The following is a 52,460-nucleotide window of genomic DNA, read 5'->3' on the forward strand; positions in this document are numbered from 1 at the left end:
ATTAAAAAATGACAAAAAGCCAATTTCGGTATATTTACTAATTTCAGTTAAAAATTACGAGTTTTAGTAACAGGCATTGGAGACCCCAAAAACATTTGAGCGCCCCCGAGTTTTGGCGGCTGGTTAGAGGCCTGGCTTAATATGTTATTTATTAATATCGGCAGCACGGTAATAGCATTCCTAGATAGACGGAACTAATACTAATCAAACGCTCCATAAATAAATTTTTTATCAAATGCCATTGGGAACTCTACTTTTTGTGGGGACACAGTTGGTTTTAGCGTCACCAACATCATCATTGAAAATAAGTCTCTTTCTCCTTTAAAGGGGTTAAGGCTGAAAAAGTACAAGGTTTACCAAAGAAATTATTTTAATTGATCATGATCACCCATAAGGATAACATTTGTTTAAAAAACTGACAAACTGTATTTAAAGAACATTGCTGCGTGTAAATATACAGATTTTAAGAAGGAAGCAATGATCCGTTAACAAGTGAACGTGTTTAGAAAATGAATGTGAAATAATGAATATGCCACCAAGAGCAAGATTTTATGTCCTCTGGTGTCGCGCCTTTCAGATGAAATATGTTAACTACATGTGGTGAGTTTTTAAAAATACAAGCACTACTAACGCTTTAACGACAGACGGGGAAGGCTATTGTATGAAACAATATTTACAATTAGTTTAATTTAAAAATCTTCAGTTGGTTACGATGAATTTTCCAATGTACCCTAAAATTATAGGTAGTATTAATGTTACACTATTTAAGTCTATTTGACAATTTACAAGGCTGCCACCAGGTCTCTACAATACCTAAAAAGGTCCCTGAAGTAACCTGAAAATGGTATTTCGTACCTAAACTTTTGAATAAATCTGGGGATTGACTGTCGGCTTAAATATTTTTGTACTTCTCTGAAGGGCAGTTTACAAAATGGTCACCTGAGTTTAAATACATCCTAACTTGGGCTTAATTAAAGCTGGAGTTATGATTTTTTATAAACTGAGATAACGCAATTTGGTTAAATGTAAGTAAATGTACAAGTGTTAAGTTAGATCGTTTTATTTTGAAATAACGCGGTACTTCGGCACATATGCCTTCGAGGCGGAGAAGATTGATAGTTTATTTTCCGTCTCGAAGGCATATGTGTTGAAGAAAAGTGTTATTTCAAAATAGACAGTTTTAATTTGAAATAATGCGGTACTACAAATTCAAACAGTCTAACTTAACCCTTGTAATATTTTGACTGTTGGTGGCTTTCCATTGTTTGGTTACATGTAAATTTTTTTTAGGAAGTACCCATTAATATGAATCAAACATTTCTAATGTATTAAGACATTTGAAGTTTAAGGCTTTAATACTCTAAATTTGGACATAATTAAAACTAATGAAGTTATTGGGATTGAAATAAAGATCTACTTTTGTTTTTACATTGTTCCCTTTTTCTATTTTATTTTTCAGATTTCCGAGGCAGCCTTGTACTCAACTTACTCCAGAAGCGGGTTTCTTTTCTGTGGAAACTTCCGAACCATTAACCACTTTTCCTTTATCATCCTTCTTCTTTTCCGCACTTTTCTCCTGAAATTTCTTTCTTATTAGTTAATGCTTTATAAAATGGTTAGCACGTTCTCTGCACTTACCAACAATGCTAGTCCATCATCACCGGTTAAAAATAAGCTTTTAAATTTGTTATATAAATAGTCGGATTTCTGTCGCACAGTATCACTTCCGTTAAACTTCCTACACTGTAATTCCAAAAAAAAATCCCATTATTTGCTTCGTTTTAATAATAGCATACAATTAACTTACTCTCTTTAGAGTCATGATAATTGTAGAGTCTGATTTTAGTAGAGGCTGCGTTACTGGAAATTTGTCAAGTTTTTCCAAGGCTTCTATGCCTTTAGGTATATCCTGAAGATTTCAAATATCCATGTTCATTTATTTGTGAATGAATAAAATTTCTGACTAAATTTCATCTTACCCGATTAGTGATGCCGAAACTTGCTTGAATTTCTTGGTTTATCTCCGCTAACTGAGCTATCGCTGCTGTTAAAGTAAAAGAAATTTTAATAAATTGTCATGATAAATGAAAAATTGTAGGCATGTGCGAGCCTTGGTTTTCGAGCTGAGTTTCAAGTATGAAAAATTTCATCGAGCTTTTAGGCTCATCTTAAACAGTGGTTTCAAGTACCGAAATAATTAGGCTTAGCTTATAAAGAGGGTTTTTAGTACTCAATTACGGTTAGCTTAAAAAGAGGGTTTTTAGTACTCAATTACGGTTAGCTTAAAAAGAGGGTTTTTAGTACTCGAATAATTAGGGTTAGCTCTATCACTAGTTTCTACTATTTCTTCATTAAAAGAATATTTACTGCAGAGTACTCAGCTCGAAGGTCGATCGAGTATTCACAAATGCCTAGAAAATTGAGAAAAATCTAACTGCATTTCTGTTCTTTATTCTGCTCTAAACGTTCCTTCTTTTTCTTTTCAAATTTCTCTTTCTTCATTCGTTCTTTTAATTGCTCTTTTTCAGATCTAAATAAATTTTTTGTAAATGACTGTATCATAAAAAAAAACCTTCAAAGTTTTAAAATGCAAAACTTACATTTTCTTTTGTAGTTTTTCTAACGAACCACCACCGTCTTTGCCACCACCTTTATCAGACTCTTTCGTATCGTCATCAGAAGAACTATCCCTTTCGGAGCTTTTCGCAGATTTGTCTTTATGACTTTTCTTCTTAGACCTGGATCGGTCTTTTGAGTTGGATTTATCATGACGTGAACTTTTTTTACTGGAACGGCTACTTCTTTCGCTCTCCTTTGTGTCTTTACTTTTCTTTGTCTTAGACTGCGGAAAAACCGTGTTCCAAATTAAAATAACGCTACTAGCTATTATCACCACGATTTCTTACTTTACTGGAACTTTTTTTATCCTTTTTTGATTGTCCTTCGTCCGAACTGGACTCCTCTTTCTTTTTACTTTTAGCATTATGATCCACTTCATCTTCCGAGTCAGAGATCATTTTAATTTTGCTCTTCTTTGTATCCTTGGACGTTTCCATCTTATCTTCTTTCTTTTTCTCTGCTACTTCTTTCTTAGATTCTTTCTCTTCCTTTTTGAGTTTAGCGGCTTTATTTCTATCTCTTCCTTTGACATCATTGGGTAGCTCCTTCTCTAATTCGTCGTTAATCCTTTCAGGATTGTTAGCAATGTTCTCCGGTTCTTCGGGAACAGTTGGTTTTAGAGGGTCCTTAACAGTTTCGGCAGTTTTAACAGATTCCTTCTTTTCACCGGGTTTGGAAGTTTCTTTAGCAGTAGTTTTAGCCGCATCCTTTATCTGAGTCGTTTCATTGTTAACCTTGGAAGTTTCTTTTGCGATATCATTTGATTTTGCACTTTCTTTATCAGCCTCTTTAGTTTTGGCCGTTTCTTTAGTTTTGGAGGGTTCTTTGGATTTACTCGAGTCTCTCGATCGAGTTTTTAACTCTTTTTCCTCGAGTTTCTCAATTTCCTTGATTAATATTAAATTATTGACTAAAAACAATGAATTATATACTCTTTAATGATTAAAATTACAATTGCGGGAGCTTTTGGACGTCCCCTTTTGGCTGGTGGCTCATCTGTGTCAGCTCTAGTTTTCCTACGAGCAATACGAAAAGTTAGATTATATGTTTAATTTCTTAATCACCAAAAATTAACCTTTTGTTTTCATCTCTTTTGTCTTTTGCTTTAGTCTTTTCTCCCATTTTAACTTCATCCGGGTCAAAATCCACTTTCTCACTGATTCAAAACCATTTATAACATTTATTCATGTTGGAAATGTCCGCGTTTGTTCTTTAACTTACTCTTTTGGTGATTCGATTTCTGGTTCATCCTTTTCTACTTCATCGTCACTAGCTTTCTCTTCATCCTCCGCCTCATTTTCATCTGAATCAGTTTTATTTCCTTCCCGCACTTCTTTAATAGGTGAAACATCAATAACACCTCGTTTCAGGGCTCGGGTGGCTCTTTCGTTCTTTTTCTTGTCTTTCTTTTCATCTTCACTTTCCTCTTCCTCATCATTCTCGGCTTTATTTTCATCCTCTGCGGATTCTTCTTCCGAACTGAATTTTTTTCTCTTAATCATTCTCCCACTTCTACTACGTTGTGGTGAAGATTCTATCACCGGAGGTTTTTTAGCTGGTTTCGTATCTTTCTCTTTCTTTTTTGGAACTTTAGCTTGTTGCTATAATTATATTAATTTTTTCTAGCACTTATTTTCACGTAAAACCACCCTTTTACCTTTTTAGGGACGTATACATCGTCATCTTCTGTACTATTCTCTCTTGATCTTTCTTTTGGCGCTCCCCTTTTTCTGGATCTTGTCTACATATACGATTACACTTTTAGAATTTTGTTTGCAAAATATCTTACTTATGATAATATACCTTATCTTCTCTTTTGTTTGGTTTTTCATCAATAACTAATCGTGATTCTTCATCTTTGTCTTCTTCTTCTTCCTCCTCTTCTTCACTCTCTTTTTTTTCATCTGCTTCTTCTTCCTCCTCTTGTTCTTCTTCGTCATCATTTTCTTCATCCTTCTCGCCCTCACCATCCGATTCAGTGGAATCCTTAAATGATAACGTTTAGTCTAAGCTAATTAACTTAACAAAGCCTAATAACTTACTGGTTTAGCACTAGGTGGCTTAACTTTGGGATTATTTTCAATTTCCCATAGGCCATCGTTAAAAAATCTTCTTTTTTGGGGTTTTCCCAGTTTTGCTTTATTGCTATGATACTCAAACAAGTCTTTATAACTTAAAATGGCTCTAAAATACAATTTAAAGTTACAAAATTCTTCTAGGTTATGTCTTAATTAAAGTATCTATGAACCTACGTTTCATAAGTTCCAAAGAATAAAACAGGGTACTTGTTGGTGGGAACCTTTCCGCCATTTGGTGGTGTGCTTTCAATCTTTGAAAATAAACACTAGTTTAACATTAATTCCTTTCACCTAGTAACTAGGAAAATAGTTACCCGAGCTGGCCATGGTGGATAGCCCCTAACTTTAGCAAAGACAAGATCTCCAGGTTTATATATAGGAATTTTCCTCGCGCTCATTTTTCTCCAGAGAAGGTGAAAATATTTTAAATATGCAGCTTGGCGCTTGCTTCTACTTGGCAAAGGCTTACTTTATGCGACTCTACCAATTTCTTCTAAAATTTTAAGAACTGGAGTTATTTTTTGGTTTTGAACATATCATAATAAGACACATATTGATAAATTGCATGGGTATATTACCTTGTCAGCATTAAAAACACTGCCGTAAGATCTTGGATTAATAATATAGGTAAGATAGTCCAAGAATGCAACTTTCAAAATGAGCAAGGCTTACGAATTTTACGGCAAATTTTTTCAATGGATGGCGGGAAAGCGTTGTCCAAAGAGGGAGATTTTCTACCTGTAGGCGTCGCCACGAACTTGAACGCCGGTAGTATCAAGGCCCTTTTTTCGCGTTTCTTGATACAACGCAAGCGGGAAAGAAAAGACAAAGTGCATGTGTGTCCGAAAAATGTGGTCTTTTAAATTTAATATTCAGTTTTCTAGATCTTGTATTCATGTTGTGACCGAATCTTGATACAAAACTGAACTGTAGAGTTGTTGTTGATTTAAATATTTGTGTATCATTATTCTTTGTGGACATTAGACCGAAAGCAAAAATGGCAGCTGTTTTCATCGGAAGTTGATAATTGTTTATTCATTTTTGGAATTTAGTCTTTCGATTGTTTTCAAGCTGAATACAACAAAATATTTACATGAAAACTGAGTCATTTGTAATATAGTCATTGATTTATAGATTGTTGAGATTAGTACGTCAAGATAATAAGATTCGATCATTCGAAGATTAGAAGATTCAAATCGTTGGAAATTAAGAAAATTAAAGTTTAAAAAATGTTTCCCTAGATTCCATCGCCTCGTTTCGGTAGCGAATTTATTAACATCACTCTGATAAAAGTAAAATATAATTTTAAATATGATCTAAGGAAAATCTTTTAAAATGGTGAGTCACGGAAATTGATCTTCAATATTATGGCAACCCTGTGGCTAAAAAAGCTTAATTTTTTTGATTTTTGGCACTCATAAATTAATGTGCAATATGATTTTTAATTAAAAACAATTTTTCATTGATGATTAAAATTTTGGAATTTATGAAGATGGTGCTCAAGTGGAAAATTGGGCTCCTTTGTGACTCAACAAATACTGGATTATTTCTTCTTTTAGATAATTTTAACACCATTTTAAGGTCCAAAATCTGAAATTTTATCGGCTTAGGTTTATTAGAACCAAAAACTTTTTAGAAAAATCGAATTTTGAAAATTCAAAATTATCCGAAGAGGTTATAACAGCCATATAATAATATAATATAAAAATTAACGCTTCAATAAAAGATCTCTCCTTTTTACTAAATCCCTACTTGTCGAAATAGAATCGTTGAATTAAATATTTCCGGTTGGTCGGTTACCAGCAGTGATGACAGATCACGAAATAATTCATCTCTAATATTGCTTCATTTTTCAATTTAGTTCTTTAACGAAATCTTAAATAAAATATCAACTAAATTCGACTATCAGTTGTTAATTTCATTGTATTTATGAAACCAATTTTGCCAGATCTTTTGAAAAGCAAAGCAGTTAGCTAAGACGCAATTAAACGAATATGTGATTATAATAAGGGGTGCGTAGAAACGGGTATATCCCCGGTAAGAGAGCCGCCCTCCGTCCCCACTACCGAAGTAGCTGGACACCCAGCTTCACCCCCTCCAACGCGGGCTGGTCTGACCTCAGGGCTAGAAGGAGGAGATGGGGCACGCCGAATTAACCTGATCCTGTAGTGCAAGAGACGAGCGGACGCTTCGGATCGCACCACTTGAACGATGTGTGTAGCATGGACTAGTTAGTCCATGTGTGTAGTGTGAAACTACGGACTTGGACGAATAAATACGGGACGGCTCACGTGTACGATTTTACGCTTGGTTACTCCTTCGAGGAATAAAACAAGTATACAGGAGTTGCGGAGAGCTGCGAAATCGGTTTCGTCAGTGACTGTGAACTCGCGCGAGACGGAGGGGTTCAAACGCGACTAGCGCCAGCTGCATACGGAATTTTGCAACTATTCTCATTTTATATCATTGTTTTCGCGTCGTCTGGTTTGTTTTGAAACATTTCTAAATTCTTTGCACCTTTTTCCAAAATGACTCGTATTTGTTTGGAGGAATAAAACAAACCAGACGACGCGAAAACAATGCTATGAAATGAGAATAGTTACAAAATCCCGAATGCAGTTGGCGCTAGTCGCGTTTGAACCCCTCCGAATCGCGCAAGATCACGGTCACTGACGAAACCGATTTCGCAGCTCTCCGCAACTCCTGTATACTTGTTTTATTCCTCCAAGGTTACTCTTTCTCTCAATTGGTGGCGCGCGGGAAAAACGGGGCAAGTTCGTGATAGGCTGTTTCGGTAACATGCTAGAGTGAAGCATTTCCGTAGTCTGCTTAAAATTTCAGGTTATAGTTTTAGATGCCTCCTAAACGAAAGCCTGGGGTAAATATTACTTTTATAAATATATTTTCGTAACATAATAAATAGAATAAATTTAACTTTCGTAGAAAAATAAAACAACAAACATTGGTGACACTGATCCACTTGATCTGAGTATTAAAAGGAAGACTGACAAATAACCGAGGCCTTAACTGCGCAGTTTAGACGTAAATACAGACAATAGTCAAAATAAAACATCCAAAAGTTTTAGTAGATGGCGCTACCTGTACGCCCCATTAAACCCTTTTTTTTGGCCACCCCTTTAACCGTCCAGTCGCCTCAAAGTTGATACTACAGAGAAAAGTTTGAACAACGCTACCGGCGAGCCGTCCTGTATTTATTCGTCCAAGCTACGGATATCCGCAGCCCTGGGCAAACCACCGGGACCATAGATATATGAAACGTATATAAAGGTCTAGATAAAATATTTCAAAAGGAGTTAATACGGAGGTGACAGCTAGCAGAAACGCGTAATTTCTGCAGGCTATCCTTATAAGACGCTATCTATCGATAAGAAAGCTCGTGCTATCGCCGCGAGAGCCATTGTCTCCTGCTTAAAAATTATGCTAAAAGCCACCAACAGATGGTGTCTAAAGACTACGGCCTGCGGAAAGGTCAAGCACTTAGTACTAAAATGATAAGAGAGCTCGCGCTCTTGGTCACGTGCCTTCCTCTGCTAGGTGTCAATTCCGTATTTTATGTTAGGCTTAGACGCCCCGAAATTTATCTAGACCTTTATATACATTTCGTATATCTATGACCGGGACAAGACTCGTTCGACAGAATGCTTCAATCTCAAGTTAGCATGTAACCCCCGAGGTAATAGCAACGGGTACGTAGACCCTGGCCTACCCCGAGGTGCCTTCCTCGTTTCAGCCGGCATACAAGACACCACCTATCTACCAGAGGAACGGAACCAATTCAGAACCCGCAAGAACATGTTCACTGCTTAATTCACACCTTGCCCGAACAGGTAGCTTACTCGACAGTCCAAACAACCCGGGAGTTCAGCGGTACTCAGCTTGGTTTACAGGGGCCAGCGGATGCCCCCCCCCCGCAATGCTGTATTGGTACTGCAAGAGAACAACCCTACGGGTGAAGCTAACAACGAGTGGCTAGCTCGCCCGTGATTTGGCGCTCGCAGTAACTATTTAGGTCCGTCTCCAGAGCAAGAATGCCTTCAAGCCACTTCCATCACGTTCACCACACACACCGCCCCCTCTGACTTGCCTACCGGCACTCCCAACCAGCTTCCGTCGCTCAACTTACAGGTGTTCGCTACGCACCCGGATCAGTGGATTTGTTGCACATGGTAATGGGCAGCTTCCGCCGCTCGGCCTACAGGTATTCGCAACGTACCCGGATAAGCGCGACCCACAACCTGAGTTCCCGTGACCACAACCACCACACGGATTATAGGTGTTTGTGAGGCACCTGGTTAAGATGGCCGGTTAATCCATCGACACAGCCAGACTTTTACTCCTAACTAGCTTCCGCCACTTGGCTTACAGCTTGCCGTTACACAACCAGATAACTGCGAGTCAGTGATAAGAGAGTGTTGTTACCTGTGCAAATTAGCCGCTGATTATTAGCGAAACGTTGTCCGACTCTCGCCACGAGGAGGCTTTGCAATCAGGATTTAAGAGAGCTTTGCTAGAAAATCCTCCTCTCCTCGAATTTCCCTAAATTTATCGAATTTTTAATCTGATTTCTCTTTTCTCTTTTGAGGTCCAAATTTCCCTCAATCTGGCATCAATGGTTACCAGATTTGACGGCTAGCTGAATATGGAGGAATGCACAAGGAGAGCTGGCTCCCCCTTTACGGGGTGTAAGGTGGTTTTTGAAATCCGACACTAACGCCCTCTAGTCACCTTGCTGAAAAAATGTTATTTGTAGTGCTACCAAGGAGCAGCAAACCGAGGATTCTATATTTTTATTTTGTGAACAAACACAAGGAGAACGCAGCTAGCCTTTAAACACGTTAACGCAGTGCTGTGTACAAATTTCATTGGACGAGCCTTTACGCGGCACGTTTTACGGGTGGGGGGAAGACAATTTCTGAATTTTCCCCTTCCGACGGCAACAGGCGCTAAAGCATCTAACCAATGGAAAATGCACGACTTCTGAAGTTCTGACGGGTTGCGTTCTCCTTGCGTGGAGGGTGTTGTGTTTGTTGCTCCTAGGAGCTACCAACCACTTTACAAGAAATGGGTGGAGTAGTCTCTCCGTCATTCACGTTATAAATGCAATAGGTGATTCTGAAATATAATCTCAACAAATACATTACAAAAGAGTTAATTTTTTTTGGGCGCGCGCTCTTGATATATTAGTAGATTGTTGTTAGCGCGATTTTGCACGTGCGTAGAAAATTCAAAAAGAAAACCATTTAAACATACAACAGAAAATAACCAAATCATGTGACCACGATCTTTTTTAGAATCACCTATTCCCTATTTTTAATTTTTCGGAATGCAAAAACGGCGCAATGGTAAGCTTCGACGCAAAAATTATCCGTTAAGCCTAACGCGAGTTTTTCTCCTGGCCCAAAAATTTTCCGTTAGGCCTAACGCGAAATTTTTCGCCGTTTTACAAGAACCATATAAAGAGTAGCTTGCACGTCCAGCTCCATTTGATTGCTCGAGATTCGCTCTGAATCTGTCTCTGACGTCATAGATCTCGCCCCAATCGACTAGAGTAAAACCGCAAATGGAACAATCCATTATTATACTCCCGCGCTTTGTTGTGTTTCGTCTGCTAGTACTTGGAATTTTCGCGTCTTGGTCTGCCATTTTGCGAAAAAATCTAAAAGGAACACGCAAAAAGTTGCTCCGATCTCGACCTTGATCCGTTGATCTGTCGAAATTGGCAGATCGGTTTTGGGCGATTTCGGAGCACCCAAGAGCGGGAAATGGAACACACGAAACTTGATCGGAGCAGATCCGGGCACGCAAATGTAACACGCGAAACTTGATCGGAGCAGATCCGAGCCCGCAAATGGAACATAAAATGTTGATCAGAGCAATCTAGAACGCTCGAGAGCAGTCAAATGGAAAACGCTAATAAAAGCGTCTATTAGGCAAATGTCCGTCAAGTAAAAGAAATACATTACGTTTTGTGCGAAAAAACTGGAGGCAGAGACAAATAGGCTTATTGTTTATTGACTTTCTTTTCTCTTTTAAATCAAATTTAGTAAAAAAATGCTTTTATTTGGATCGCTCTTCTAGTATAACATAATTTACAATTTCTTGAAACATAACCACTTGATTCAGAATAAATTACTGTAAAAGAACGACTATGTAACTAGTGCGGGTTATATGGTGAAAATATAAAAGAGGAACTGATTAGAATTATTGCCTAAAATTTATAATGACTTATATTTTGTTTCCTTTCTCTGCACTAGTAAAGCCAAAAGCAAGAGATAAGAAAAATCAGGGATGCATCCGTCGCCTTCTTCCTGCCTTTGTCTCTACTAGTTCCGCTATCTGGCGAAAGTATATAATCAGAAACGTTATGAAATGAGACTTGGAAATGGAAGACAGCCTGCCCCAACAATGGCGGCCACAGAACGAATGATTGTTTGTGACGAAACATTGTTTATATATCCGTCTATTGAGAGGCATTTCGTGACGTCATAAGGCTTACTATGCCTTAAAAATAATTTAAAAAAAACATTGTTTATTTGCTCATCTGACAATATCTAAATCATTGGATAACAGCGAATAGTTAATGACCAATGATATGTGCTGATTATGAGATCATTTTAGAACCATAAATAATCTAGCGTCTACCATAATTAACGTAATAACCGTAAGTATGACACTAGGGCAATTGTTTTAGCGCGTGCTTTCCTTTTACTAAAATAGCGCCATCCAGTAGCGACTTTGAGAAATATAATCTTCTCCGGCCATTTTTTTAAATTTGACGCGAGGGCTTAGAGATTTCTATAAAGCTTTCATTAACTTAACTTTAGCAAAATTATGAAGAATTATTAAATCGGAACAACTAATCGATTATTATATACAGGTAAAATTGTTTCGAATTTGAGGTTTTCGACACGTTTGGTGATCAAAAGTGGCAGTAAGAAAAATATGCGTGCTAGTGTCACACTTATTGTCATTATGATACTTACGCGTCTACTAAAATGAGATTTTCAGTTAACAGATCCAAAACCGTGCGTAAAACGCTTAACAATGTGGATTTAATATAATTTGAGTGGGATTTTCAACAGCCGGCTTTGGTAAAAGCATTGAAAAAGATTGAGTACGCCAACTTCGACCACTAGTCGGAGCTGATTCTGTAAAGCAAAACTATAAACAGATCAATAATTTTTGAGCAGGCCAAAGCTGACGTACTTTCTTCTAGCGGAATTCTTGGCTAGATAACGCGTTCATTAAAGTTAGGCCATAAATATTACTTTCTTGACTGACTGTATATAGATTTGAACAACGATAATTGAACAGTTAACACATAATCAGTAACAAATTAAAATATCGTACGAAATTATCATGATTATTAATTGAATTATTACTTCGAAATGGAAGCTCATTTGAATTGAACACGTATCCAATTTCTATTTCTTATCCGCGTGCTCGACAATGTTCACATTTTGTACACTTTGACTAAAAAATAATCGATAGAGCACTCTTCGGTAGGATCGAGAACGTATTTAGCGTGCAGAGAACGTACCAGTCTACATTTAATGGAAGTATATTCGCAATGAAAAAGTCGTCTGCTAACACGTGATCTCCTTAATCTTATCTTTTCAAAATTAACTACGGAAAATTTAAATTTAAGTTGAATTTAACATTTTAAATTAATAATATAATAATTAATAGCCAATAAATTTAATAAGTTCTTATAACTATTTTGACATCTCATCTTGCTAATCGAGTAGACATACCTACGTTCTCAGTTAACTAGATACGATCTTGGTTTAATATTGTATTATATTAATCATTTCGCTTTCGTTTTTCATTCTATCGAAGTTTAAGTGCTACGCTACTGTAGTAAATCTAACGATACCGTATCGATGTTTAAGCCTTTGCTCTTTTTTCTATTGTCGCTTTTTAGTTAAACCAAGGTTATTAGATTTCAATGAAAGTCTTTGTTCAGAAATCTAGCGACATCTACCGTAGAAATAAAAGGTATTAGAACCTAATACGATGGTCATTGTGTGTTATGAAATTGGACTGTCACTGATTTGAATAACCCATTATAAAAAGCATTTTGATTAAATTTTGTTCTATTATCAGGTTGAAAGTGACATGTGTCGGTTATAAAAATACTTTCTTCACGGTTGCCATAGGTCGAGGAAACCAGAGAAAAGTAAGGAAATTTTAAGAAATGGCTTAAAGGTCTAGGTTTTTTTTTTTAAATTAACTTAGTGGAGCACAAATACCCTGGTGGTAGGCCAACCGCTGAACATGTTGGCCTAATTTAAAGGGAGACAGACAGAAGAAAACCTATGCCTTTAAGAAGTCAGGGAATTTTAAGAAGTGGTTTAAAAAGTCAGGGAATTTGTATCTGACGAATTGTGGCAACCCTGTCCTGGAGATTTAATTCAATTTGTAAAAAAGTGACCATCGTAACCTTTCCTCGTATCCAATTAACCTTGGTTCGATGGCGAGCGGCTGACTCATTTTTAGCGGATACTCCTAGCTTCCGTGACAACTAAACTAAAGACAATCTTCCTACTTCTCGTTACTGGAGGCCGCGATTAGGCGTCGTTAATTCACTTGGGTAATTAGTACAAGTAGTAGCATAAGTGTATAGTATTTTTACATAAGTGTGACACTTCCAATTCTTCACACGCAAAAGTTTGACTGAGAGCTATTCGCGAGACAGACTGCATTACGGGCTTCGTGGCCGTTTTGCGTCCGTCTGCTTACGCGTCACACAGCGCCTCGCTAGGGGGAGATTTTCTTCTAGCGATGACGTCACTCCGTTACTAGCTCTCAGTAAAATATTCCCCAAAGTGACAAACTTATTGAACAATATTATAGACTTATGGTAGTAGTGATCGGGTGTCAAACCCGTACTTCGATTACGATCAAAGTCGTTAAGTCTTTTTGGGTTTAAGTCTCCAACAAGGCGCGGAGCCGTTTCTCAACTCCCTCCAAATCTTACGCATCTCGCTGACGTTAACGTGGTGTCCGGTGATGGCCTCCCTGAAGGCGCACCCGCTGGACGGAAGTTTGTAATGATGGAAACCCTTGATGGAGATTCGCTTGACGGCCGCGTACGACGCGCAGATGCCCGTCACGAAGACGTCCTCCATCAGCAGGAACGGCTTCTTCAGGCTGACGTCGTATAGTTTGGCCACCACGTCCGCCGTCATGGCGTACGCCGTTCCGGAGAGATAGTCCGGGAACCAACGTCCCGGGTACTGGGAAGGGGGCACGTACCATTTGGCCGTCGCGTTGCGTTCCGGAGACGCTCGCCGGAACAACACCCCGAACATCAGGTTCTTCTTGTTGACCAAACGGTTGGCCGTTCGGACTAAGTTGGCCACGTTAACGTACATGTCGTCGTCCGTTTTCAAGACGAACTGCGCGTTGGGGCAAAAGGCGGACGCCCATTTGAGCATCATGACCGATTTGTGGGTGAGATTCTGGTAGGAATCGAGGAAATTCTCTTGCACGACGTCCCGATATTTGTCGGCTTCCAGGCGCACTTTGTCCGCGACCGCTTCGTCCTTGGGCAGCCCCAGCATGAAGACGACGCGCACTGGACCGGTGTTACCCGTTTTGCTGGACGCGGAACCCCAGGTTTCGCGTATGGCTTGCCGTTCGCGGAAGTTCCGTACGGCGGAACAAACGGCTATCAACAGGAAGAGTTTTTTTCCCGCCGATTTGAGGCACAAATCCGCTTGGTTGATCGAATACTGGTAAGGGTGCGTCAGCCCGCGACGCGCCCCGACTCCCGCCGCCCGCGCTTTCTTCGAAGGCGCCTGGTTCGAATCGCCAATGGAAGCGTTGGAGAAGTTGAGTAACGGGTAGACCAGCTCCGCCTGCACTTGGGATCGCGGTGGGCTCTGTCCCGGGTTCGGCGCTTTCGTAGAGGCGTCCCCCGCCGCCGGCCCCTGACTGTGGTTGTTCTTCGTGGCTGCGGTGCCGCCTCGGTTGATCAAGTGAGCTGTCATGTCGAGCATGAGGAATCTTTTGGGCTGCAAGTACATCAGGCACAGAAGGGCGTTCACCACCAGAATCAAAAGGAAAACGAGAATACGCAGCTTCCCCATCACATTGGGTACAGGCACCTGAGACGGAAATTGAACACATTTTTAAGCGCTTACATTTCATCAATCAATTGTTTTCCTCGAAGTTTCGAGTCAAATAGGCCAAAGAATTTTTCTTTTTTTTTTCTTTACCCCCTAAAGCTATAAAAATATCCTTATTCATAATCCAAAATTGCAATTTCAACGCTGTCTAAACTAAAATATAATATAAATACAAAGGGCCAATAAGTCGCCAGATGACTTCGGCCCTTAAAACCTTGGTTGTATTTGAAATTTATAATAAAATTCTGATTCTGATTCTGTAATAAATGTCTGTATTATTTTAATTAATTTAAACGTTAACCTTCAAATTAATATTTTTGCATGTTTTTTGGGGCACCCTGGTAAAATTTAGGGTCCCTTAAAATTGTAAGTACCTTGCCTGCACTGTATTTCTTGAACAACTTCTATGAAATATTTACACGTAGTAATATTCTTTGTCGTTTGATAAGATCTAAGTGTATTATTGTATCGTAAACTAAATCCTAGTTAGTAATAAATACCAAAAATATATTTATTTTTACTTAGTGATAATTTACTTTATGATAACCTTCGCTATCAGAAACAAATTCTAATTTTTGAAAACTAAAACGCCGCAGATTTCAAATATATGATCTTTTTATTTATAAAATTAAATTATTTATAAGAATAATTATTTATAAACAAAACTGCAATATTATCCATTTATTAATCAAAACCACACAAATATGAAATAGAATAGGCTAGATAATAATTTTGTTATTTGGGACTTAAATCATTTTACACACAATCCTTGGGGATTTTGGTGTATTAGTTTCACCATAAGTGTATAATACTATTATATAAGTGAAGCACTTCCTATTCTTCACATGCAAAAGTTTTACTGAGAGCTATTCATAAAGCTTGTTCCCACGCGCGTAAAGAAAATAACATTATGACGCGCGCCAGTGGAAAACAAGCTTAAGACAGACTGCATTACGGGCTTCGTCGCCGTTTTGCGTCCCCTTGCTCCCGCGTCACACGTAGCCTTTGACAGCGCCTCGCTAGGTGGAGATTTTCTTCTTGCGATGACGTCACTCCGTTACAACGTTGGGACGATTTCTCGCTGTACGTTAGAGGTACAAAGGCACATGATACGTCAATCGAAATGAAATATCACGCCCTCGCCGGCATGGTTAACATTTGGGAAAACGGGGTCGCGGAAGTGGGGCATTTGCCCATTTTAGTGATTTTTGGCGATTTTCGAATTTAAATGTACATAATTTTTTACATTAAGAGCGACTTGGTTGAATATTATACTTTTAATCAGTACTGATCATTTCTCAACTACGTTTTCGGTTGCATTAATAAATTTTAATTATAGGTGAGATTTCTGGCAAATTCGCGGGGCCCCAAAACCCGCGTACGCACTATTGTGATATTTGAATTTCGTACCAATTGATGCAGGCGCCATCTAACTCTTTCGCGTTTCGCTACCTTGTTTCCAAAACCAAGTAACTTTAAAAATTTGGTTTGGCTAAAAATTATTTTAAATTAACATGTTCTCGATTCGCTACTTTACTTCCAAAACCAAGTAACTCGAAAAATTCGGTTTGTCTAAAAATAATTAAAATAAAGTGTTTGCGTTTCGCTACTTTATTTACAAAACCAGGTAACTTGAAAAATTCGGTTTGTCTAAAAATAATTAAAATAAAGTGTTTGCGTTTCGCTACTTTATTTCCAAGGCCAGGTAACTCGAAAAATTCATTTTCGATAAAATTCTTCTTGGGTTTATTAATTTAATGTACAAGATGATTGGAAATTTGTTCAAATTTAAATGTAATATTGTTATATAATTTTTAAATGTTTCAGCGGAACCACTGGAGCCATTATTGTAAAAATAACTATGGAGACTTTTCGCTAAGATTAGATTATTCTTATGTCTTTTGCATTCCTAATTAGTGCAGTTTTTTTCGGGTATATATTTGGAGAGGTTTAACTTTAGGTACATTGATTGGGACTCAGGGGAGTTAGTGTTTAAAAGAAATGTAGTAATGAATGGGGGGAGGGGGAGTTGTGGAGCGCGTGCCCTCCACGCTCCGGTGCCCTCGAGTTTTGGCGATGCGCTCCAACGAAATCCGGATAAAAATAATCCGGAACGCGCAGTTAGACTAATTGGAAATTGATTGTACTGAAACTATGTCCCCCCGCAGTTAATCCTTCTCACGTAACAGTCGTTCGAACGATAATAAATATACAAAACGTTACGGAAATTCATAAGTTTCAAGGGCTGGGGCACCGCCAGGGCCCCCTGAGAGCGGGCGTGGGGCCCGGTAAAACAATAATTCCGGGCCCCTTGAAATTTTTTACGGTTTCTAGGAGAAGGATAGCTCGCTTTTCAAAACCCGGGCCCTCCCGGTTGAACAGTCCCACTAAAGCAATAATTCCGGGCCCTTGAAATGTTTTTACTTGAGATAACTATATGGTTTCTAGGAGGAGGAGAGCTCGCTTTTCAAAACCCAGGCCCCCAGGTTGAACAGTTCCACTAAAGCAATAATTCCGGGCCCCTCGAAAGCTTTTATAAATGGAGGGAAATAATGATCCCTTTCCCAAACCCGGGCCCCAGATTGAATGGGCTCCGATAAAACCATGCTTCCGGGCCCTTTGAGAGCCTCTACTCCTCGCTTCTTAGAACCCGGGTCCTCAAGCTGCACGGGCCTTAGAATATGAATAATTAAGGGCCCTTATTAAGGATATCTCGCGTCGTCTCAAAACCAGGCCTTACCGGTTTGTACGGGCCCCAGGAAAGAAATAATTAAGGGCCGTTATTAATAGAAATAGCTATACGGTGTCGATGAGAAAAGATACCTTTCTCCTCCAAACCGTCCCAGGTTGCACGGGCCCTAGAACATTGGGCCCCCTTATGTCTCTGGTGGCGCCAACGGAAAACACTCGTTAAAACTTTTAATCCGAAGTGAAATGATTTCCTTTCGCAAAGTCTCGGGGGGGGGGGGGGGGTAGCCTTCCTTTCAAAAAGGCTTCATCCAACCAGGGAGCTTCTATGATCCAACACCGAATTGAACGAAGCCAGCCTTGATTCCAAATCTTAAATCTCTTCCCATTCGTCCAGAATCCTTTTCTCCTTCGTATTACCAGAAGGAAATAAGGCTCTCTTAACAAAGAAGTTTCTAAAATGAAACCACGTATCTTTTAGTTCCAAATTTTGCGCGCAGGATTTTATATCTCAGTGATTTCATAAATAATAATTTTATTTTTAGCTTTTATAGAAAATATTTCGTGTTGATTTGCGTATTTTCACACACATTTCGAGATTTTAGAACATATACTTCAATATGGTTTTTAACTCCAGACTAGTGTATAAGATACTGAAAAGAAGACTTCGACAATGTTTTACAGTACACTATTAAAAATCTTTTAATAGTGTACTGTAAAACGTTGTCGAAGTCTTCTTTTCAGTAACATATACTTCATTACATTTTATTTTTATATTTATTCTAATAATATAACCAGTAAACTATATTGGTATACACTTGGAATGTCTAAGGCAGATTTTTACGGCAGTGATGAAGCTCGTAGAAACGGGCGTGTCTTAAAGCGGGAAAACTCTCGCGCCTCGCTACCCTAATTCGACGAAAACTCGTCATTAAGCCTAGTCATGGTTATTATATTATTAGCTTACCTGATTATCTCTTTTATAACCATAAAAATACCTGAAATTAGGTATCACTACACTTCTTTCCCCAAGAGCATTATAATTACTTCAAAATATTAAGTACGATAACAAATTGAGGTTTTTAAATCCATAGTTTTATAAGACTTTTTTGCGCGGGAAGATCACCTATTTGTTACCATGACAACGCATTCTTTTCGCGTCAAACTTCGAGCCAATGAATTTGAAATGTAGTGTTACGTCTTACACTCGACGTAGTTTAGCCCCGCCTTTTTCTCGACGCGCTTTCGTATCACCGTCCCAATGGAACCTTAGACATTCCTCTATAGTTTCCTGATATAACTTGTTAATGTTATTCACTTGAAACATTTATCTTCGCAAGCTGCCGTTGATTTATGTAATTCTTACATTTTACATGTATATATTATTAACTTCTGGGCCATCGAGCGACTTTTAATGCCTTTAAACAGGTGGCCGGGTTACAACGCGTAGGAGGGTGGTGGCCAGCCCTTCATGCCACGCGAGCCAACAGCTCGCTACACTCACTATTACCCTTACCCTCGACCAGCTTATGTGGAAAGAGGAAACCGAAGAGCTCAGGGGGAAACCCTTTTACCCAGTGGGGAGAGAACTTGTTAACTAAACGCGTTTCTTTGAAAAGTCAACTTGCTTGATTTTGGCTCTCGGTGTATTTTGAAAAATAAGCGAATAAACATAGGGTACGTTCAGTAACGCTCATCAAAAACATCGATGAGTAATCGATGCCAACATTTTGTTACTGTACGATTTTTGAAGAGAAGGTTTTTTTTTTGATGCCGTCGGTGTTTACAGTTTAGCTGGCGGAGGAGTTAAAATTATACAACTGTAGTTTTAATCAACAATTCTACTGGTTTGGTCAAAGGCCTACCATTTAATTGCAAGGACCGTTTGGGCTTTTTTTTAATAAAAGACTGATCGTTGTAACAGTAAAGAATATTGTCGGCAACAATTTCGCCATTTAGCAACTCATTAATTATTGAAAATAATATTTTTCGCTTCCTCTGATTTTTGGGCCCCGTAACATTTACAGGCGCCATCTTTAAAAACTAGAAATAACAGCGTTCAGTAACTTTCTACGTCACTATCAAGTAAAAACCGATTTTTCTCAGATTAACAGCTTAAAGGCCGACTACATAAATCTTCGGTTTACTCTGTCTTTCATTGGAAGTAGGCTGACTGCATGGCACACGTGTATTGCAGTAAGCCTACTTCCAGTGAAAGCCAGAGTAAACCGAAGATTTATGTAGTCGGCCTTTAAGCAGATGCTTACTTTGTTTCAAGCGATATGTTATGTACTTCTGGCGTCACTTTATCCTGTAATCGAAATTGGGATATTTCTGTGTCGTTACGTTGGAGGGGAATCGGGATTACTAAGAGTCTTTCGCGGATGATTAGAAGAGGAAGCTTGGAATAAAGATGAAATCTCGATTTAGCGTATAAGAGGCTTTTCCTTCGGCGAATTCCCACCAGAGGGAGTTTGGCGTTCCGCTCACGCGACAACCCCTAATGCGAACATGATCGAGATTAGTTTTCCCGCGTAATGACATCATTATCTAATTCCGATTGTTTTCTGTATAAGCGAAATTCCGCTCAATAAAACGCGATAATGGCTGAAACGTGTTTTCCCATCAAATATTTCGTTTCCTACAGTTATTCAATAGCTGAAAACTATTCGTGAGTTCTGAACCGTTCAACCAGTCTCCATGCGCACTATTCGGCAAAAAAAATTCTAGAACTACCCAAATGCAAACTATTCGCAGACAAGAACCTCTTGTTGAACCGTTCGGAACCGTTCTAAATGGTACCTGCTCAAGAGCAAGTACTGGCCGGAACTCAAGGTTGAAATCTCTAAAATTCGTCTGCACATCGGGCTGCGTACGTCAAATCGTACGAATCACAACTATTCGTACAAAAGTTCTGAACTATCCAGAACTTTTGCGTGACGTTACAGCTCAGTCCTAGGCCGTTCTCTTAACGGTTCAGAACTCACGAATAGTTTTCAGCTAGTAACGCTACAGCTAGGTTGGTAAAAAAGTATTAGAAATTCAACCAAATATAAATTCCTGTCATAGCGAGCGAACCTTTGTATTTACACTAGCGCCATCTCTTGATTAGTTACCGAACTACCATTTAGCAGTTTCTAAAGTCCCGAGAGCTTTGCGTATTAATAATTCAGATATGAATATAGGGATTACATTTGCGGATATTGATAACTGTTTAAAATTACGTTACTGTCCAAATTAGCTACTTTTAAAGATCTTCATCTGATCATCAGATAAGTGGGTTGCTATGTTAGCACTTTCACCTCGCAGCAAGAGGAGCCACGTTCGATCCCACCTTATGGCACTGGGTGAAAACTCGGAAATACTCCTTCCGCGTTAAGTTTGCAAGTTCAAGTTCTTCGGTTTCCTCTTTCCATAAAAACTTATAAAGGTTAACGGTAATAGATAGTATAGGGAGTTTTTGGCTAGCGTGGCATAAAGGACTTTCCACCACCCTCCTACGCATTAATTGTAACCCGGCCACCTGTGTAATGGCATTATAAGTCGCTAGATGACTTGGGCCAGGGAAAATGAACATTTTAGCAAAGAAAATATGAAAAAGGAATAGTATCGAATAGCAACTTAGGCGGTGTCTTGAGTATTAACCTAGCTGATTATTATTATAAATAGAAAGTTACCATTTATCGCATAACGAATGGACATGGGGCTACTGTCTGTAGAGGGGTCGGAGTGTGCAATTACTGGTGGATTTACCGGGGAGTCGGGGTCCGGCTCTTGTAACCCAGCACGGGTGGTGGAGCACTGGGAGATGTTAGCTCCGTCCAAATGGTCCTATCTCCACCTCCGACTTCGGTCCGGTGTGGGCTGGTAACTGGGCTTCGACCCAGGCTAACGGAGAGGGGCCGGGCAAACTGGCCGTCTCGGCGGATTGCGTTGCCTGCTGTGGGGCTGCGGGCCTCCGTATGAGACGCCCTATTCTTTCCACGATCAATGCGAAAGGAAGATGGCGCCTCTCTCTCTCATTGCGCTCATTGTAAACACTAGAACAGCGCTCTATTCTTTCCACGATCAATGCGAAAGGAAGATGGCGCCTCTCTCTCATTGCGCTCATTGTAAACACTAGAACAGCGTTCTATTCTTTCCACAATCATAACGAAAGGAAGATGGCGCCTCTCTCTTATTGCGCTCATTGTAAACACTAGATTAGCGCCCTATTCTTTCCACGATCATTGTGAAACGAAGACGGCGCCTCTCTCTTATTGCGTTCATTGTAAACACTACAACAGCGCTCTATTCTTTCCACAATCATAACGAAAGGAAGATGGCACCTCTCTCTCATTGCGCTCATTGTAAACACTAGAACAGCGCTCTATTCTTTCCACGATCAATACGAAAGGAAGATGGCGCCTCTCTCTCATTGCGCTCATTGTAAACACTAGAACAGCGCTCTATTCTTTCCACAATCATAACGAAAGGAAGATGGCGCCTCTCTCTTATTGCGCTCATTGTAAACACTAGATTAGCGCCCTATTCTTTCCACGATCGTTGTGAAACGAAGACGGCGCCTCTCTCTTATTGCGTTCATTGTAAACACTACAACAGCGCTCTATTCTTTCCACAATCATAACGAAAGGAAGATGGCACCTCTCTCTCATTGCGCTCATTGTAAACACTAGAACAGCGCTCTATTCTTTCCACAATCATAACGAAAGGAAGATGGCGCCTCTCTCTTATTGCGCTCATTGTAAACACTAGATTAGCGCCCTATTCTTTCCACGATCATTGTGAAACGAAGACGGCGCCTCTCTCTTATTGCGCTCATTGTAAACATAAGAACAGCGCTCTATTCTTTCCACGATCATTGCGAAACGAAGACGGCGCCTCTCTCTTATTGCGCTCATTGTAAACATAAGAACAGCGCTCTATTCTTTCCACGATCATTGCGAAACGAAGACGGCGCCTCTCTCTTATTGCGCTCATTGTAAACATAAGAACAGCGCTCTATTCTTTCCACGATCATTGCGAAACGAAGACGGCGCCTCTCTCTTATTGCGCTCATTGTAAACATAAGAACAGCGCTCTATTCTTTCCACGATCATTGCGAAACGAAGACGGCGCCTCTCTCTTATTGCGCTCATTGTAAACATAAGAACAGCGCTCTATTCTTTCCACGATCATTGCGAAACGAAGACGGCGCCTCTCTCTTATTGCGCTCATTGTAAACACTAATACAGCGCTCTATTCTTTCCACGATCATAACGAAAGGAAGATGGCACCTCTCTCTTATTGCGTTCATTGTAAACACTAGAACAGCGCCCTATTCTTTCCACGATCATAAAGAAAGGAAGATGGCGCCTCTCTCTTATTGCGCTCATTGTAAACACTAGTACAGTGTTCTATTCTTTCCAAAATCATAACGAAACGAAGACGGCGCCTCTCTCTCTTATTGCGCTCATTGTAAACACTAATACAGCGCTCTATTCTTTCCACGATCATAACGAAAGGAAGATGGCACCTCTCTCTTATTGCGTTCATTGTAAACACTAGAACAGCGCTCTACTCTTTCCACGATCAGGGACTAGGCACACATTTTATTTAAAACAAATAGCTTATTTACCAAATATTATTTCAACAGTATCGCGCAGTCTCGCGTAGGCCGAGGCATGAAGGTCTTGCTATCACCCTCCTACGCATTGTAACCCGGCCACCTGAAATAATGCCATTAATTGGCTTAGGCCTGTGTGGTTTTTTGGGTATTAGCTTAGCTTAGTTCTATGGTTACGTCAGTGTCAAAACATTTTACGTCAGTTGAATAATTGGTTAAAGCATGACTGATTCTTCATGGTATTTTTATTTTTATTAAAAACTGTAAAATTTTTACATGTTTACAAAATACCATGAAGTATCAGTCATGCTTTAACCAATTATTAAACTAATATTTTAAACCATGGTAATAAAACGTTTAAACTTATACGATTAATTTACGTCAGTTACGAAAACAATTTTAAAGAAAAAATAAAAACAGCACTTTTTTGGTAAATAATTGGATCAATAAATGTAATTATTTACACTGACTTGTGAGTTGAAACGATTATTAGCTTTAAAATCATCAAATTACCCCTAAATCTAACGTCATCCTCCCTAAATACAAATAAATAGTCTTTGATTGTACCACTTTTTCACCAAAAATATTCTTTATAAATAAAAGAGTTTTTATTTTCAATAATATTAAACCACGCAGAAAAGCTTAAAAATATCCTTAACGTTTGAGGAAACTAAAATATATTTATTTATGAATATGTTTATTTATGTATATATATATTTATTTATTTTCAATAAGCCTCGATTTATCCGTAAAAAAGGCTGACGAAAAAGCTTTCTCAAGCAGTGTTCGGCCGCTGTGTTGTTATTTTATTATTTAGGTTGTCATTGGCGTTGGAAAAATATGACTTGTCTAACTTAACCGCGTACGTTACTTACGGTATTACGGGTAGCGGTTGTTTTTCCAGCCGTGGGAAAATATTCTAAAGCGAGTTCTATCTCAGAGTTAAAGTCACGCAAGTCGAGATACCTGATATTTTGATATAAATTGGAAATAAGAATACGAACAACCTAAGTATCCTGGGATTTTTTTTGCATTGTTTAAATTTGAATACTCTTAAATCCTTTTAATTCAATATTTTATTTATTAGATTATTTAGATAATTTATATATATATATTAGGGTGTTTAAAAAAAATGCAAATATCGAAATGTTTTGGTGCACATTGATTTTCTCGTTCATTTTGGTCGGAAAATGACACAGGAAAAATTTTACGTAAATTCATTAATATTTAGGACTGCCTCAACGAGCTAAAGTTTTACCATTATAAACAAACCCATTTATAAGCAAAAAATAATTATGTCACTCAAATACTTTAACTGAACGAAATATTTAATATTTATTACTTACTTAAATTTACACAGGGTTTATTATAGTAATAAGTACCGGTACACAATAAAATAATTGGCAGAAATCCCCACTAAACCAGGTCATAACTGCTGAAAATCACAAGTTATAACCTGGTTTAGTGGGGCTTTCTGACAAATATTTTATGGTGTACCGGTACTTATTTCTATAATAAACCTTATAAAAACTTAAATAAGTAATAAATATTAAATTTTTGGTTCAAGTAAAGTATTTAAGTGACATAACTGATTTTTGCTTATAAATGGGTTAGTTCATAGTGGTAAAACTTAACCTCGTTGAGGCAGTCCTAAATATTAATGAATTAACTTAAAATTTTTCGTGGGTCAGTTTCTCATCAAAATGAACAAGAAAATCCATGTGCACCAAAACATTTCAATATTTGCATTTTTTTTAACCACCCTAATATATATATAAATAACAAAAACTCGTTTTTCTCAAATAGCGATAATAATAATAATTATCAGCTAGGCTAATACCCTTGGCACCACATTAGGCCTAAGTCATCAAGCGACTTTAAAAGCCATTAATTAAGGTGGCAGGGTTACAACGCGTAGGAGGGTGGTGGTAAGCCCTGCATGCCAAGCGAGCCAACAGCTCCCTACACTAACTATTACCGTTAACCTAAACAAGTTTTAATGGAGGGGGAAACTGAAGAGCTCGGGGAAAAACCCCTTAAACCAGCGGGGAGAGAACTTGCAAACTCAACGCGGAAGGAGTTGTTCCGAGTTTTCACCCAATGCCACAAGCTGGGATCGAACCCGGCTCCTCTTGCTACGAGGCGAAAGTGCTAACCACTCCGCCACCCCACGATTGTGGTAGTTACTTGGTTTTTGCTCGCGGGTAGCGTTAAGTACTTTCAAAGACTATAAGAGAGCCGTAGAATCTGCTGTAATATTTTACTGCCGCCTTACTATACGCCAATAACTAAGAAGCTGCTGTACACAGATGTACCAAGATATTTATCGTAAAATATATATGACAGCTTTGGGGGAATTGAACCATAAATATTTTTCACTCCGCCAAAAGAAAAATGTACAGTTCGTTCGAAATATTTCGGGGTTGCCGACTATCTCTTAAATTAGAAATATTAAAGGGAGTATACAGTAGGTGGATCGAAGAATTTAATGTTTTTGCCACTAGGGTCGCTGTTTATTGACTTACATGATGAAAATTTTGTAGTTCCCTATATTTCTACCTATTTGAAATTAAACTACTCTCCCTCCCTTAATTTTCAAAACATTTTATAGTCCCTTTTTAGCAACTATCTGTATATATACTTTTATATGGAAACTTCAAAGTGCATTGACAGTACTGCCAAGCTAGCCTGTCAAACCCTCTACAGAGCACTGGGGAATTCTATACGTTGCTGTTGAAACGTTAGCCACTTGAACTTTATATTGAGACCTGTGATGGGCACCGCTCCTCTCATTGTGAGCGGTTTTGTTATTATGAGTGAAATTGAGTGGCAAATGTTTTTTTGAAAGAGCACGAAATGAAAATGAGAGGAGCGCCAATTCCAGCTCTCAAACCAAAGCGGAAAGAGAGGAGCGCTTATTTTCCGGATCAAAAAAGAGCGGATAGAGAGGAGCGCTTATTTTACGGCTCAAAAAGAACGAAAAGAGAGGAGCGCTTATTTTACCGCTCAAAAAAGAGCGGAAAGAGAGGAGCGCTTATTGTACCGCTCAAAAAAGAGCGAAAAGAGAGGAGCGCTTATTTTACCGCTCAAAAAAGAGCGAAAAGAGAGGAGCGCTTATTTTACCGCTCAAAAAAGAGCGAAAAGAGAGGAGCGCTTATTTTACCGTTCAAAAAAGAGCGGAAAGAGAGGAGCGCTTATTTCAACGCTCAAAAAAGAGCGGAAAGAGAGGAGCGCTTATTTCAACGCTCAAAAAAGAGCGGAAAGAGAGGAGCGCTTATTTTACCGCTCAAAAATGCGTGAGTGTGAGTTGATAATATGCTAGTCAGTGCGAGCGGTGAGTGAGTTGAGCGGCTCTTTGACGAAAATGCCCAACACTGATTGAGACTGGCTGAGTTGACAAATACGGGTCTTAAGAATTTTATATCAAAATCCAGAAACCTTACAAATTCCTTTAAATATGGTAAAAGTGATTTTAATTCGACAGCTTGAGGAAACCATGTAAGATCTTAATGGAATTTTATCATATTTTAAGATCATCATGGCTGTGAGTGTTGTCTAAATAGAACTGTGTGTCTTCGCGTACCCTGCTTTACCCCAAATGCTTTTTCTCGTACACGTGTACCGATTTAGCCTTAATTACCCCAGTCTCATTTCACTTAGAAACACTATGTACGCTTTTAAACATTCATAAGTTGGAAAAATAGTAATATTCAGTATTTTAATTTAAACACTATGAATATTAAACGAAGTGTGACATAATCTCGCGACCTAAATAAGTCGGCGTCTTTAAACTTCGAAGCTCTTTACTTGAAAGTATAAAGTGTTTTGAAAATTACGGAAACTATTCGTAGGGTCAGCAATTTAATTTAAAATCATCTTCCACTAAGCTTCGATTTTATTTAAGGTTGTAGGACAGGGTTCGTACAAAATTTCCGGAATTAAATTCCCTGACATTTCCAGGTTTTCCCTGACCAAATTGCCAAATTTTCCCTGACCATTTTTGTAGAATAAACGAATGGTTTGAGGTAAAAATCTTGAAAAATATTTTCTTTCAAAAATTTATTTGCCTGATTTTTAGGGGGTCATTTTAAAATTTCCTTACTTTTTCGGACCATTTTAAAATTCCTTGACTTTTCCCTGACATTTTGGAATTTTTTTCAAATTCCCTGACTTTTGCCTGACATTTTGGAATAATTTTCAAATTCCCTGAATTTCCCTAACACTTTGGAATAATTTTCAAATTCCCTGACTTTTCCCTGACCTTTTCGAAACATTTTCAAATTCCTTGACTTTTCCCTGACCTTTTCGAAACATTTTCAAATTCCCCGACTTTTCCGGATTTTCCAGGTAGTGTACAAACCCTGTAGGAATAGATGCTACTGCAGAATTTTAATCCTAAAAGTCAAAGTGGCAAAAATATGAAATACGTTGATCCACCATCGAATATCTTACTTTACACTCCCTTTAAATATTTTTTGTTAATTTTATTTTATTTGTGACCTTAGTAGGGGGCTTTGGAACTAAGGCAACCCAAGTGGGAGGGGGGCAGACTTGAAGGGCTTTCCACCACCCTCCTACGCATTGTAACCCGGCCACCTGATTAAAGGCATTATAAGTCGCTAGATGACTTGGGCCAGGGAAAATTAACATTTTAGCATAGAAAATATAAAAAAGATATAGCAACTCTAGCTTCAACAAGTCTTTCAAATGTATCTCGAGGTCTCTAAACCTAGGATTTTGCAAGTTGTACATCCAGTTAATATATATTTAAATAGACAAGGCTTAAGTAATAACATTACCGGAAGTCATATCAATATCGGAAATAATATGTTTAAAGTACGGAAATAATATGTTTAAAGTACTCCTAGACGACAAATAGACCAATGTACTATATTCCATATTTTCTAAGGAAATCATCGATTTTTTTTCTTCGATAGGGAATCGGATACATTTTGAACAAACTGTACTTTTTACCTCTCGCTAGGTGGGGTCGGGTGTGGTGTGTGGGGGGGACTGCAATAAAGTGGCATAGCCCATTCGAATGGTTTTCCATATTTAGGCCATAAATCGTCAGAGATATCGCATTTAATATTTGGGTCCCGTTTCGCTGTATGTTTTTACTTATAAAGCGCCGTTACGTGGGCTGCGCTGCGTGACTCTCAACTATGCGGCAAAGCGTGTTCCACAGGAGCGTTTTACTCTTTTGAAGGCGGAACCTTATAAGATCGTTAAGCTTTCACCCCCCCCCCCCCCCCGGCCAGGGGCTTTGCTCGACCGGCCTGGTTTTACCTCTTTCTGATAACCTTATTTACGATATACCTGTAGTTGTATAAACAATTAAATTTGGCTTCAATTGCAAGTTTGGCATGGCACCCTTTAAATCAACAGTTTTATTGGTTATTATTTAAATTTGGTTAATTGAGTCGAAAATAGTAAAAGTAATATTATCGTGATATATATAGTAATCGGATGTTTTTGATATTGATTGGAGCATTTTTCGCGTAACTAAATGTGGCTTTTAAAGTATTAATTTTAGTTATCTACGTGCCCGTGTGCATTTGAAAGCTTTTGGCTGTGCGAGTAGTGGTTTTATGCAATCGAGTTGGGTTTCGAGTATTAATAAATTTTTCATCGGGTAGTAGAGTTAGGTATTATTTTGATCGAGTCGGGTTGTCGAGTATTCGATTATTTCCAATTTTTCATAGTTCGAGTAGTCAAGTAGTCAGAATAAAACGTTCGGGTACTCGAGTACTCGAGTAGTTAGAAAAATCGTTCGGGCACTTGATTAATCGACGAGTTTTATTTTGGTAGTCGACTAATTAAGAAAAATTTAAAATAGCCTACTAGTTACTACTTAAATGGATATTTATTATAATATTTGGACTCGCAAACTGAGACCGCTCTGCTAGCTACCACCTTTCCTCAGAATATTTGGACTCGCAAACTGAGACCGCTCTGCTAGCTTCCACCTTTCCTCAGAATATTTAGACACGCAAACTGAGACCACTCTGCTAGCTTCAAGCAGTGCATAGGATCTTAAAACTGACTTTTAGATTGATAATTTGGAAACGATAACTTTTTGTACTAATTCGTTCGAAATGATTTAGCGAAGAAACTACACGTGATAAAGAAATTCTAAAACCACCCTCTGATTCCTGACATTTTAAACGTTCAACATATCAACATTTCAATTTATTTCCGGTTAATTTTAATTACTAAATCATTAAATTAAATCCAATAATTTCAAAGAATGCCCGTAAGCCTCATGGGCAAAGCAAGACTTTTATTGAAGAATATCGGAGTGTAGATTTCACTGAGAGTTAAATGTTTGAAATCATCCACCAAGACTAGATCCACCCTCAATAGTTCTTTCTATAAAGTAACATGGCCTTATTGTTTTAATGTAGCTCTTACGTCACTATATTTACCTTTTCCAACACTACGAGCGCGCGCTCGAATCACGAGGAGCTTCCTATTTTCTAAATTCTAACGCTCGTGCAAATCGCGCGTGCTAAGATAACAATAATAATCAGGTAGGCTAATACCCAAGGCACCACCTTAGGCTTAAGTCATCTAGCGAATTATAATGCCTTTAAACAGGTGGCCGGGTTACAACGCGTAGGATGGTGGTGGCAAGACCTTCATGCCACGCGTTCGAGCCAACAGCTCTGTACACTCACTATTACCGTTAACCTCAACAAGTTTTTATGGAAGAGGAAACCGAAGAGCTCGAGGGAAAACCCTTTAAACCTGTGGGGAGAGAACTTGCAAACCCAACGCGGAAGGAGTTGTTCCGAGTTGTTACCCGGTGCCACAAGCTGGGAACGAACTCGGCTCCTCTTGCCGCGAGGCGAAAGTTTAAACCACTCCACCACCCCACATAATCAGTGATGGGCATTTTTCAAAATTTTGTGATAACTCTCACTCCACCTCATTACCGTCTCTAAAATTTTAAACTCAAACTCATCTCCTCTAACCACCGTAAACTAACTTTTTATCTCATCCCCTCTCATCGAATTTCGCTAATTAATCTAACCTCGCGCACACTTCAGCTACTTTTGTTGAAAAATCTGATAAAATATCTCCTTTCAATCTCCTCTCTCTGAAATGCATACTTTGTGAAACTCCTCTCACGCTCCTCTCCTTTTGAAGTTTTGCGCATCTCAACTCCTCTCGGATTCTCACATTGTTCTTACATGGGTAGAACAACGACCATCACTGGCGGTGGCCACATTAGTTTTACTGTCTTTAAATTCTTTATAGCCTTCTAACGTCACCATATTATGTTATTGTACGTTTGGGCTTTGTTATTGGCCAAAGTTACATAATTATTTCCAATATATTTTAATATATCCTTTGTTTTGGTTTTCTTACATCTAAACTCAAACTCACCTCATCTCACCACCGCAACTAACTTTTTAGCTGATCTCCTCTCATCGCATTTCACTAACTAAATTAACCTCGCTCACACTCCAAATACATTCTTTGAAAAATCTTATTTTCACTCACTCTCCTCTCACTTAAATTCATAGCTTTGGAAACTCATCTCACGCTCCTCTCCATTGGAATCTTAGAGCATCTCACCTCTTCTCAATTGCTCTCACTGATCTCACGGTGAGAGGAGAGTGCCCATCACTGCACATAATTCTACCAAAGCTCAGTCTTGCGACCTAAGAGCAACATTTTACACTTCTACTTTTAACAAGTTGGATAAGCGTAAAAAAATTATAGAAAGAGCTATTTCCAGAACACTTGAATTATCGTGCTTGACAAAGATACACACAGTGAAAGCGCTCAATATCGAGGGGCATCCCAAATATGAAAGCGGCCATTATAATATAAGATAGATGATAAAACGTTACATTTAGCGTGTACGGGTCCCCTCTTTCCCGGCAGATAGTACCCGCGAATAACAACGTTTCCAAATAGACGTTAGGACCATCTACAACACGACAATCTTGATAAGTGAAAGCTTCTCGTATCTCTGTGGCCACAAAACGCACTAAAAGCTTCGAATCTCCCCCGAATTGGTGAAATTTGATATGGGACATTCTCGAGCTCCTTTGGCTGGACGAACTTTTTCGTTTGGCAAATACAGACGCACACTCACGTAAATAATATTTATTTCGGTCTGTATTTTGTACATTCTTAAATAAAGAAAACTATTGTTAGCGAAATATTCGTATTGTTAGTTAATTAACGGATAATTTGTGTTCAGTCTGCTACAAATTGAGTTGTAAATTCTTTAGGTTAAAGTGAACCGAAAACGAATAAATTACATTAAAGTTACTAAAACTAATAAATTACATTAAAGTGACTAAAACTAATAAATTACATTAAAGTGATTAAAACTAATAAATTACATTAAAGTGACTAAAATTAAATCGAGAAAACGTCTTCTACGACTTGTTTATTAACGTTTCTGAGCATAAAACGAGAAAATTACATAAAAGCAGAAGTAAATGAACCGAAGTTATCAGACAGATATACTCCCCATGTTGGAGGCGTTTTCCTTATGAAGTTAAATTTTTTTTACCTCGAATTTGAAATTTTGCGCCCTCCTAGACCGAAAAAAAGTTTTTGTTTTTATGAAACCATATTTTATACATATAAATAGCTATGCCCCTAATTCCCAAGTGCAATTTATCGCGTAAAAATACGGGGATGGAAATTAGCTTATATTTGACTCGATTTTCTCATCATTTTCATAAGGAAAACGCCGATTCTGAGCGCTATTTCAATAACTTCGGTTCATTTACTTCTGATAAAAGTGACTAAAACTAAATCGAGGAATCGTCTTCTACGACTTGTTTATTAACGTAATTATCCTAACATCTGTTGATAAACCATAAATATTTAGGTTCATACTTCTTTTAAGATATTCAACTTTGAACAGCAAAATGTCATTGATAAATAAGAAAAATATGTACATAAGAGGTCAAATACATGCGTCAAATTAATGCGTCTGGCGCAGGCTCGTCTACGACGAAAACTCTTAACATAATGGACTCCTGGTATTATTCAAACAGTATATTTCTCCTAATAAGGATTCTTTATGTGTGATTCTAAGTAACATAACAAGTATGACACTAATTGTAAATGTTTACCGCATTAGTTCTTCATAAGGGCGACAAATAATGTCGAAATAGAACCACCCGAACCATCTGCGTTGGGCATTTTTAAAAAATCATTCTTAGCTCACAATTGGATAATGCTTGTTTAAAAAATTAACTCTCATGCTCTTAACAAAGCAGTTTTTATATCGCTATCTTATTAAGAATGACACCTAGAGCTTTGTCTCGCTCAACTTCGTCACTTTAGGCTAGGCTCTTCGGCTCAAATTAAAATGATAGTGCCCATCACAATAACTATATTGCAATTATTTTTAAACTTATTTTATCAGTTTTATCGAGATTTTTAAAAGTGGAAGAATTAGCAAGATGATGTAATACTTTTTTAACAAACCTTGCATTTGAAGTATGCTCAGTATTTTACTGAGAGATAGACTCATTTTTGAGCTAATTTCAATTTCAAACGGATCATCAAGCTAATATTTAGTATTGTCGATCATCTTCCTCGTTTTAATTCTAAATAAATAATTTCAATAATTTACCGTTCATTTTTAGGTCTAAAAGCTCAAACCGGCTCCAAAATGAGCGAACACCCCGAGCACTAGTAGTGACTTCCAAAGGTGACTAAGGTAAACGTATTCTGAGTAGCAATACAACCGTACTAACGTTCAGTAGAGCTCAGCGCTGACATAGATTTCTTACTGTACGCTTTTTCGAGTTTCCGGTAATGACGTCACGATGTTCATCGATGACCCATCGTGGTCATCGGCTTTTTTAGTTAACTTATTAGTAGAAGTTGGACCAAGGCTTAGTGTTATTTATTAACATTGTGGCAATAATCGTGCCTAGTATAATTTTCTGTGATAAATATTAACCACTACTAACTAATTCAACACCATTTTCTTTCACAATTTCATCGTTAGCAATTACTATCAAATATAAAAGTTTTCGATTTTTTCGGTTTTCTGCCACAGAAAGAAAATTTACCGCCATTTTCAGCGATTAAAAATTTTAGGTTAGTCAAAAGGCGCCAGAATTATCCATTGTCAGTAAGTACTCTGCGCCGTTACGCATTCTACATATACTCTGCTTTAGTTAGAAGACAATTTGGCAGAAATACATAGTTTGCATCCCTACGTCATCAATGACGCAGTTCCAAGTATAGATATAAGAACCAAGAATAAATATTTAATTTGAGCAAGAATGAACGGTTCTATGCCGCCATTTTGCCGGTGTAGATTTCTTAGTAAAACGGGAGGGTTAACAGTTTCAATCGTCTGTTTGCGGATTTTAATTATTTTCAAATGATTAAGAAATTAGTTTCACGTTAAAAATGGTTATCTGCCTGGTTAAAAATTGTTCGAGTAGTTCAATTACCAATGGAGAGCGAAAATTGTTTATTTTATTCGATAGCGAAGGTAATTGTAAAAAGGATGACCGCAAAGGCCTAACTTTAATAAGCTTTGTTAACTTCCTTTCGTAGATATTTCTGTCGTAATTTGATATTTTATTTAAATAACCCGGCCTTAGAATCTTATCTGGCTTTGTTTAGGGCCCATTTAAAATTTTAAAGCATAAATCTAATACGTTTTGTAGCTTTGACGAGATTACCAACAAAATGGCTACCTATTTAGTAGCTACGCGCGAAATGGTTTGAATTTTTGATCGCCCTCCCAGTTTCCTTGGAGACCATAGGCCCCTCCCTTCGGTGCAAACTATGAATAGTAGCAGACGGTGACTGGCAAGCATTTTTTGAAGAAGAATGCTCCTTTTGGATAGGGAGGGAAAAGCAACTTTACGGATGGGTAAATACTCCTATGAGACCAAGGCTTAGACAAATTTCAAACACTTTCGAATTTTAGATTTTGTCATGGTTGAGTTCATCAATCTAGATTTTCTGAGTATAATCGGATTGGCTGAATTTGAAACGCAAAGACTACAAAATCAGCGGATTATGTGAAGGTGTAAATTAGAAACATGGCATTAACAAGCCTGCAAGTGTCTCACTTATGGCTAGCTGTGTTACTTACGATCATAGATACAGGAGCAAATTAGAACACTTTCCAAAAAGAGTTTATGGCTTTTGATGATTATAAATATTCATAGTATTCTTGTTCGAATGCAGCGACCAAGTGACAGATTTTATAATCTCAATTGACGTTTCTGAACACGACAGAGACCTCTAGTTGTCGTTTCTCTCCTGCGCGGTTATTATTAAATTATTATTGAAATGTTACAATAAATAAATATTGAATTAAATAAATAAATATTACTTTAAAAAAGCTAACTTCATTTTTTGTTGATTGATCCACGAATTTAACATGTCTGCCACCAGATTCTAACGGAAATCGCGTAAGAAAATCACTGGAAATCACCGATAAATTGTGATAATATAATGGGAATCACCAAGAACTTTTGATAAATCCCTGGAAATCTCCAATAAATTGTGATAAATCACTGGAAATCCCCGATAAATTGTGATAAATCACTGCAAATCACCGAGAAATTGTGAAAAATATCTGGAAATCTCCAAGAACTTGTGATAAATCACTGAAAATCACCAAGACATTGTGATAAATCACTGAAAATCACCGATAAATGGTGAAAATCACTGGAAATCACCGAGAAATTGTGATAAATCATGCACATCACTGAGAAATAATGAAAAATCACCGATAAATTGTGATAAATAACTGCAAATCACTGAGAAATAATGAAAAATCACAGAGAAATTGTGAAAATCACTGAAAATCACCGAGAAATTGTGATAAATAACTGCAAATCACTGAGAAATAATGAAAAATCACAGAGAAATTGTGAAAATCACTGAAAATCACCGAGAAATTGTGATAAATAACTGCAAATCACTGAGAAATAATGAAAAATCACCGAGAAATTGTGAAAATCACTGAAAATCACCGAGAAATTGTGATAAATAACTGCAAATCACTGAGAAATAATGAAAAATCACCGAGAAATTGTGAAAATCACTGAAAATCACCGAGAAATTGTGATAAATAACTGCAAATCACTGAGAAATAATGAAAAATCACCGAGAAATTGGGATATATCACTGGACATTCCCGAGAAATTGTGATAAATCACTGGAAATCACCGACAAATTGTGATAAATCACTGAAAATCACCGTTAAATAAAGAAAATTCACTGTAAATCACCTATAAATTGTGATAAATCACTGGACATTCCCGATAAATTGCGATAAATCACTGCAAATCACCGATAAATAATGAAAAATCACTGTAAATCTCCGAGAACTTGTGATAAATAACTGCAAATTACCGAGAACGTGTGATAAATAACGGCAAATTACCTAGAACTTGTGATAAATCACTGGAAATCACCGGGAAATTGTGAAGATCACTGGAAATCACCGAGAAATTGTGAAAATCACTGGAAATCACCGAGAACTTGTGATAAATCACTGGAAATCACCGATAAATTGTGAAAATCATTGGAAATCACCGATAACTTGTGATAAATCACTGGAAATCCCCGATAAATTGTTATAAATCACTGGGAATTACCGAGAACTTGTGATAAATAACTACAAATCACTGAGAAATTGTGATAAATCACTGGGAATCACCGATAACTTGTGATAAATAACTGGAAATCTCAGATAAATTGTGATAAATCACTGAAAATATCCGATAAATTGTGATAAATCACTGTAGATCACCGATAAATTGTGATAAATCATTGGACATCACCGATAAATGGTGGTAAACCACTGGACATCCCCGATAAATTGTCGTAAATCACTGGAAATTACCGATAAATTGTGATAAACCACTGGACATCCCCGGGACATAGTGATAAATCAACGAAGGATTTTGTAAAATCAGTAATAAGTTGTACAAAGAATTTACGAGTGACTATAACCCCTCGATGGAATCTCATCTATGAAAGCAAAGACATTTAACGACGTACCAATTAAATTTAAATGTTTATATGACTCTATGACGCAATCAATACGCTTAGAGCTTCCGAACCTTCAATTATTTCCGCTCGCCGACTAAAGATAACAGGGAATTATCATGGTACAAATTGCTTAATCAAATTATATATAGTTCTAGCGGGTGTGCGGGGATATCCGTTTCGCTTTGTCGAAGAGACGAAACTCAATACAAAGACGGGGGTACGCATTTGAATATTGTCAAGGGCGCTGAGCCGCTGAAAATACACCGCGCGACTTATGAATTACTCATGGGGAGAAACTAATTCACGCGTGAAAACGTTGGGACTATACTCCAACTGAATTCTTTATTGATTTAATTAACTTTAATTTGATGCAAAACCAAGCCCATTTTCCGCTTCATCGCGTCCAGACCAACCCACTTTCAAAAGATTAAAAAAAACTCATAAATTTTCATTAAAAAGTGGCGGTATAAAACGGACGAAACGTCAACGGGTCAGTTCTATTTTGGACGTTACAGCCAGTCGGTAATGTACCCGCGTTCGTGGCAATTGCCCGCCGTCGAACGAGTGTCGGCGTGATCGGTCCAATTCGGAAACCGAGGCTTATCTAAACCGTAGAATAAAGGCGGGAAATCGGAAGCCCGGTGAGAAAGTCTAGCGCCTTCGATCCAATTCTCTCTTTCACCAGGATTGTCTAGTACGCATTTTGTACGTATGAAAAAAGTGCAGGCGAGGAAGCGAACCAAAGGATCGAGATCTTACCTGAATGGGTCATTACGATGGAGTGACCGGCGGTTTCGGTGCCGGACACCGTGATAGCGTCGGTCGTAACGAGCCGCGGTCGACGACGGGTCCGGATTCGACGTTCGTTCGTCCGGAATCGCCATGGTTCGTGGTCGCTGTCACGTTAATTTTCGCGTCGAGAGGCGTGTTTTCGTCCGGGCCTCGGCCGCCAATGTCTCAGTCAGTGACGGGCCCACCGCGGCTGGCCTGACGCGCTCTCTCGCGCGCCGCATACGCCACTGACGCCGTACTCGCTTCGAGTCTCTCCAGGATCGATTGCATTTGTCTGAACTCTCTCCGGCTCTTTGGGTCCGCTTCCTGGCCTTCGAGGACTTGAAGATCTCCCCCCGTTTCCTCCCGCTGGTTGCCTTCCTCGAGAAGAGCCGCTCGCCAAAGAATGGCACACTTTTTTTGGCTATCTTACGCTCTCCTCTCTAATCGGATGTCCGTTGTCACGACTACCGGAAGTCAGATAGCATTATTCCGAGGAAATTTTTCCCTCGGGTTTGTTTGTACTTGGAAGGGACGACGTAGGTTATTTAGCCATCTCAACGACGGAGTTGTACCCCCATAAGTGTATAATATTTTTACATAAGTGTGACACTTCTTATTCTTCACATCCAAATTTTTACTGAGAGCTATTAACAAGACAGACTGCATTACGGGCTTCGTCGCCGTTTTGCGTCCAATCACTCTCGCTTCACACGTAGCCTTTGACAGTGCCTCGCTAGGGGGAGATTTTCTTCTTGCGATGACGTCACTCTGTTACTAACTCTCAGTAAAATATTCCCCAAAGTGACAAACATATAGAACAATATTATAGACTTATGTAATTACGTAGAGATTTCAAAACCATCTTCGCAGTCAGCGTGGGAAATAAATGGCACTGTACGAATATTCCCCAAAGTGACAAACTTATAAAATAATATTATAAGACTTATGGTACCACTAATCACGTGACTAGACCCAAAATGGCGGCCATAGGAAACGATACCAAGTGATAAGTTTAATTGTAAATGCCAAATGTTTATCTCTAATAGAGAAGTGTTTTCTACCAATACTGCTTATGTACCTCCAGCACTGGTTTTTCAAAACATGTTTCGGACGAAAATATAGTACGTTGTAGTAGTTACTTTTTAGATTTGCAAATTATTGCTGATAACTCGGTAAATATCCCTATAAAATGTACTTTTTTAATTTAACATTTTTAATATTTGGAATCGTGATGAGGTGTGCACATCTGCGGTTTTGGCCGGAAATTTTGCGTCCAAATATGGTTGCAGACTCCTCTCGAGCCGGCCAATGTACATGTTTCATTTTTATGTCCTAGATTAATACTTATCTCGTAGATATATATTATCAACTTCTGTAAATACTAAAAAAATTTCCTTAAATTAATATTAATAGTAACATAAGTAACGAAATACTATAAGTCTATAATATTGTTTTATAAGTTTGTCACTTTGGGGAATATTTTACTGAGAGCTAGTAACGGAGTGACGTCATCGCAATGAGAAAATTTCCCCCTAGCGAGGCGCTGTCAAAGGCTACGTGTGACAAGTTAGCAAGTGGACGCAAAACTGCGATGAATCCCTGAATGCAGTCTGTCTTGTGAATAGCTCTCAGTAAAACTTTTGCATGTGAAGAATAGGAAGTGTCACACTTATGAATTAGTATTATACACTTATGGTAATACCGAGAAGTATGACAGTTTCCATTGTTTAAGTGCTAATTTTTTACCGAACCTTTATTCAACGCTGACACTATCGCCGAGCTTGGTCCTTGGCAGTAGTATATTATCATCCTTGGGTATATTTAGACGCTAGGGGGCTCTGTGCACAACTAAACCTTGATAATGAAATAGCTATAGAAATCAGGTTCGGTGATAATTTTTTCAAAATATCATACTTATAGGTATTATGTTACTTATGATAATAATCGCAGTGAAGTCCGAGTTTAGCAGGGTTGGCAAAATATTTGAACACTATTCAGTGCTTTAAACGTTTTAAATAAAACTGAAAAACGTATTTTAAAATTCTGCGTCATACTGCGTAAATAATATATTCTTATACAAATAATCTTGTACAAATTAAATTTTATGTCCATGGTCAAAATGATAATAATAATATTTAAATAATACGACTGAATTTTAACGTTTTTTAAAATTATACCATTAAAATGATGTTCTCAATACCATTTAAATATTATTAAAAATATTCTTGATAAACTCATAAGAAAAACTAGTTTAAAACTACTCCAAACGTTTAAAACAAATTAGTGTTTTTTAAATGGTGGTTATGAACAATTTGCCAAACCTGCCAAATAAAATAATGACTCGGAAACAAGACGTCACAGACATTTCGCGAGGCACAATTCCAACCTCTCGTTAAGTATGACTTGTATATTAAACAATTTCTCAATCGCCCTGTCTTTTAAAGGGGAACGGTCGAGCTTTAACCAGTTAGATAGACCTATAGTCCAATAAAAACTAAAATTTATGGCGAAAACCGCATCAAAAAATATTGAGTGGTTAATTTTTTAAAAAACAGAAAAAACAACGTAAAAGCGCGCGCTGCTGAAGACGCAAAAATATGTTTTGCACGCGCGGCGCGTTCCAGTTATAAGAGACTTAAGCCCAAATTGCGCGATTTCATAAGTTAGGATAGTTCGCAAATCGCTCATAAGGGGTTAGGGGCGCTAGTGGCAGCCCCTAAGATGGCGGCGTTATTTTTCGTTTCAACTTTTTGGGGTAAAAGCTATTTTTTCAAGACAAAAAAAAGGTACGTGTTAGTATATTGAACGTCTTGTTAATCTTTTGATACTGAAATAACGCCATATTTGGAAAAGCTTGGCCGTTCCCCTTTAAGATAGTGCTCTAACTGTTAAAAACCAAAAGAGTTACATTACCACAAAAAATGTAACGCTAAAATTAGTAAGATAAGAAGTGTATAATGTTTATTTTACGGGATAAACATGTAGCTTCGAAGGTTCGAGGCAATTTTTTATGGGCGCGAATTAATGCAACTGTACACGTAGTTCAGAATTGTCAAGGTCTTATCAAAAATATAACTTTAGACGATATCGATCTTAGTCTTAAGAAATATTCCTAGATTTCTAGGCGACAATAGAGAGATCAGAAAGTTTTGGTCCAAACAATTGATATTTGGAGCAGCGAGGGTTTGGTTTAGTGTTGTAAGTCGGAAAATATTCCGTATTTTTCCGAAAAAATAAAAAAAATTCATTCCATGATTAGTCTAAAATATGTATTGTTTAAATTTAAATAAAGCGGCATTTTCGCCTCATTTTTTCGAATCTAAAAGTAAAACTAAACCTCTAGACTAGTTTAAACTGATTAACAATGTAACACTATTAATCTTTTGTAGTATGTTTACTGATATTAGACATTTTATATCGATAAAAAGTTAAAAACATTAAAAACCCTTAAAAAGTAATTTGTTTCATTTTTTTTTATTTTTCCGGAAAATTAGCAACACTAGTTTGGTTCAATATAATTGACCATCGGCTCCTGTTTCAAGGCATTTTCTGCAATTCGATTTTTATTTTTTTTTAATCGGATTGTTATTGATTTTAATTGATCCTAATTGATTTTATTGATTTTTAACGTTTTAGTTCTCTGGACAAATTGATTAATAATTTGAGTGTAGTATTAATTTAAACTAAAATTTAAATTAATCTTAATTAAACTTAATTACTAATTAAAAACTAAATTTAATTTAGTTTGCTCGAAATTGACATTGCTAGAGAACCTACCTTTGTAGATTTTCGTAAAACACAATGAAGTATTTAAATAAATTAGTTTAAAAACAATGATTTGATTTAAATCGCGATTTAAACCAATGATTTAAGTGAAACTTTTATTTCTAGTTTGGGAGAATGACTATGATGAGATGATGTTTAACGTCAAAAAATGAAAGCAGCCCGAAATCTCATTGCTTTACTAAAACTGTCGCGAATGTGGAATTTCGAGGGAAAGTGAGACCATGATTCCCAAGTTTTAATTTTTTGCCTGTACCTTAACCGCTCGCCTTTAACAGTGTTGAGTACGTGTAATCGGTGAACAGTCTAGGTGACAGAGGTTAGCTCGTCAACTAAAACGTTTGTTTTCGCGTACTCTAGTTTATCGCAAGTGTCTGTCCCAGAATACGAATTTTACGAACCAGAATAAACTATTTTGTAACACGATAATATAAAATTTTACCATACCTATCTCTCGCTTTGTTTGGCGGCCAAATTATAATATTCGGCTATTTTATCTAAATACAGAAACGTGACTCAAATACTTATAAAATATTAGAGTTCCAAGTACAGACGCGGAAATGGTCTCGACGTTGTGTTCAAACGTCTGGAGCTCTTTACTTAACCTCTCCGTTAGGTGTTCTTGCACCCAGTGCCGTATTAACCCATTGCAAGGCCCTTAGGCTTCGACTTCTTTGGGCCCATCGACGTATCCCTCCCCATTGTGATGCATGGGCCCTGTTCTTGGTGCGACCCTGCTTTTGGTGGTCCCTGTTCTTGGTGGGCTCTGTTCTTGGTGGGCTCTGTTCTTGGTGAGCCCTGTTTTTGGCGGGACCCTTTTTTTTGGTGCGCCCCTGTTCTTGGTGGCCCACTGCTTTTGGTGCGCCCCTGTTCTTGGTGGCCCACTGCTTTTGGTGGGCCCTGTTTTTGGCGGGACCTTTTTTTTGGTGCGCCCCTGTTCTTGGTGGCCCACTGCTTTTGGTGGGCCCTGTTTTTGGTGGGCACCTGCTTTTGGTGGGCCCCTGTTTTTGGTGGGACCCTGTTTTTGGTGGGACCCTGTTTTTGGTGGGACCCTGTTTTTGGTGGGCCCTGTTTTTGGTGCGCCCCTGTTTTTGGTGGCCCACTGCTTTTGGTGGGCCCTGTTTTTGGTGGGCCCTGTTTTTGGTGGGCCCTGTTTTTGGTGCGCCCCTGTTTTTGGTGGCCCACTGCTTTTGGTGGGCCCTGTTTTTGGCGGGACCTTTTTTTTGGTGCGCCCCTGTTCTTGGTGGCCCACTGCTTTTGGTGGGCCCTGTTTTTGGAGGGCACCTGTTTTTGGTGGGCACCTGCTTTTGGTGGGCCCCTGCTTTTGGTGGGACCCTGTTTTTGGTGGGACCCTGTTTTTGGTGGGACCCTGTTTTTGGTGGGCCCCTGTTCTTGGTGGCCCACTGCTTTTGGTGGGCCCTGTTCTCGGTGAGCCCTTTTTTTTGGTGCGCCCCTGTTCTTGGTGGCCCACTGCTTTTGGTGGGCCCTGTTTTTGGCGGGACCTTTTTTTTGGTGCGCCCCTGTTCTTGGTGGCCCACTGCTTTTGGTGGGCCCTGTTTTTGGTGGGCACCTGCTTTTGGTGGGCCCCTGTTTTTGGTGGGCCCCTGTTTTTGGTGGGCACCTGCTTTTGGTGGGCCCCTGTTTTTGGTGGGACCCTGTTTTTGGTGGGCCCTGTTTTTGGTGGGCCCTGTTTTTGGTGCGCCCCTGTTTTTGGTGCGCCCCCGTTCTTGGTGGCCCACTGCTTTTGGTGGCCCACTGCTTTTGGTGGCCCACTGCTTTTGGTGGCCCACTGCTTTTGGTGGACCCCTGCTTTTGGTGGACCCCTGTTCTTGGTGGACCCCTGCTTTTGGTGGGCCCCTGCTTTTGGTGGGCCCCTGCTTTTGGTGGGCCCCTGTTCTTGGTGGGCCCCTGTTTTTGGTGGGCCCCTGTTTTTGGTGGGCCCCTGCTTTTGGTGGGCCCCTGCTTTTGGTGGGCCCCTGCTGTTGGTGGGCCCCTGCTCTTGGTGGGCCCTTGTTCTTGGTGGGCTCCTGCTTTTGGTGGCCCCCTGCTTTTGGTGGGCCCTGTTTTTGGTGGGCCCTGTTTTTGGTGGGCCCTGTTTTTGGTGGGCCCTGTTTTTGGTGGGCCCTGTTTTTGGTGGGCACCTGTTTTTGGTGGGCCCCTGTTTTTGGTGAGACCCTGTTTTTGGTGGGCACCTACTTTTGGTGGGCACCTGTTTTTGGTACGCCCCTGTTCTTGGTGGTCCACTGCTTTTGGTGGACCCCTGTTCTTGCTGGCCCCCTGTTTTTGGTGGGCCCCTGCTTTTGGTGGGCTCTGTTCTTGCTGGGCCCCTGCTTCTGGTGGGTCCTGTTCTTGGTGGCCCCTTGCTTTTGGTGGGCCCTGTTCTTGGTGGGCCCCTGCTTTTGGTGGGCCCTTCTACTCTTGGTGTTAAGAGATGTTTTACCTAAAGACTTTAAACCAAAGTTCAACACAGTTAAAATTCAGAATGAAAAATAAACCCTAAGAATTAATATTTTGATCGGTTTTCTATAATTGGAATTTCTACGTTTCAAACTGTTATCTGTTGGCGCCATCTGGAGAGCTAGGGAAGCAGGCCCGTAGCCAGGGGGGGGGGGGCAGTACGGGATCTCTTTCGCCCGACCTAGCCTTTTCTGCAACTCGACTAAGACGCCCCCTTTTGGGACAATTAGCCCCTCATAAAATATGGTTCGACCGCTCTATATCGATGCCCTAGCTACGGCCCTGTAGGGAAGCATCGTAGAAGGGGGGGGGCAATAAACAATAAGGCCACATTAAATGGTGAAATTGACGCCGTGATGCGTTGTACACATCCGCGGTTTGGCGGGAAATTCGCGCCAAAGGAAAAACGCGTCGAACCTGCGCAGGTACATGTTTCACGGATGGATATTTCTCTCGTTAATAATATATTATCAATTTATCTTTTAACTAATATAAGGGACGTTCAGACTATACAATTTTTAAAGGCCAATTAGATCCAAACTAATTAAGCAGGGTCAACAGCAACCGTTGGTATACTTTATGGTGAACCAACACCCAACTTTTTTTGGTTAGGTGTACAATTTGTTTGTGATAATCAACTATTTGAAATTCAACCAATTAAATTAAGCTATTCCGTGACAGTAAACATTAATAATAATCAGCTAGGCTAATACCCAAGGCACCACCTAGCACCTTAGGCCCAAGTCATCAAGCGACTTTTAAAGCCATTAATTCAGGTGGCCGGGCTACAACGCGTAGGAGGGTGGAGGAAAAACCCTTCAAGTCACGTGAGCCCTAAACGCATCGTTTGGTGGAAAGTGTGAATATATCGTATATGAACAACTGATTTTCCAACAATTAAATTGCATAGTCTGAACGGTACTTTAAAGTCTATGATCATTATCTATTTAACAATTAATTAAAATAAAGACTTCCATTTACTCGTGTTCATAGTTGGCCGTGCGACGGTAAAGAAAAAAATTATTCCTTCCAGCTCCTAAGCAACAACAACAGCACCCCACACAAAAAGAACGCAACCCGTCAAAAGTCGTGCATTTTCTTGCGTACATTTTTCATTGGTTAGACGCTTTAGCGCTTGCTGCCGTCTGAAGGGGAAAATTTGGAAATTGTCTTCCCCCTTTCCGTAAAACGTTCGGTTCGTCCAATGAAATTTGTACACAAGACTGCGTTAGCGTGTTTAAAGGCTAGTCGCGTTCTACTTGCGTTTTTTGCTCCTAGCTTCCAGATACTGCAGACAGCTAATTAACTTACACCTTTCAATCGCAAGATGTTTTAAATAATAATAATAATTAGATAATTTACATGAATCGATCAAAATTTAAACCGTCATTAGCAAAATGAAATGAATAATAGTTCGTATTTCCTAGGATAGATGGCGCTGCAGTTCTCCACAAATCACGTGACTACCCCCTGGACTTTATAGTTTCACCTTTTAGATTTTAATGCATAAATAGGGTTAGTTATTATGTATCTTTGAGCTAGGAACGCCTTGTTTATATATTTTTCTTTATCTGGTGGCTGCCTCTCTTTGGGTTTCGTCTTTCTGCCGCTGGAAATAAAGAGAGGGGGCGAGCTAGACAGCCAAGAAAACGTCACCATTTCTCCCACCTCGTACGAGAGGGCGCCACTAGCCTACGCCGCACACTTCCTTCTCTACCTATTATTTTGACACACGAGGAGAGGCCTCATCCTATTTAATTCCATCCGATACTCTTTGATTTCACTTGGTTTCCTTCCTCTTATTTTGCCGTCATAATGAGCGTCGACCATGACTTCGATTTAAATCCTTCGAAGAGGTCTCTGTCACTTCATTTACGATCGCGAGTTTTGTCTGAAGCGTGAAGTGACAAACGATTTTTACGCTTTATTGATTCCACTTCCATCGTCGTACCGTTTTCGCCGGCGTAGCTTGTACCGTTTTTTACGCTTTCGCTAAATTAGCCGGTGAGTTTCTCGCGCGATGCTACGATAGGAAACAGCGAAGTACAGGGTGATTAATAGTTTTCTCGACATTAATTTTAACGTTTTACGGTTTTACTACAAGTAAATTAGTAATTTTGTTTTGGGGGAATATTTAAACTAAATATGTTTTATCTTACAAGGGGCTGTTCACAAATTACGTAACGTGGTAGGGGGAGGGGGGGGGATTGGCAAGCGTTACGAATTGTTACGTGGGGGGGAGGGAGGGTTCACTAAAATGTTATATAACACATCTTATTTTTAATATAGAATAAAATTTTCACCACTTTCAGAAACAGTCGCAATTATTAAAAACAAGCATTTTCATTGGTTTACTCACGTTTAAAAGAATTTCATACCCATGGGTATAAAGTGTAGCATAATTTCAAATGTAAATTACAAACAACAAAATTTAGTACCTTATCTTATTGTACTTTATTACCAGCATATTAGTTGTTACGTACTATAATAATTTAAGGGGGGGGGTTCTATATTTGTTACGTAATTTAAGAAGAGGGGTCTTTCCATTTGTTACTCTTTGTTACGAGGGGGAGGGAGGGAGTCCAAAAAGTGGTTTTTCTGCGTTACGTAATTTGTGAACAGCCCCCAACGTCGTTTTGATTTGGGGTAACTATGATCTGTCCAGAAATAGTCTACGAACGTAGAAAATGTAGTGCCATCTTTGGTAATATTTTTAAACGAAATCTAAAGTTATTAATTTTTTGAATTTTGTAATAAATTTTAATTTAAATCTAATTTTTTAATTTTAATTTATTTTATTTAGTTCATTTTTAAACATTTTCTCTTTTTCCGGAAAATTTATTGATAATTTTTCGTGTAATGTAAAATTAAATTTTAATTAATTACATTTAGTTTGTTCTTAATTGGTGGATCTTAAAATTAATTTTGCGCGTGAAAATACGCCGCCATGTTTGGGTATAAAAGCAGTTAAATATGCCTGCAATACCTCATAATGTAAAGGTACTGTCATGCGCAAAAACGTCATTTTGAAATCGGGCAATTGGCATTATTATTATTATCATAAGTAACATAATAACAATAAGTATGACAATTAACGACATTTACAACCAAACTGATTTTCATAGTTATTGCGTAATCAAGATGTTTTATCAGCACAGAGCCCTCTAGTGTCTAAAATACGCGAGACTTTCGCTAAGCCAAAATATCTGGTTTCCGATAGATTGGCGGAATATTAGGCTAAAATGATAAAAATTAAAAAAGACTTTATCGGCGCCACGAGAGCTCATGTTTTTTTTTATCACGCGTGATTCGCACGCGCGCTTCTAAACAAAGCCAAAGTCGCTCGCGACTCCAGGACGTGCTCTCCGATATTAGGCTTAAATTGTTATCAAAAAGTAGTCATCCAAAACGGTAAGTCGCGAGTCCAAGTCACAGCCTGAAGAGAGTATCAGTGCCGAAAAAAGGTTCGGTTAGAAAATTAGCATTAAAGCAATAGGAAGTGTCATACATATTGTTAATATGTTACTTATGTTATTATTAATAAATACACAGAAAGTGATTTAAGACAATTATTGGTTTTCAAAATGGTATTTAAATTAAATTAGATGGCCTCGAAAATAGCAGACGACGTTTTAATTTTCAAATTTATGGCTAATACTAGGTAAAAATAAAAAATACATATATATATATATGTGTGTATTTTTATTGGAATATTATTTCCAAAATACAGTTTTCACGTGACTGTACATGAAGGTTTAAAGGGGCTATATAAAATCCGATGACATACTTTGGGCCAAGGCTTATTATGTAAAATTAAAAATCTTTAAAATTGAAAAATAATGCTTACTTCGGAAATTAATGAAAAATTAGCCTTTTCCATAGTGGCCTTTCCAGTTAACCTAGCGCCACGTAGCGGCTACCGTGAGAAGCTCATAATAAGCAGAAACTTTGGAAGTTTAACCTGGACTCGTATTGATCACCATCGATTTAACCTGCCAATAACGAGAGATAAACTTCTAGCATAAGTATATATTTGTGTTCCATACGCGGGTCCGTTAGTCGAAATTATTACCGATAGCGATGTGCGGAGTGACGTAGATTGACCTCATAGCTCACTATGACGACGAGGATTTTCAGAGCTGTTAAGTCCTCTGAACAGAACCCCCTAGCTTGGATTAATTAACGCATAGGGATTATCCGGTTAAGCAAAAACCTGGAAACCTAGGCTAATGGTGCTCTAGCGGCGAGAAAATGCAAAGCTATATCCGCGCAAGCGCGAAAAACGGGGCGCAAATATATTCAGAAAGTAGGGACACCTGGCGTTTATTTTTCGAACTAGTTTTAGCGTCCAATTTGAAAGTAGATATATTAACGGAAGGCGTAATTTACGTAGAAAAAAGTGCGTCCCGTTTCCCACGCATGCGCAGACGTTGTCATGCCTATCTTTTCCCGATAGAGCGCCATTAGCACGGGATTTTTCGCAAGCGAAGGGAATTTCAACGACAACGGAATATCCCTATGCGTTAATTAATCCAAGCCCCTAGTGTGTAAAAATGCCCAACAAGAAATAAAACTACCAAGGGCGATAACATACTTCTCAGTTATCTTGTAAGTCCAAATCGGAGCTAGGCGAGAATGTCAGTGTCGAAAATAGGTTCGGACAGAAAAATGCCATTAAAAAAAAAGACGTTTTCTCACTTATTTTTATTATGTTACTTATGGTTTCACGTCTACGTAGATGAAGTCTTAAATCCTTTTAAGTTATAATATTTTGTTTAGAAAATGTTGCAAGCTTTAGTGAAGATGTTTGGACTTCATAGAGTCGTTTGCGTGCTAGTTTATATCATGTGTCCTACCAAGAATGTAATAATTTGTATCATAAGTGTATAATATTATTACATAAGTGTGACACTTCCTGTTCCCCACAGGTTCATTAAAAAATTAGCACTTAAACAATGGAAACTGTCATACTTATCGGTATTACCATAAGTGTATAATACTAGTTCATAAGTGTGGCACTTCCTATTCTTCTCATGCAAAAGTTTTACTGAGAGCTATTCACAAGACAGACTGCATTACGGGCTTCGTCGCCGTTTTGCGTCCGCTTGCTAACTCGTCACACGTAGCCTTTGACAGCGCCTCGCTAGGGGGAGATTTTCTTCTTGCGATGACGTCACTCCGTTACTAGCTCTCAGTAAAATTTTCTCCAATGTGACAAACTTATGAAATAATATTATAGACTTATAGAACCAGCTTTGAACTGCATTCGGCTTTCTGTTGCTACGCAACGCGTTTTGAAATTTTTAATGTTTATGGTTAGTTTCTCTTTTCGGTTTAGTTAGTCGTGAGCCAGATTTCCCCGCACGCTAATGATGAGTCTCAAGTTTTATTTAGTTTTTTACTCTAAGATCTATTTAATCCTAAATTCACGTTTTTATGTTTATTCGAAGTCCGTTTGGTACGAGTTATTTGTAAGAATTTTAATATCTTCAAATTTGTTGAGGGTTTAACTTTTTTATCCCTTTTCATTATGGACTAATCTACCTATTCGCGTGTTTTGTCAGTTTTAGGGAACCAATGAAATACCCACGGGTGTGTCAAAATTCTAAGAAGGAATTCTTCCCTTGAGAAGAGTTCTTCGTGAGAATTTTTCTCCCCGTGGGAAAAATATGTCAAATGTAAAAATATTCTTCTAAAGATGGCGGCTAACGAGAATCCCACGAACGCTGTAAACTAAGCCTTTGACAATACATATTATTTTTACACAATCTCACAACAATATATAACGGAAGAAAACATTTGATTTATAATTTAAAAGAAAATATTTCATCGGAAATTAACTTACCATTCTGCATTCTCTGAAATTCATTTTCGTCCACAAAAATATCATACTGTTTATTTTCTTCAGCATGAAGTAAACTGACTAGAATATTAGCTGCCATTTTTATTTATAATTACCACCCCTTTTTGAACAAGTGAGAATGCTCGGAGGCATTCTCACTCTTCTCAAGAGAACTCGTGAGATTACGTCACTTCCTGTGAGAAGGACCGTCCTAATTTTGAGAAGTGAGAACGGAATAATTCTTAGAATTTTGACGCCGCCCGGACAGCTTGGATCGTTGGTGCTATTCGTCGTATTTATTGACAACATTAGCACCAAACACCCTCTATTTCGATTGTCCGTTTATTTTTGGCCCAAATCCAACTGCTGTCTACTTCGTCTGCTTTTAACGGTTGAACGAATGCCAAACTTCGCGATAATAGACTACACTGATTTTAATTTTATACTTAAACGTACGTTACACCCGTATGATCCGGGTGTAACAGTCACTTCAAGTTTGTTGTCTCATTCCCTCTCCTCCCGAAAGTGTTTTTTTCATACCCAGCCTTCGAAATGCTCTATATTTAAAGCTAAGCGTCTCATTTTGTTGTTCGTTTTTGGAAAGAACGGATGTGGCCCCGAAGAATAAATTTAGCATATTCTGAAAAGCCGTTTTATAAATGTTAGTCATATAAGGTATTGCACGAACGTTTTTCCTCGAATTTTTCGTTAACTTTCATATCCATTCATCCTTGTAAACGGTAAGACTAACGTTTCCCGTCAACGTAACTTGAACTCTCAGTTATGTCTGACTTTTTTCAGTAGTTTATCACACTAAAAAATAGTAACTTTATAGCAGAAGTAGATAATATAACTCTAGAGAGAGAGAAGTATGCATCTAGGCCTAAAGGTAAGTTTTTTTAAAATGAGGCCAAACCACGACTAAAATTCTATAGTCTTAGTCGATAATTCAAAATAACGGTCAAAAACGCCGCCGATCAGTTTAATAAAATATTTTCGGCGGCGTAATCGTCGGCCATTTTCGGTATGGAGATACAGGCCAGAATTCAGGCAAGGCTGGCCGATTTCGATAGACCGAAAACGGCCAACTATCTCAAATGTTTTCGTTTTCAAAACGAAAATTTTGCGGCGTAGCTATCGACTAAGACTATTGGTACGCCCTCTTTTGGCGGCCTTCGTAAACTTAGAATGGTGGCGCTAGAGTTGCAAGTCGCAAAATTCTTCTTATTTTCCCGAAAACAAGAAAAAAAAAAGGTTTTCATTCCATGATTAGCTTAAAGGGCAACGCAAGTGGCCATGCAGGGGGACGCTTGATTTGGAACTATGTTTTCTTCTACAAGTCGTAAGTTGGTTTCCAAGGAGGGTTTTATACAGAGATATTTCACGTCGTCTGCTTTCCTTAGCTTTGGCAGTGTAATGGTCGCCATTTTGAGCGGGTTTCTCAATACGAAAAAGCATTGGTGACGTAGACCCCTATACAAGTGAAATCTTATTTATTTTTAGCTCAACACCAACGAACCGATGATTTCAGGCTTTATTTATTATGGAGAAAAGAACTGATATTTTCGATTTAACAATGTTTTTTCCAATTGAATATTTTCAATTCTCGAGGTTGAAACATTAGGCCTTGGATGCGGTATATCTCTGCCGCTAGCCTCGCACACTTGGTCCATGGGCCAAATAATGATAAATCCAGGACATGACTCTATGCGAAAAACCCGTCCAACAGCGCTAACACCCGACCACTATTGCCCCCTATTGGGAAAAATGCGCGATCGCGGACCTACGTCATTTTGGGGGCAAATTTTTTAGGGGCAGTTTTCAAAAATAATACACGTGGTCGTCGTAGTAAATATCCTGGAATATTTATTCACGGTTATCATATCTACGTGTGGTTATTAATGTAAGTACCTTTTTTTACGTACTAGGTTCATAATTAGTATAATATATATAATTATATAATATTAAACATATACTTTCCTAGAATCGTTAACATTAATCTAAAAATGAGGGGCCAATATGGCAGGATTTTCGAATTACAACCGCCACTTATTTCCGAATTTCGACTTAGTCAACACAAGATGGCGTTCGGGAAACCGGAAATTTCTGCTTGATTTTGCTCCCAATTTTTTTTATTTGCACCGTTTCCCCGCCTTCTAAAATGGCCGCCCGTTACTTTTGGTGGACGACCGATTTAGTACGTATGAAGGTACCAGAGTCATGTCCTGGATTTATCATTATTTGGCCCATGCTTGGTCCTATATCCAGTCTCCCTGAACAATTTCCAAATAATTATGCCCCGACAGAATATTTATCTTTGTTTTATTACATTTTTTTTGTATAAAGGATCCGATTTGTTGGTAACCTCGAAAACTTCACTTTCCTCGGAATGCATGGATTTTGCTATCGCTTATGAACCGCGAGAGGCGCATTTATACAAAATAAATTCGGCAACTATGGTTCTGCTTTTTTTACAGAGGGAAAGGCTATGGCAGATAACGCATGCGTAGTCGTTCTTTTTATCTATAAGATAATTTACCCCCTACATGGCTACTTGCGTTGCCCTTTAATAGTTAGTGTAGGGAGCTGTTGGCTCGCGTGGCTTGCAGGGCTTGCCACCACCCTCCTACGCATTATAACCCGTCCACCTGAATTAAAGGCGTTAAAAGTCGCTCGATGACTTAGGCCTAGGGTGGTGCCTTGGGTATTAGCCTAGCTGATTATTATTATTATTATTATTCTTTTTTAAATATTGTTCGCAAATTTAAATTTCGCGGCAATTTCACCTCATTTCATCCAATCCAAAAGAAAAACTAAACCTTTACACTAGTCTAGAATAAAAACCCTTAAAAATTAATATATGTTTACATTTTTTATTTTTACATTTTAATTTTTCCGGAAAATTAACAACTCTAGGTGGTGCTGACATTAGGCACTTAAGGCTACAGCACGACGAAAGCATCGGAGCCGCAGCGCCACCTAGACTCATTTCGGTCGCAAATAACTCGGAATAACGAAGTAGAATGCCAAAATTACTGTAATCAAAATAGTCTATGCAGTATTTTGTCTCACACTAATTTTCTTCCAAAAAGTGTTTTTTAAATATCAACGGAATCCTGCAAATAATATGTTAGCATAAGTCAATAATAATATTAAAAAATGTGTAAGTTAGACCGAATAATTACTATCGAGTGACGTAAATTTTCGTCGTACCTAAAGAAGGTAAGCGCCTCTAGTGAGAAAAATAGGTATATAAGTATATAAGGAGATAGATATACTTCTAAGTGGGATATTATATACTTCTGTTTATAGTCAGCCCAAAATTCTTCGCGAAATTACTATAGGTCCCCCAAGTTATTTATGGGCCTACGTTTTGCTAACACCGTTGATTGTTGGAACGTAAATATATTCTGAAGCGGTTTTCCTTGTTTGTTTATGAGGAGCGT

At 38.5% G+C, this 52,460-nt stretch overlaps 2 protein-coding genes across 3 annotated transcripts; both read right to left on the bottom strand.

Annotated features, from left to right (window-relative positions):
- Window positions 1-393: 393 nt before the first annotated feature.
- Window positions 394-5,295, bottom strand: LOC149926861 (uncharacterized). 2 transcript variants are annotated; one of them, XM_090158501.1, is made up of 17 exons: window positions 5,276-5,295; window positions 5,012-5,190; window positions 4,872-4,948; window positions 4,662-4,803; window positions 4,423-4,605; window positions 4,277-4,360; window positions 3,841-4,220; window positions 3,695-3,775; window positions 3,572-3,635; window positions 2,907-3,506; window positions 2,601-2,842; window positions 2,436-2,530; window positions 1,980-2,044; window positions 1,808-1,909; window positions 1,639-1,743; window positions 1,490-1,576; window positions 394-731 (listed from the first exon to the last, which is right to left on the bottom strand). In XM_090158501.1, exons 2-17 carry the CDS (start codon window positions 5,093-5,095, stop codon window positions 708-710), a joined length of 2,415 nt encoding a protein of 804 aa, XP_090014627.1. In that variant the 5' UTR covers window positions 5,096-5,190; window positions 5,276-5,295; the 3' UTR covers window positions 394-707. The 2 variants fall into 2 exon arrangements, with proteins under 2 accessions (XP_090014627.1, XP_090014628.1); XM_090158502.1 differs by having other exon boundaries at window positions 396-731; window positions 1,980-2,041.
- A 5,462-nt stretch (window positions 5,296-10,757) lies between these two features.
- LOC149926862 (beta-1,3-galactosyltransferase 1-like) lies at window positions 10,758-37,316 on the bottom strand. The gene is made up of 2 exons (XM_090158564.1): window positions 36,918-37,316; window positions 10,758-14,830 (listed from the first exon to the last, which is right to left on the bottom strand). Exon 2 carries the CDS (start codon window positions 14,810-14,812, stop codon window positions 13,631-13,633), a length of 1,182 nt encoding a protein of 393 aa, XP_090014690.1. The 5' UTR covers window positions 14,813-14,830; window positions 36,918-37,316; the 3' UTR covers window positions 10,758-13,630.
- Window positions 37,317-52,460: the final 15,144 nt, after the last annotated feature.

Source organism: Leiobunum rupestre, chromosome 9, assembly GCF_980474605.1.
Source record: "Leiobunum rupestre chromosome 9, qqLeiRupe1.1.hap1, whole genome shotgun sequence".
In the NCBI taxonomy this organism is placed as follows: Eukaryota; Metazoa; Arthropoda; class Arachnida; order Opiliones; family Sclerosomatidae; genus Leiobunum; species Leiobunum rupestre.

What these genes read in the sequence shown, in the direction of transcription:
- LOC149926861 (XM_090158501.1), bottom strand. Translation starts at nt 5,095, where the DNA reads ATGAGCGCGAGGAAAATTCCTATATATAAACCTGGAGATCTTGTCTTT. An exon ending in GAAATCGAATCACCAAAAGA is followed by an intron (nt 3,776 to 3,840) that starts GTAAGTTAAAGA and finishes GTTTTGAATCAG; the next exon opens with TGAGAAAGTGGATTTTGACC. An exon ending in AAAAGAGATGAAAACAAAAG is followed by an intron (nt 3,636 to 3,694) that starts GTTAATTTTTGG and finishes TATTGCTCGTAG; the next exon opens with GAAAACTAGAGCTGACACAG.
- LOC149926862 (XM_090158564.1), bottom strand. Translation starts at nt 14,812, where the DNA reads ATGGGGAAGCTGCGTATTCTCGTTTTCCTTTTGATTCTGGTGGTGAAC.